The 72,089-nt window shown below is 40.1% G+C and overlaps 1 pseudogene; it reads right to left on the bottom strand.

Annotated features, from left to right (window-relative positions):
* Positions 1–59,980: 59,980 nt before the first annotated feature.
* On the bottom strand, positions 59,981–60,871 carry LOC147431172 (uncharacterized; annotated as a pseudogene).
* Between the last annotated feature and the right edge of the window lie 11,218 nt (positions 60,872–72,089).

Below are 72,089 nucleotides of genomic sequence, written 5' to 3'. Positions count from 1 at the left end.
TTCCCCTTTTGTGAGAGCTTTAGGTAATTAAATAATTAAACTAAACTCTCATTGGACCCCTTTGCCTCCTGGCCAATAGGAATCAGGCAAGCCATGGGGCTCCTGAATGCTCATTGGACCCCTTGGGAGACTTCCCAATAGTCTTCTAGGAGACTTAATTCTCATTGGTTTCTTTTATTAAATGTTTTTTAATTAATTAAACTAGATTTACTCTAGCTAAATTCTCATTGGTCCACTTCAAGGGTCATCCAATAGAAATTGGGCACACCTTGTGGGCATCTGGCCTAGGGAGCTGACATGTGTCCCTCATTCCCTTTGTGTAAAGGGAGCCTCTGTGTGTGTGTGTGTGTGTGTCTTTGTCTCTCATCCCCTACCTTTAGGGCTCGCCCCCTCCCATGTAGGGATGTGCAAAGACTTTTAGGGCACACACAAAGCATCCAATTTTCCCTAGGGTTGACCTTTGGTCACAACCTTTGAATTTTGGAACTTTAGCATTTTGGAAGTCTTAATGGTCTGAGCCTTAGGGTCTTTTTAGCCCATTGTTGCACATGGCTCTTTTGCAGATGGCCCCCCCTTTGGATCCCTATTTTCCCTCCTTTGGATCCCTACTGTGGCCGGTCTGCTAGCTTAACCAATATTCTAGCTTTTTCTCCCATGGCCTTCCCCACATTAAATGATCAGTTTAATATGAGAAAATCATGTAGGAGAATTAGATATTGATTATTATGACAGCCCTCTTCCCTAATTTCCAAGGAACTAGTATCCAAAGATACGTGCTCATCATCAATAACCTCAACCTTACACTCACACCCAGAATCACAAGGTACACAAGTAGCCAATGCATCCTTTTCAAGACTTTTCAATCCTATATCCAAAGTATTACTCACCTCTTTAGGCTCTTCCATAAACCTGTCAACCTGCAAGACCTCTTTACGCTTCACAATAGACATTGGGAAGAAACGAGAAACATCATAGGATAGGCTACTTTTCACCTGCTTAGGCTTAACTTCATCTTCCATGTCAAATCCATCTTGCACATGCATACCTGTACTGATACCATGTTCCTCAAGACGCTTAAAATTCCATTCCTTGTGCTTTGCAATGCATACCGCATCTTCAAAAGACTTGGGCGTCTTCAACTTAACAAGAACCTTGCTTAAGAGCATTGAGCTCATTCCATACTGCATTTGCATCTTCAAAAACCTGGAAACGCTCTAAAAAAGCTTCTATAAACTTGTCAAGACTCAAACCATAAGAATAAGCCACTGCTCATTTAGCTTCCAAATCCATGAACCAAACACGGGCCTCATCTTTCAAAAGCAATCCAAATAGCCTCAAAATCTTCTCCTCATCACACATATTGTTGCTTATGCATGCCACCTCGACTTGCTCTAGAAAGTCTTCTGCATCTTCACCACTTCTTCCATAAAATTCCGGATAAGAGAAAGCCATGGCTACCCAAGTTACAATGCTTTGAGAACCCCTTCGAACACACGTGCAAGAACCCACAACTTTTGACTGACTCAATTCCTAGAAATCTCAATGGAGCTCAAATTTAGATAAGGACAAACACATGCACATCAAATGAGTTTTCATAGTTGATCATTGGAATTACAATAGGCAAAGGACATTCCAGGATCTCTCTTAATCTTCTTGGCCCGAACATAAAGACTATGCGCTGTTGAAAAAATATCTTCCTGGACACATGAACATTTATCTGGATTCTTTGAGTTAAATGAAAAGGAGTGAATTGAGGGCCATTTTGATCATCCATTAAAGCCAACCATGAAGCTCCCAAGAAAGCACACCTGTCTTATCCTCTGATTTTTTGCCAAAATTTCAGCAGCATAACAGCATAAATGGCTCACAAGACCAAAAAACCAGCCATCATATCTTGGAAAAATTTTGGCAGAGTTTCCCCAGAAGTAGAGCAGTAGGAACCCAAAATATAGACTGTATATGTATGCATAAACTGCCAACAATAGAACCCGAGCATCAAACAAGAATCACTAATACATAGCCTATGGAGAGGTCACGAAAAGGGTGCTCCAGCTACCTGTATCACCGAAAGGATCTCCACATTTGAGAATCCCCCAGCTCAATAAAACCTCACGCTATCGACCCTCACACGAAGGCTAATGCAAATCGCGTATAGTCAAGTCTCAGAAATGACTATCTTCCAGACCAAGTCTCAGAAATGGCTGGGACTACCAAATAAAACCAAATATGGCTCCACAAAGGCGTACAATGGTAGTTTACACAAGTAACATACAATGCAACAAACAATGCGCTCAAACAGGCGCCAAGTGATGCATACCCACAACAACTACAAGTGACACCACTGCTAGTATATCACTGTACTCCAGCTACCTGTACCTACGTGAATCACCTGTACTTGTACCTGTCCATGTAACCTATAACCTGTAATCTACAACCTGCAACCTGCAACCTGCAACCTGTAATCACGAAGCTTGAAGCTCAAAGCAGAAGGTACTCGAAGAAGATCCTCTGTGGGGGGGCCAAAAGAATGTGAGCGGGATGGAAAAAGACAGAACGCCTCTATAATGACCCGACACACACTCTTGGGAAGATACACACACACACACACTAGAGGGCACCACTCGGCTTACACAACACACCTGGCCGAGACAGTAAACACACCTATGGAGTGAGAGGAGAGAAACTATCCACTTGTCCACTCCACACACACAAACACACACACACACACACACACACACACACACACACACACCCAAAAAACTCAGCTCAAAAGAGGATAACTTCTGATGTTTAGATACAAATGAGCTTGGGCCAACACCAATGGGCAAATAGCTCACAAAAAATGGGTAAAATATACCAGATACAATCACAAATTGGAGCAGAAGCATCACTCATAGGAGAAACTTACACAGCAAAAATAGAAGAAAAAGAGTGAGGAATTTGGCAAAATGAACAGCTCCATCGCGTCCGGAACGGCCCAAAACCCCAGTCTACAATGCCAAAGTGCTCAATCCGACCTCGGATGAGCAGTTTACGGCCAAAACAGGCTCCAAAAACCCCAAAAACACAGTTGCGGCTGTTCCTCCTCTCTTCTTCACGTTTTTTCTGGTCTTCTCTCTTGTTTTTCAGTTCCCACACTTAGCTTTATTACTTGGGCACCCTTGGCCTTTTAGATGACCTCAAACGGACCCCGAACAGGCCAAAAATTGACCTCGCAATGCATAGTTGTCACCTTTTTGCATCATCCGCACACCTGGCACTCAGCTTTTTCCAATAATGCGTCTCGTAACCACCTGAAGTGGCCCCAAAAAGTGGTCCTCATGATGAACTTTCTGCATAAGTATCACAAGAAAACACCCACGTTGTGTCCGTACTTCTCCGTGTGCAAGTATTGACCCCATTCGCCCTCCTGACGCCACCAGATGCCATCTGACGCACCTGCTTATGTCATGTCGTCGGCCCGCAGAAAGCTTCCGCGAGAATTTTTACGCGCTACCAACTTCTCCTTATTGTAGAAAAAACACACTGGTACTGGTGATAGTGAAAATCGGTGCACTATGTATATGCTGTCCTACCTGTACACATGTGGGCCCCACGTAACCACCTGGCTCTGGAAAATGGGAAATCCTTTATTCGATGCACCATGCATGGGTATGTACATATGCGCAATCACTTGCTCCAAAAAACTCCTGACAACGGTGTACACATTGTCCAGAAGCTTTGATGACGGATATCTCTAGGTAGCTCTCATCACTGCTCTCTCGCAGCAAAGCAAGAAGCCATTTGACAGACGTCATCTCTCTCACAGCACGGTGAGAAGCTCTAAACTCCATAGCCATCATCTCTCTCTCTCTCTCTCTCTCTCTCTCTCTCTCTCTGTCGTTTTTCTGAGTAGTTGCCCTCCCGGTGATTGTTTTTTCGTATATGAGTGCATATATGGATTAACCGAGTATGTATGAATTTGCCCCATGATTATTTCATCATGTTTAACACGCTGATTTATGTACATGATGCGTTTATGATCACGTGCGTGCATAAAAAGCGCTTTTCGTTTCACGTCAGAGAGGCGTAGGAGCACTGTTTTGGTCATAAATAACAAACCGTTATGAATCAGCCCGAACACTTTATAGCAGAGATAAAACACATCATTTAGAACATTTTCTCTTTTTGATGTCATGTGAAAATCATGCATGAGCTAAGAGATATGGTAAAAAAACAGCTTTCTGCCCAGTGTACAAACAGAATTTTTGACTCAAGGATCCTTGGAGAACCACTATATAGATTCACCGGATGGGAAAAATCCCTTAAAAAAGTTGAAAAGCTTGATGAAACTTGATAATAAATGTAATTAAGTCTCCGTCATCACCTCGGAACTGCGAGTTAATTAATCGTTCTTGTGAGGTCCCCACCTCATCGTCTCAAACGACGGATCTGATGGTAAACCTAATGGCCACTAGATCTATAGCGGAAACAAACAGCAAGGTTTTGGGTTCAACTAGCGGACGATCTCTCATCACCAAGTGAATTGAGTTCAAGCCTACTAGCATCGAGATCTAGTTCCACCTCGCAGGGGAAGTGTGTCTAATCAATTATCGATCCAAAAAGCCACCTTCCAAGAGGAGAGAAGTCTCAAATGCCTTTTTCCCCATAGCTTTCAGAGGCACGTACACTTGAGACTTCGCCGCTCTTGGGGCAATGAGTAATACTAGCGTCAATTTATAGTACTATGGGGACGAAAAGTTTCCGACCAATCGGGACCACCCTTCTTGTAGGCATTGGCAACCCGAGCCAAAGCCCCCACTTTCCACCGCATACTCACACTTCCTTTGTTACCTAATTACTACCACACTGGTTGTTCAACATATAAGTTCTTTGTTTATTTTTCCGATTCACAAGTTCTTTAATACAGCCCTTCAACCAGTATTGCAAAGTGGCACCAAGACAGTAATTCTAGTAAAAATTCACTCAAAAACTCATTTATTTAAATTTCAATGCTTTGGAGGCACGAAATCCCCCAGCGAGTGTTTACTCCACCTGTTGTCGCCTAGTTGCCCATACAACTAGATTGCCCACCGCTTAACGAGCAGTCGTGGACTTCCACCGCTTAACCAGCAGTCGTGGATATCCACCGCTTAACCAGAATTCGTGGATTCAAGAGCCCTTAACTAAGAACTCTAGCTCCTGCGAATAACTTCGCAAGCCGCCCCCTGTGATCAAGAGGGGGTTCGAACTAGATCAACATTGGAATTGAAAATGAACTAGCTGAGCTAAATTTTCCCTAGCAACCAATCTTTCCTACTTCAGACAGTATATTCCAAAGCATTCTTTCCTACTTGAATATAAAATACAGTTAATTTAAATGCCGTGGTTTCCGTTGATTTCCAACATGTTGGGAAATGTGTTTTTCATCCTACCTTATCGAATGCAATGTTGCTTTAACAAACTTGAATGAAAACTTGACCTACCTCCACAATTTCCTCGTCATTGCTTCGTGAGATGGCCGGTACTTGGTCGACCATGGGAGCTTTTCCCTTTCCATTAGTGTTGCTTGTCCCCGCCTCGCAGTCGTGAGAACCACTGAAACGAGTTCTCTTTACCCGGGTCATTTTATACTCACTACTTAATTGGACAACTTGGAAAAAGCGAGCTAATATTAACATACAACCATGATGATAGATTAGTTTCAATAAGCAAATCCCCTTGTATGAGAGGTTAGACTTACTTCAAGACATAGAGAATACCGCTAGCACCATACTTGTTCTATGGGAATAGGCCCTAAGGTTAATTACTTGGCCTTTTTTACTTAATCAGTTCTACTAGAGATGAAATAGACGTGCTTAATCACTTCTTAATGCAAGTAGAGAATTGCAGATTTACTGTATGCATAGATGAGAAGATTTCTCCCTTCCTAATGATTAATGATGGAATAATTTCCCCTAATTAAATCCTAATCCATGAGCAATCAATTTTAATTTAATTATTTACACATTAGGGAGTAATAGAATGCAATGGACCATTCCCACCTCAAAGTTGACTTGATTTTTAATCACAACGGTGACTAGTGGATGATTCCTTACACATGCATTAAACTATGATTAAGAGTGAATAATTGCTTGCATGATTACTAATTAAATTAAGATTTATGCAGTAGATCATTGATACGGAGAATTAGAGAGTATCTAATGAGTATTTTGACTATGAGTATGCATACTAGATGCGGAATTAAGAGAATGTTGGAGAGAATTGCAACAAGCATGAATTAAATTCGATATTACCAAGATTAGGCTGAATTCCTCTCGAAATTTTGATGCAAGGGCCTCCTTGAGACGAGAAACGGGAAGCACCTTCCTCCCTAGCTCCTCTTCCAAAGACTATGTCCGCCGGCGGCAGCACGTCCTCAAGGTGTGTGTGTGTGTGTGTGTGTGTGTAGGAGTGTGTGTGTGTGTGTACTTAGTGTGTGTGTGAGCATATATGTGTGCTTGTGTGTGTGTGTGTGAGCATGCTCTTATATAGGCTCACAAGCTGAAAAAATCGAATTTGCCAGCTATATGCATCTGGAGGAGTACTCACTTCATGCATGGCAGCTCTAGTTGCATACTTACCAAGTGTCCCAACCTGCTCAAGAGCTCACTTAGTCTCTCTCTCTCTCTCTCTCTCTCTCTCTCTCTCTCTCTCTCTCTCTCTCTCTCTCTCTCTCTCTCTCTCTCTCTCTCTCTCTCTCCTGCATGAAAAGTAGCCCACGAGCCCTGTGAGTGTGTGAGGGTGCCCTCTTACTGCCAAAATCAGTGTGCAGTGGCCTGGAGCCAGTTCCCACATAGCCCCCGAGTTCCGGTGCCTCCCCACACAACTTTAGAAAAATTTAATTTTAACCTAAGACGGGCAATACGAATCAGAATTTAATGTCGGAACTTGCTATACTAAGCTCTAACTAAGGTGTATTAACCTAAGTACCTGCCATATTTAGTAGCCCCTCAGAGTCCGAAAAATGCATTTTTTTCAATTTTAGGGTACGGGTGCAGTTTTTCGAGACGGTCAAAACTGACGGGTTGGGTGACCAAAAACCTACTATTTTTGGAAAATTTTCACAAAAATTATTTTAATTCACTTTTGGAGACTTTATGACATTCTAAACATCATGGCATCGACAGATTTTGGAAAACTGCTAAAAATAGTAACTTTTTCCATTATGATTGTTTCATGGTACAATGGTGTTCTTTTAACTCGGGGTCGGAGACCTTACATCCACCCCAACATGAAAAATTTGAGATGTCCTCATCTCAAGAATAGATTTGGATAAACTCTATGCTAACTACTGAGGCGGTCCGGGGCGGGCAACAAGAAGAGCAACCTCTAGACACCCTTCAAGGCTCCCGTGCTGCTCAATGGGGCTGGGGCACAACACAACACAAACCAAAACAACAAACCCACAGCCAAATCCCAACTACACAAGGGGCACCACCTAGTTTAAGAGCGAAGTAGGACGGCAAAGAGGAGAATCGTTAGAGCAACCCACAAACAAGCAGGAATTTACACTAACCCTAACACCAATGGAACACTCTCACACACTAAAACACGAGAGAGAGAGAGAGAGAGAGAGAGAGAGAGAGAGAGAGAGATGAGAGAGAGATGGTGCTCGGGCTGCTTTGAAGTGTATCGTTAATGATCAAGCAAACATAAATATATATATGTAAGAAAGGGAGAGAGGGGGGAAGGGGGTGCTTGTTGCACTAATGCCTTCTTACAAATCTGTCATGACAAATCAAAGTGAGATTAGTATTTGTTCAACATAGCTTGTGTAAATTTCACCACAACACATCACAAGAAAAGCCACCCCAATCACTGTCTTAAGGCCAGGGGAGCCCTCTCCACCCTGTCGCCCTCTTACAGTATGTGGGATTTATGGCTAGATTGATGACAACACCAGAGACAAACTATCAAGAACTTAACAAAAAACACCAAGACACTTACGCATCATTGTTGTCCATTACTTCACGTTGGAAGGGAGACAAAGTATCCAAGCTTAGTCCAAATCCACCCTCCTTGATTCAGCAAATGTTGGGCTTACACTAGTAGGAGAAATGATAGATTTCCTACTCTCAATTGAATGATCACTCTCTCTTACAATGGCATAGAGTTCCCTTGCTAATCACCGCTAATACAACACATACATATGCCTAATGCCAATGAGATTCCACTCAAGAGCTCCTTCTCAAGAGGTTGAGCTTGGCTTCTCAAGCTATAGCATAGTGCTCTTTCTTCTCCCCCCCCTTCTTTGTGCTAGCTACACCCTCCTTTTATAGCAATTTTGAAGGCTAGGGTTACTCCTCTAACCATGGTTGGGTTAGATTTTCAGCAATTTATCTAATTTCTTTTGCTTGGAATTATCAAGAAGTTGGTGGGGAAAGAGAGAGGAGAGAAATGGAGGTGATAGGACTTTTCATAGTGGGTTAGTGTTAGTAGAGTTGGTATTAATTTACAAATGGAATTGGATATTTACAATGGGAGTATCCATGTAGGATACAAATAAGGAAGAAAAACTCTTAAGAGGTAAGAAAAGGTGGATTTCTTACAAGGTTGATGCTCCAAGTGTCTTGAGTAGGGCCAATTTTGACGCTTGTTGACGGTCCACTAGCTTTGACGGTACATTTTTTCTCCACTCTTGACCTTCCTTGAGAGACAAGGTAATTGAAGCTGAGTAATCAACCACCATGATGCTGTCTTTTAAGAGAAGAGGCTGACTTTTGTGGTTTTTTTGATAGATATGGGTAATTTGGAGGAGGAAAAATGAGACTAGGTGGTCAATTTTGGAATGGAGTTGTGTGTGGGAGGTATGAGTTCACCATGGTTTCTCTTATTCTTCAAGGTTGAGGAGAAGGTGAGTAGGGTGCAGAGAGGAGTGGTGAGAGAGGTGGGGATGATGAGTGGAGAAGTGTGTGTGAAAGAGGAAAATGATAAAGTGGAAGAGAGAGTGTGGCTGAATAGCATGAGAAAACTGGGGTCCACTACTAAAATCATAGCTCACAGCTCGTAGCTTAAAAAAATATGAAAAACTTTGAGGCAAAAGTTCAGCCCACGAGCTACAACTTTTGTTTGTATCACCTTTTCAAATTCGGAGAGCAAGTGAACTTTAAAAATTCAGCAAAATTGACCGTTTTTTTCCAGACCACAAGGTCTTTGTGGGGTCCTTCTTTGGATGATTCTTTTGAATACCTCCAAGAGTGAGCCCTCCATAGTGCATGTATGCATGCCACCTACCCTTGACCTTATTTGGTAGGTCTATAATTGAAGATATTGTTGAGATTATGATATAAGTGAATAGTACAACTAAGAAAATCAAATATTGAGGGGTCTAAAAAATATGTACATGTCAAATATAAATAATATAAGTGGAAAAAATATAAAGGGGTCAAAAGAAATCTCTCTCATTATGAGGCTACCATAAAAAGATAAATATTTTTGGTGTTCTAATTTTTTAGAAAAAAAAACAAAATAGATGTAGGAAGGGAAAAATCACAATAGTGAAAAAATATACACAAAAATAAAACTAGTTTTTTTGGATTTTTGTTGGGGTGGAGTTACACCAAATATAAGAGAAGCTTACATGAAAATATTTCTATATGGAATAAAGAGTATGAAAAATGGTAAGAAAAAATTGTGGTAATGGTGAGGCAATGTACAGAGCATAAATAACACACACCTAAGTAGAAATATTTATGTAATACCAAAATAATTATGAAAAAATCTTTTATTTAGGCCCTATATACAAAGAAATATTTACATACGCATGGGCCATAATATACTTATTTTTTTAATTTTTTTTTGGCTCAACTAGCCCAATGCCTAGCTAATTGAGGGTTTTTTATTTCAGTAAGGAGATATGGGAAAAGTCCCATGACTCACGCACGCCTATGTACAGTGAAATGGTAGGGATAGCCACAGTGTTTGGGTGATTTTGGTAGGGTGAGGTAACTCACTGTGGCAATTACAAAGAGCCGAAAAACGGCTATCATTAGCCCTCCCCCTGGATGATGGTATATTCATGTACCATCATAGAGCATCTTTTCCAAAGAGAGTGCTTCAGAGTCCTTGATGAGATATTTATTGTTTGGCCCCTCAGAATTTTGGCTAGAGTTACACTCATGCTTCATGTAACAATACTTACATGAGACAGTGGCCTTTTGACAGATCTTTGGTAGATCCTTTGGTAGAAGGCGACTCAAATAGGGCTTCAAGCGATACCCGTTTACTTTCCTGGAGTGCTCTTTACCATTCAAGTCCATGAGCTGATAGTAACTTGAATTGAAAGCCTTCTTGACTATGTATGGCCCTTGCCATCTTGTTTCAAATTTGGCATCAAAACGATTGTCAAGTCGATTGTCATACCTTAGCACGAGCTCTCCTTCCTTGATGCCTTTGTCCTTCAGTTTCTTGTCAAGCTTCTCCTTTGTCTGTGTGGCTTTCCTCTTATAGCACTCGTATGCTGCTTCTCTTTTCCACTCAAGCTCAGCTAAGGTAAGAAGTCGATCCATCCATGCTTCTTGATCATCTTGTGTTGATTTGCCATGAAGTCGCATTGTTGGAATGTTTAGCTCAATTGGCTGTAAAGCCTCTTGACCATAGACCAAGTGAAATGGTGTGAACTCCGTGGCTTCCCTATATGTGGTTCGATACGCCCACAAGGCACCATCCAAGAAGTCATCCCACAACTTTGTCTTGTTTTTCACCATCCTTCTAATGATGCCTGCAATGACACCATTAGCTTTTTCTACCAAACCATTTGATTGGGGATAGTAGGATGTACTGTGACGATGTAGAATGTGAAGTTCTTCACAGACTTCTGTGAGCAATCCCTTTCTAAACCCTGGACCATTATCAGAAACAATCTCCAAAGGTGTGCCAAATCTACAACAAATGTGAGTGTAGACGAATTTGCTCACTGTCTTCTCATTTACCTTTGCCACACTCTGTGCTTCCACCCACCTAGTCATATAGTCTACAGCCACTAGAATGTAGAGTTTACCATTTTTTGTCCTAGGCAGAGGACCCATAGCATCAATGCCCCACTTTTCAAAGGGTCCGTTTGCAAGCACTATTTGCCTCGGGCCATGCACCAACCTTCTATTTCCATTTATATGACAATTGTGACAGCTTTTACACCAATGTTGGACATCATTAGGAGATTTCGGGGGTCTTTTGGAGGGCCTTTTGGTAGAGAGAGGAAAATAAGCTCCTCCAATGAGAGAAGAGCCTATGTTACGTAGAAAAATAGATTGATATTAACAAAAATATAAAAGGTGTCCCTCTCCTCATCTAATAATCTAGTGGTCCTTGAAGACGAGCACTCTCTTTTATTTAATGCGAGCACCTTTTTCAGAAGGTAGATGCGGTGCATTTGATACGGGCTACGTCATCACTAGAACTCAAAAAGTCACAAAACTATCAAGTGGTGGAAGATTTTGAAACTTTTGATACTGTCAATGCGTCTGGAACGCACATATCTCCTAGAAATGAATGTCCAATTGCCTCGCTCAGACATCCAAAGAGGCCAAAAATGTCAAAAACCCCTAAAAGAACATTTTACTAACGGCGCGCGAGGGGGCATTCCAAAATTTTGGAATGCCTCCTCGCGCGCCGTTAGTAAAAAGGCCCCTTTTCCCTCTTTTTAGGGAGCTTTTTGAGAGGAAAATGTCCAAAAACCTCTAAAAAGGGGCTTTTTGGAAAGATAAGTGTCCAAAAATCACTAAAAAGAGCTTTGTACTAACGGCGCGCGAGGGGGCATTCCAAAATTTTGGAATGCCTCCTCGCGCGCCGTTAGTAAAAAGGCCCTTTTTTTCTCTTTTTATGGAGCTTTTTGAGAGGAAAATGTCCAAAAACCTCTAAAAAGGGGCTTTTTGGAAAGATAAGTGTCCAAAAATCACTGAAAGGAGCTTTGTACTAACGGCGCGCGAGGGGGCATTCCAAAATTTTGGAATGCCTCCTCGCGCGCCGTTAGTAAAAAGACCTTTTTTTCCTTTTCTTAGGGAGCTTTTTGAGAGGAAAATGTCCAAAAACCTCTAAAAAGGGGCTTTTTGGAAAGATAAGTGTCCAAAAATCACTAAAAAGAGCTTTGTACTAACGGTGCGCAGAGGGGCATTCTAAAATTTTAGAATGCCTCCTCGCGCGCCTTAAGTAAAAAGCCCATTTTTGGGGGTTTTTTGACATTTTTTGCCTCTCCGGATGTCGGAATGAGACAAGTAGACATTCGTTTTTTGGGTATTTTGGCGTTCTGGATGCATTGGTGGTGTCAAAATCCTCAAAATCTATCACTATTTTACAGTTTGTGACTTTTTAACTTTCAGTGATGACGTAAGCTGCATTGAATGCGCCGCACCTGCCTCCTGAAAAAGACGCTCGCATTAAATAAAAAAGTGACCGTTTTCAAGGACGATTGGAAATATAAATCTACTTTTTAGAGTGTCTGGTTGTCCTTTTGGACGTACTCACAAGGTGCAAGTGCATTTTAAAAAAAGTTTCTAGAGAGAGAAATACAATTTCTTACAAGGCCCTCCAAATGACCTCCGAAATTTTCTAATGCCACATGCAGACTTGGCCAAACATACCCCGCAAGAAAAATCTTCTTCACAGTTAATTCTTGGGCAAAATGACCACCACATGCTTCTTCGTGCAAACCTTTTAGAATGGCTGGAATTTTCTCAATACTTGGTACTCTTCTGCACACTTGATCCCTCCCTCTTTGATAGAGGGAGCCTTCTAGGAAGAGATATGCGTTTGCCTTCTTCATGAGTCTCCTCTTCTGAGCCTTCGTGAAGTCTTGTGCTGTGCAAATAAATCGGCATCTTCATTCTGTTTCCTAGGAATATGATATAGTTGCACTTCTTCAAATTGATAAAACAATCTACGAATGGCATGAACTTTTGTCCGTAAGCTTTCATTCTTGCATGCCCAAATACCTAAAATCTGTTTAACAATGAGAAGTGCATCTCCCTTTACCATGAGGCGTTGTATCCCTTGGCCAATGCACATCTTCAAACCATGAATTAGTGTGTCGTATTCTGCTTCATGGTTGCTAGCTGAACTTGGTAGATTGAACTTCTCTTTCATGACCACCTCTCCACTTGGGTTGAGCAACACTAGGCCTCCCCCTGCTTTTCCTATGGCTCGACGAAAAGCTCCATCAAAGAACAAGGTAAAAGCATTAGGAATACTTTTTGGTGGTGGTAATGGTAGGGTCTTTACTTCAGGCATCTTAATCTCCTTTTCATGCACCCTATAAGTGAGAATCCCTGCCAATTGTGCACGCACACTATCTTCTACCTTGAAAGAGTATTGAAACTCTTGCAACTCCATAATCCACTTTGAGATCCTAGTACTAAGATTCATTTGAGATGACACCCAAGGGAACAAATTCTCTGCAGTGAGAATTACAAAAGGTTTTGGTAGCAGGTAGGATCTAAACTTTCTCACCGCAAACATGAGAGAAAGCATCATGAGTTCTGCTTCTGTGTAGTCTCTCTCCAAAGCATTCATGACCCTACTAGCAAAGTAGATGGGTCGCATCCTTGTAATGTGGGGATCTTGTTGTAGCAACACAGCACCAATTCTTTCCCTTCCAACACTAGAGCTAACAAAGAATGTGTACTCCCAACAAGGAGGCATGAGTGTTGGTAGCTCTGACAAAATGACTTTAATGTTACAAAAATACTCTTCAAGCTCATCAGACCATGCAAATTCTACTTGTTGTGTCAACTTTTGCAAAGGATGAAGCAACTCCGAAGCTAAGTGAATAAAGCGTGACATATACTTCACTTTTTGAATGAATGATATGACCTCTTTGAGATTCTTTGGTGAGGGGAGCTCAATAAGAGCCTTCGCCTTTGAAGGATCCACCTCAATGCCTTTATAGGAAACCTTGTGACCAAGCAAGATCACTTCATCCTCAGCTATGTGACACTTGTCGGGGTTGAGTTGACCTCCCATGTCATAGAGCTTCTTTAAACCTTCTTCTACCCTTTGTAGATGCAATGATTTTGAGCTATAAATGCAAAAATCATCAATAAAAACCCTAATGGACTTTCCAAAGAATGCTTGAAACACCATGTTCATGAAGCGTTGGAAAGTTGCAGGAGCATTTGTCAGGCCAAATGGCATGACTCTAAAAGCATAACAACCCCAAGGAGTGATAAAGGTTGTTTTCAATTGATCCTCCAATGCGATACCTATTTGAAAGTAACCCGAGTAGCCATCACACACAGTGTACTTCTCATGACCAGCTACTTCATTTAGTATCTCATCCTGAAATGGGAGGGGAAAGTGATCTCTTTTTGTTGCCTCATTAAGTGGACGATAATCCACACACACCCTCCACTTGCCGTTTTTCTTAGGAGTGACAACAACGGGAGAGACCCACTCTGAATTCTCCACTGGATAAATGAAACCTGCTGCTAGAAGCTTTCTTACCTCCTTGAGTAGAGCCTGCTCCTTAATGACTCCTAGCCTTCGTAGCTTTTGAGCCTTAGGTGTGGCCTCTGGCTTCAACTCAATCTTTACTGCAGGCAACTCTACTTCCACAGGCAATAGTGCTTCCTTTCCATATACCAAATGAAATGGAGTAAACCCTGTACCTGTCTTCACCGAAGTACGGTAAGCCCATAATGCACTAGGCAATTCCAAATCCCAATTATTTCCTTGGTGCTCTGTCACTTTTGAAAGAATCTGTACCAACTCACCATTGAATCTTTCATTTAAGCCATTACACTGTGGGTAATAAGGAGTGGTATGCTGGTGCCTAATCTTCATCTTTGTACATAAAAAATCTAGGAGTTTAGCTCTAAAGCCAGGCCCCTTATCTGAAAGTAGCTCCAGTTGCACCCCAAACTTGCAACATATTTCATCATACACAAATTTTGCCACATCCTTTGCTGTGATCTGTTTTACTGCTATAGCCTCTGCCCATCTAGAGAGATAGTCCACTGCAGTCAAAATATAGATTTTGCCCCTGCTTGTGATAGGTAACAGGCCTATTGCATCAATCCCCCACTTTTCAAACACATCAAACGCCATAATGGTTTTTCGTAGCTCTGGCTTCAACACTATCTTCCCAAATGCTTGACACCTATTGCAAGACCGACACCAATGGTGAACATCCTTGTGCAAACTAGGCCATACATACCCCTCTTGCAAAATCTTATGCAAGGTGATCTTTAGAGCAAAATGGCCACCACATGCGCCTTCATGATTCTCTTCCAACACTCTGTAAAGCTCCTCTCACCAAGGTACATGTCTCAACACGAGATCAGCCCCTTTCATGTATAACACATCACCAATCAATTTGTACATGTATGGTCTACGCACAAAGCCATACTTCTTAGACTTATGAATCTCCTTTGGAATGATTCCTGTTAGCAAAAACTCCTCTTCTTGAGCCAAACTTTCCTGGCCATGATAAAGAGGTAAAGTGGTCCTCAACACAAATAGCTCCCCAATCATGCCTTGAGCTGCTTCATGTGCCTCTCCATTTAGAGCACGTTCAATGTGTCTGATGCTCCATGCTTCGAACTTTTTTAACAGGCCTTTAATTATGAAGCACATTTCCTTCAATGAGGTGTTCTTGCTCTTCCACACACCCAGCACTTGCTTCACCACTAACAAGGCATCACCTTTTATGCTCAACCTTCTAACCCCATGCTTCAAACAAATGTGTAATCCGGCTTCCAGAGTAGCATATTCAGCCTCATTGTTACTATGAGCATCCAATTTGAACCCTCTCTTGCATACTAGATTCCCCTCTGGATCATAAAGTGCTATACCCCCTGAAGCTACATCATGGCTCTTTCTGTATGAACCATCAAAGAACAACACATGTGCATTGCTGATCTGTGGCACTTCTTCAACTACCTTTCTCACCACCTCTTCCTTAACAATAAGTGGATTCTCCTTGTAGGTCAACAAATCAGCTAGGGTAGCCCTTGTACTATCTTCCACTAGAAAAGAGAACTCAAAATCTTGCAGCTCAATTACCCATTTCTTCACCACATTTGACATGTTAGTACCATTAATTAACTGTGGCAAAAAGGCATAACTCGTCAAGAAAACAAAAGGTCGTGGTAGCAAGTAATGACAAAATCGTCGACAAGCAAATATTACACTAGCCATCACTAGCTCTACTTCCGAGAACTTTCTCTCCGCTACCAGCTTCACTCGGATTGCACAATACACTGGCCTCATATAATGACTGCCCTTCCCCTTTTGCAATAGCATGGCTCCAATGGCATCATCCCCTACTGAGGGATTTACATAAAAAACTATCTCCCAATCAAGAGCCAGCATGGCTGACAACCCCCCTAACACCTCTTTCACCTCTTGAAACACTTCTTCACACTTGTCATCCCACTGCAATGGATCATGCTTTGCCACTTGTTGTAATGGATAAAGAATCTGAGAAGACAATGGAATAAACCTTGCCATGTAATTCACTTTGTGTATACAGGTTGCCAATTGCTTCGTACTCGTAGGTGATGGAAGAAGAATAATAGACTTAACCTTGTCTGGATTAGCCTCAATGCCATTTTTTGACACCATGTGGCCCAATAACTTCACCCTTGGCTGTGCTAGATGACATTTCTTTGGATTTAGTTGTCCTCCACATTCATCATATCGAGCCAATACCATCTGCAGCTTCTCATGGTGTTCAGCCCAACTGCTATAAACACAGAAGTCATCCATAAAAGCTTTAACACAACTACCAATGAATGGTTCCAACACCCAATTTGCTCTCTCTTGATAGAAGGAAGGTCCATTTGACAACCCAAATGGAAATAATGTGTAGCAATAGCAGCCCCATGGCGTAATAAAAGTGGTCTTTGTGCGGTCTTTAAGAGCAATCTTCAATTGAAAATAGCCTGAAAAACCATCAGACACACTGTACCTCTCATAACCTACCATTGAATCCAAGATCTGATCAATGAATAGAAGAGGATATGGGTTCTTCTTAGTGGCTGCATTTAAGGGTTTAAAATCTACACAAATTCTCCACTTCCCATCCTTCTTTGGACTGACTACAACTGGACTCACCCATTCTGTGGTCTCCACAGGGACTATGAACCCTGCCTTCAATAACTTGTCCACCTCTTCTCTCAAGGCTTCCATTTGCTCTTGACCCATCCTTCTTAGCCTTTGCCGCACAGGCTTAGCACCTTCTTTCAGCTCTATATGCATCTCTTCGCCCTTGAACCCTCTGATCTCTTCATATGAAGTAATGAACAAATCAGGAAAACTAGCCAGCATGTGCAAATAAATATCCTTCTCCATAGCTGAGAGGTCTCCACTGATCATTTGTGTCATCAATTCGTGCTTCTTTGACAACTCAACCTTGGTTTGCATCAGCCCTTCAATCACTTCATAAGGCCCTTCACTTTCATCTTCAACCTCATTCGCAAATGCAACTAAACCAAACTCCTGGATTTCTTTGTCCATCAAAAGAAATGCAACATCAGCATCCTCATCACTGCTGGTAGTGCTATCACTGTCCTCATCTGTCACTGTGGAAGAGTCTTCATCACTAGACTCATCCTCATCTTCATAAAGCTCCTCTAATCGTTTCCTTGTGTCCATATTATAAAGCTTCTTGGTACCTGTCTTTCCATAGAGGCTAATCGTACCATGTCACCAATCTTGAACAGCTCCCACTGCACGTAACCATGGTCTGCCCAGTATAATAGGATATGCTCCCAACCCTGTTGGCATCACATGAAAATCAACCACTGCCTTTGCATCATATGCTTCCACTTCTAAGCTCTTTACAACACCCAAGCATTTTACTTTTTGATGGTTTGCCAATCTGATCCGAAAACCTAACACCCCAGCCACAGTGAGACCCATCTTCTCAACGCATGAGTGTGTTATGACGCATATTTGGGCTCCGCCATCCACATAACCTTGTCCCAAATTTTTCCTTTTATGCCACACATCTACTATTGGACAAATGTCTGGTAGCTCATCCATTGCCAACACCTTTACTGAACCTCTCTCTGGCTCTTTCTCCATTGGGTTAACCATCCTCTTCCACTGTCGCTTTAGCTTAGGCACCATCTCTGTAAGCTGCCCAAAAGTAACATCTGCCTTCCTGCTCGTCAGATCCTCCTTCAAGTCATAGCTTAATTGCCCATCCCCTAGTGGAAAATATGAAACATGAAACTTTCGACGAGCTCTCCTTTTCCTCTTGGCCTTGACATCCTTGCCTTCATGGCTCTTTCCTTTCTTCTTACTAGGACCTGGGGCACTTCTTCCTTCCTTTTCCTCTGTGGTGGGGGGTCAGTCCACTGGTTCCTTCGTCTCCCTTAATTTCGATGCCATAATAATTTGACCTAGTTAACACCTGTCTTGGCAATGGATACATGTCTCCCCCCACCCTTGGTGGCTTATCACATTGAGGGCTGATGTGACCCAACTCTCCACAAATATAACATGTGGGCGTCTGCCTCCAAAACCTACCATTGCTTTGTCCAACACCATTCCCAGGCCTTTCTTCACCTCTTGGCTGATTTGCAAACCTCCCTCGACCTCGATTATTTCCCACTTGACCTAGCATGTTTAGGCTGAGATTCTTCATTAAATCGACCACTTGCCTCATGTCTTGCCTTAGCCCATCATCTTGCACTGTTGTAGTGACCACTGCTGGCATAACCTGAGGAGTAACAGGAACCACTGGTTCATGATGAACCTCTGGCATATGACCTTGTGAAGAATCCATAGGCTGAAATTCAGACCTCATGGGCAAAGACTCCACCCCTAACTGGCTCATTTTTCTCAACTTCCACTCTTTGTTCCTTGCTACCTCCAGTGCATCTTCATATGTCCTAGGCTTCTTTAGCTCCACTCTCCAACGTATATTCTCCCAAAGACCAGCCAAGAACTTGTCCTTCTTCATCATGTCAGGCGGGGGTACTTGTGGTGTTAAGGCCTTGCACATCCGCTCCCATGCCAATGAGAACTTACGTATGTACGCATCTACTGGCTCACCTTCCTTTTGCATTAAAGTCTATACTTCTTGCCACACTTTGTCAGGATCTTCTATCTTCACAAAATCCACTTCCAACCCATGCCGTAGATTGTCCCAACTCAATCTTACAGGTGGATCCGCTGCACGCAACTCCTCTTCAAATGTTTTGGACCAGACTTGTGCATCACTCTTCAAACAAATTTGGAGAAGACGTAACATCTACGCAGGGTCATGAATCTGGTTGCTAATGCAGGCAACCTCCATCTTTTCCAAAAAATCTTCCACATCTTCATCACTTCTTCCATGAAACTCCGGATAAGAGAAAGCCATGGCTACCCAAGTTACAATGCTTTGAGAACCCCTTTGAACACACGTGCAAGAACCCAAAACTTTTGACTACCCAATCCCTAGAAACTTCAATGGAGATCAGCTTTAGATAAGGACAAACACATGCACATCAAATGAGTTTTCATAGTTGATCATCGGAATTACAACAGGCAAAGGACATTCCAAGATCTCTCGTAATCTTCTTGGCCCGAACATAAAGACTATGTGCTACTGGAAACAAATCTTCCTGGACACATGAACATTTATCTGGATTCTTTGAGTTAAATGAAATGGAGTGAATTGAGGGCCATTTCGATCATCCATTAAAGACAACCATGAAGCTCCCAAGAAGGCACACCTGACTTAACCTCTGATTTTGCCAAAATTCCAGTAGCATAACAACATAAATGGCTCAAAAGACCAAAAAACCATCCATCATAACTTGGAAAAATTTTGGCAGAGTTTCCCCAGAAATAGAGCAGTAGGAACCCAAAATATAGACTGTATATGTATGCATAAACTGTCAACAATAGAACCCGAGCATCAAGTAGGACTCACTAGTACATAGCCTATGGCGAGGTCATGAAAAGGGTGCTCCAGCTACCTGTATCACCGAAAGGATCTCCACATTTGAGAATCCCCCAGCTCAATAAAACCTCACGCTATCGACCCTCACACGAAGGCTAATGCAAATCGCGTATAGTCAAGTCTCAGAAATGACTATCTTCCAGACCAAGTCTCAGAAATGGCTGGGATTGCCAAATACAACCAAGTATGGCTCCACAAATGCGTACAATGGCAGTTTCCACAAGTAACGTACAATTGAGCAGACAATGCGCTCAAATAGGCGCCAAGTGATGCATACCAACAACAACTGTAAGTGACATCACTGCTAGTATATCACTATACTCCAGCTACCTGTACCTGTGTGAATCACCTGTACCTGTACCTGTCCCTGTAACCTGTAACCTGTAACCTCTAATCTGCAACCTGCAACCTGTAATCCCGAATCCCGAATCTCGAAGCTCGAAGCAGAAGGTACTCGAAGAAGATCCTCTGTGGGGGCACCAAAAGAATGTGAGCGGGATGGAAACACACAGAACGCCTCTATAACGACCCAACACACACTCTTGGGAAGATATACACACACACACACTATGGGGCACCACTCCGCTTACACAACCAACCTGGCCGAGACAGGAAACATATGGAGCGAGAGGAGAGAGACTATCCGCTTACCCAATCCACACAGAGACACGCGCACACACACACACACACACACACACACACACACACACACCCAAAAACTCAGCTCAAAGAGGATAAATTCTGATTTTTAGATTCAATAGAGCTTGGGCCAACACCAATGGGGCAAATAGCTCACACAATATAGATAAAACTTGCCAGATACAATCACAAATTGGAGCAGAAGCTTCGCTCATAGGAGAAACTTACATAGCCAAAACAGCAGAAAGAGAGTGAGGAATTTGGCAAAATGGACAGCGCCATCGCGTTCGGAACGGCCCAAAACCCCAGTCTACAATGTCAAAGTGCTCAAATCCGACCTGGGATGAGCAGTTTACGGCCAAAACAGGCTCCAAAAACCCCAAAAACACACCTGCGGCTGTTCCTCCTCTCTTCTCCACATTTTTTCTGGTCTTCTCTCAGTTTTTTCAGTTCCCACACTTAGCTTTATTACTTGGGCACCCTTGGCCTTTTAAATGACCTCAAACGGACCCCCAACAGGCCAAAAACTGACCTCGTAGTGCATAGTTGTCACCTTTTTGCATCATCCACACACTTGGCACTCAGTTTTTCCCAATAATGCATCCTGCAACCACATGAAGTAGCCCCAAAAAGTGGTCCTCATGATGACCTTTTTGCATAAGTATCACAAGAAAACACCCACGTCGTGTCCGTACTTCTCCGCGTGCAAGTACTGACCCCATTCGATGTCCTTACGCCATTAGATGCCATCTGACGCACCTACTTACCTCATGTCGTCGGTCCGTGGATAGATTCCTCGAGAAGTTTTACGCGCTACCAGCTCCTCCTTATTGTAGAAAAAACACACTGGTACTGGTAATAGTGAAAATCGCTGCACTATGTACACCCTGTCCTACACGTACACACGTGGGCCCCACGTAATCACCTGGCTATGGAAATTGGGCAATCCTTTATTCGATGCACCATGCATGTGTATGTACATATGCGCAATCCCTTGCTCCAAAAAACTTCTGACACCGTCACCAAGAACCCTTCCATCAATTCTTCATCTATATTGACGACAGTCCAAGCGACTGATTTGTCAACCTCAAACTACTTCAACTCAGAATATGGTTAGGCATAGAAGACATGTTCTACTACTTGGCGATGCATTCTCAAATATTAAGGATTGCCAAAGTTTCCAAGAAGCTTGAAGCTCTTGTAGCTGTCATAGGAAAGGAGAAGTTAGACAATAACTACTACAGACCACGTTGTTGCGTGGAAGGTATGAGAGAATACCCTATCATGAGAGTTAAAAGAATAATTAGAGAATTAGCTCCGAAACACCCATAGTATTCTAATGAAATCATAAAGATTAACTTTTGATGAATAAAAGAAGCGGAGACCTACTTTTGGTTCACATGTGAACTAAGATTTCTATCTTTCCTTGTCTTGTTTTAGATGGATCTTTTTAATTGTCTAGGTGAACTCCTGAGTGACTTTGTGCAAAGAGTCTTTTTCAATTATGCGGTTGGATTCATTCTCCATTGGGGAATTGAAGTGGTTTGAGTTTCAAAGGGGACTAGAGATTAGCTTGTATCCAACAATTATATAGCATGGGAGTTATATGTTGAAGCTCAGCGTGAACATCGAACACAAGTGCCACAGCTTTGGATTAAAAAAAAGATCCAAGAAGGCTATGTTAAAGTGCAAGGATATGTTCTTTACATTAACTTATGTTCTCTTTTGGACATATCAAGTCAAGAACTCATACTTAGTAAGAAGGCCCTTATGCTAAACCAAAGATGATCATAATCATAGTATGTAAGAAGTCAAATGGCAACAACCAATTCTATTATGTACCCCACGATTGGTTTGTAGAGTCTATGGACCTATTCTCAAATACAACCCTCACAATGTCACCATTACCTTTAATGACTACAAGAAACCAAAGTGCATTGATGACTTTGCTTAAGCACAACCAATGGTAGTGAGCTCGAGTAGATACTTCTATAAAAATGATGTAAATGAACGACATGCTCATGTAAACTGCTTTAATGGATTATCACCCAAGGATGTATCACGGGGGGAAGAATGGTACAAAAAGAAAGATGTGACTTTTAGTGCGCAAGTTAAAGTTCTAAACTTTGACACCCGAGATGTGAACAAATATAGAGGTAGAATTTCGGTTGTAGGAACCAAGAATTGGTTCATTGGACCCTTTCGTATTTATGTATCTCCCTAGAAACACTATAAACCTCTTTGGTCTTCTGCGGTTATATAAATTTGATTTTGTATAAGACATATTGTTTTGAAGATATAATATTTGAGTTTGAATCTTGGTTTTATCAACTAACTAACTTGCGTGATGGGGTGTGTGTGTAGATGACTAAAATCTTACTCGAGGGATATGAGCGGATATATTCTCTTGCCTTTATAGTAGAAGAGTATTTCCAAAATGGAGTGGAAGTGAAAAGACTTGTCACTACCAAGCATAATGGGGAAAAGAAGAAAAGGTTGATGTCTACGGATTTCATTGTACCTAATACCTTCTGAGCTTGGTATCATTATGCTGCAGGGAACTCCGAGTTTAGACCACCTGAGCATAAAATCCTTGCCTGTTGGGAGTATCGAGTGGATACAATCCAAGAATTGGGAACGAAGATTGTTGTCACTAATCAAATATTGTACATAAATTCTTATGAACTTATCCTAAGATCGACAAAAAAAACATGGATGGCCAGAAACATAATTCCTTTAGTAATGGCTACAAGATGCTTTGACATTGTTATGTTTAATGTATGGGGTCGAAAATGGGAAAACAATGATCGACATTCCTTTAGCCCGGTACCTTGGAAGTTGTTCTTTGACTTATTTGGAAAGTCACTAATCTACAATCCTTGCAATGTAAAAATTTTATACAATGCCTACAACAGACCTTAGTGTCAAGCAGATTGTACAAATATTCACAGCTTAATTGGATGGGACACACCAAATGTGTTTTCAAAAGAATCTATCTACTTTAGTGAGTACTTCGGGTACAAGATGGCGATTGTCCACACCAAAATGGGGGTACCTATGAAAAACAAATCCCTTACTCAAGAATGATATGATTCACACGCCAATGAAGAGATGTTCCTGCTGAAGATCACAAAGGATTATTGGAATCACTCATCCAATATACTCAAGGAATGGGACAACTATGCTCCATCAGTGGAAGGATTCCACAATGGATATTATTGAGTGCATTATGTCAGAGCCATTAGGATTTATTAGAAGCTTTTGAGACACTTGTAGACTTTTTCAAAAACCCAAAGTTTTGTGGTATAGAAATTGGATCAATTTATTCATTATTCTTTCTCTTATTTCCCTCTCATCTTATTTTTAACTGTCTATTCTATTTGATTCAAGGACTTGGAGCAGAAAAGAATATTTTACTAAGTGTGACCTTGGTTGATATGGTTCAATAAGTTACCGTGGCTCCTAGAGGAAATGCATTTGGTGCTAATGCAAATGCGCCTATTGTTCCTCAACACACCATCATGATTCATCAATAGAGACATCGATGCTATGCTTCGCAAGCCTCAATCTGGGAATTTAAATGGGGAAAGCAAAGATATAGGCAAAGTTCTTGAAGATTGGATTGAGCGCATGGATGACTACTTTGATTTGGCTGATTTGGCAGCAGTAAACAAAGCATCATTGCTAAGTTCAAACTAGAGAAAACAGCCAAGTGTTGGTAGAGAGAACATTGCACAAAAAACAATGTTGATCCTAATGCTGCAACTTGGGATTACCTTAAAACATAGCTCAAGAAGAACTATCAAAACAAAGTTTAACATTCAGACCGTATGAATGAGTTTCTTTACTATACTCAAGGAGCCAGAGATCTGAAATCATACTATCAACATTTAATAACCCTTGTCAAGTATGCTCTAGCAGAGATGACTCAAGAGGTCAAAGTAACTTGATTCGTGTCAGGGTTACATAATCCTATGAAGACTAGACTCCAGAGCCATTGTCTTACTAATTTTGTAGATGTCCTTAATGTAGGAAAACCCATTGAAATAGAGTTATCTACTACCAAAAAGAGGAAACTAGAACCTTTTCCTGTTCGTCTCGTGAAATCAAAAAGCCTCGTCCTTAGGAGGAACAAAGATCTAGAAATCCACAACAAAGAAGAGAGAACTTATCACGTATGAAGTCTAAACAGGATCATTTGTGCTACACTTTTCTTTATCATGGTCAACAATCCAAAGATTGTCCATTTAACAATTCAAGCATCATAGGATTGGTGGACAATTATGAACATAGAAACTTCAATCCAAATCCGAATTTTGAAAACTTTAGACCTAGACTATTGGCAGTTCACAGGAACTTCAATCAACAAAACTTTAACCAAAATAAGAGACAATCTCAAAACCAAGGAAATTTTAGACCAGGCAATCTACCTTTGTTTCGGAATGAACCGCCTTTCAACAATAACAACAATAGAAATGTTAACCATCAACCTCGTCCAGGAGGAGGAGAAAATCAAAGAACCTCAAGGAAGACCTCAAGTTAACAGAGCTCAAGGGGCTAGAGGTGAAGGGAATCAAGCAAACACGTATGTTCATGCTGCAATTGAGCATCAGAGAGTGAATGAATGATTTTTAGTAATTCAAACCCCAGTGGAGTATCAAGGTAACAATTTTACCTTATTGATTCGTTCAGGGAGTACACATTCTTTCATATCTCCTAATTGCATCAGAAACCTCATTTTGCCTGAACACCCTGATACATATCTTACAATAGAATTAGCTATGGGTAGGAAGGTTAGATCTTCTACTTCAATGGGTAACTTGAATTTTGTTTTGGATGGTCATAATACTTCTACAAACTTCAGAGTCTTACCCATTGGAATCTACGATGGAATTCTAGGAATGGATTAGCTTAAAGCCAATGATGCTCACATACATTGTAAAGACGCTTCATTGACTTTTGAAAAAGATAAAAACTCTAGAGTTACAATTTTTGGGAAACGAGGGAATCCTAAGCTCAAACTAGTGAACTTTACCAAACTTATGAAGAGTCATAGGAGAAATAAAGGATTTACGCAGTAAATCTTAACCCTGAGGAGAAGAAGATAGATTCAATTGAACCCGAATGGATAACAGAATTTGATGATGTATTTTTCGAAGAAATTTTGAAGCTACCACCCAAGCATGATGTTGATCATGCAATAGAGCTTCCTCCAGGATCTCAACAAGTTGCCCTTAGACCTTACAAAATATCAATACCTGAATCTGTGGAACTCAAGGAGTAATTAACTCAACTTCTTGAACAAGGCTTCATTTGATCGAGCGTTTCTCCATGAAGTACTCCTGTTCTCTTTAATTGAAAGAAGGATGCTACTCTACGTCTTTGTATTGATTATCATGGATTGAACCACGTAATAGTCAAGAACAAGTATGCAATACCAAGGATTGATGAATTACTTGACCGATTACATGGAGCTTCCATCTTCACAAAGATTGATATTAAGTCAGGGCATTACCAAATCCAAATCAAGGAGGAGGACATATCAAAGACAAGATTTAATACTCGTTTCAAACATATGAATTTATAGTTATGCCTTTTGGACTTACTAATGCTCCTGCAACTTTTAATCGTCTTATGACTGACGTCTTTTGAGAGCATCTTGATGATTTTGTTCTTGTCTTCTTTGATGATATCCAGGTTTACTCAAGAAATAGAGAAGAACATGAACGACATGTACGGCAAGTACTTGAACTTCTCCATAAAAATCAAATGTATGCCAAACGTAGGAAACGCACCTTCTTCACTGACAAGGTGAAATATTTGGGATTTATTGTATCTAAGGATGGTTTTTCTACTGATCCAAGTAAGATAAAAGTTGTTATAGCTTGGCCTACACCGAAATCACTACGCGAAGTACGTGGCTTTCTTGGTTTGACAGGATGGTATCGTACATTTATTGAAGGTTATGCTAAGATTGCATCTCCATTGACTAATACACTTAAGAAGGCTAAAGCGTTTACTTGGAATAAACGTGCTCAAGCTAGTTTTGAGAAACTCAAAGAAGCTTTGGTGAATGCTCCAATACTATAACTTTTAGACTTCTCAAGACATTCACTGTGCTACTGATGCAAGTGGACAAGCAATTGGTGGCATTCTATTCAAGAAGGAAAACCAATAGCTTATGAGTCTAGTAAGTTATGTATACATGAGTTAAATTATCCTACACATGACTTGGAATTATTGGCCGTCGTGCATGCTCTTAAAGTATAGCGACATTATCTTCTTAGAATGAGACTTAAACTACATACCGACCATAAAAGCCTGAAGTGGATCTACACTCAACCTGACCTTAATATGCGGCAACAAAGATTTTGGAATTGAATATAAACCTGGGAAGGAAAATCTTGTGGCCGATGCTTTAAGCAGGAAAATTACTGTAGCGTCTCTCACAACCTCTACTACTTCTTTAATTGACCTTATTCAGGACGATATGACTCAGGACCCGTATTACTTAAAAATCTAGTACTTGATGAACTTAAATAACGCACGGAGAAGCCAGAAAGGAAAATCAAAGGCTTTCACGTTGAAGGTGATGACCTTTACTTTGGTAACCGTCTTTGTATTCCAAATCAAGGTGGAATCAAAGTTCAAATATTACAAAAAGCTCAAGTTATACCTATAGGAGGACATCCAGGATACATTAAGACTTACTCTAATGTAAGAAAGAGTTTCTTTTGGCCAGGAGTAAAGTGTTATGTGTTGAACTATGTTACAAGATGCTTAACATATTAAAGCTGAACGAATCCAATACCCCAGTAAGCTTCAACCTATTGATGCTCCATAAATAAAATGGGAATGCATACCCATGGAATTTATTACAGGACTTCCTACATCTCTGGGATATGACTCTATTTTTGTGGTTGTGGATATGCTTACAAAAATGACCCATTTATTTCCAGTCAAGACAACATATACAGCTAAGGATATAGCTCAAGTCTTCATGAAAGGTGTTTTCATGTATCATGGTTTACCTCGACGGATAATTTTTTATCGTGATGTGAAGTTCACCTCTAATTTTTGGAAAGCCTTATTCTCAACTACAGAAACCCAATTAGCCTTTAGTACTGCTTATCACCTTAGACTGATGGAAAGATGTGGTACGGGTTTCTAACCTCACTCCTATCTTATTGCAGACATAGCGCGAACCACGAACATAATTGTCAATCCATGGGACTAAGCTGACTCGACTAGTGCATAGAGGCTACAAGATGGTCTCTTGAAAACAAAATACAACTTGCATCTAACACAAGCTACACTCAAATGACCAAAGTCATCAAAAGCTAGTCGCTAATCGACAAATAAAACATGATCATTACAGCATCAAACGACATCAAAATGTTACGAAACTTCTTGGACAAGTATATAAGACCTAAGCTGGAAGATCCTAGAGTCTATATATATGCTCTACAAATAGCCATGCTAATTTTGATGTCTTAACCATAGTCTTAGTGGGAATGAATCGATGCATCTTTGTGAGACGGTCTACAATTACCCATATGGCATCATGGCCACGATTTGTAGTAGGTATCCCTACTACAAAATCCATAAAGATACTCTCCCAATTACCTTGTGGAATCCTAAAGGATGTAAAAGGCCACCTACCTTGAGGTGCTCTGTCTTATTAACTTGGCACTGTTGGCAGTTTAGTACGTACTCTTCAACATCATGATGTAGGCCCGGCCAATAAATTGCCATCGAACTAAGGCATACGTCTTACGACTACCTAAATGACTAGCACTTGGACTATCTTGACACTCAAATAAGATTTGGCGCCTAGTTTCTGAGTCCTTTGGCACACATAATCTACCCTTGTGGAGTAAGTAGCCATCATCAATGGAAAAATTCTTCCATCGCTTAAGCTCTTCCTGAGTAGGGGTGGAGCTCTGTGTGTTGGAGTTTTTATCTATGCATGTAGAGACATGTTGATCTGGCTGTACAGAGACATGTGAGTGTGAAGGATCCCTTTTTAAAATTGCACTCCACACTTTAGTATATGATTGATCTTGTGCACACTTGCCACGTAATGACTTCAAAAATCCACTCTTTATTTCCGTGAAAGTAAGTGAATTAATCTAAGGCATCTGACTTAGTGCATTTGCTACTACATTATATCGCCCCTTGCGATATCATAGCTTACAATCATAATCTTGAAGGATTTCTGCAATCTAGCTTTACGGCCCTTCAAGTCTGTTTGAGTAGTAAACCATTTGACACTCTCATAGTCAAAAACTACTTCAAACTCGGCACCATATAAATAGTGTCACCACTTTCGTAAAGCGTGAATTATTGTGTAGAGCTCTCTCTCATAGACATAATAATTTTGTTGAGCTTTATTTAAACTTTTACTTTCAAAGGCTATAGGTCTTCCCTCCTGGAGAAGTACTGCACCAATTGATTTATCACTAGCATCAGTCTCTACCAAAAACGTCTTAAGTGGGTCAACGATTGGTAGGATGGGAGCAGCGGCTATAGCTACCTTGAGCTGTTCAAAAATGCGTTTTTGGGCTTCTTCCCAAGAAAAGGTCTTACCTTTTTCTTTAAGTTGATCTGTCATAATCATGGATTTTGGCATAATCACGGATATACTGTCGATAAAATCCAACCATGCCAAAAAATATTTGAAGCTCCTCAACCGTGTTGGGATGTGGCCATCGAAGAATGGCAGCGACCTTTTCAGTGTCCATTTTGATGCCAAAACAAGAGATCACATGATCGAGGTAATGTATCTCTGTTTGAAAGAAAGTGCACTTGCTTTGCTTAGCATACAACACGTGAGCATTGGTTAAACCAAAAGGCATAACCAAAAATTCAAAATGCCCAAACCGTGTTCTAAAGGCAGTTTTGGAGATATCTTGCAAAGGATACGCACCTGGTGGTATCCTGAACGAAGATCTATCTTTGTATAGTATCTTGCCCCATGGAGTTGATCAAACAACTCATCCACTCTTGGTAGAGAATACTTGTTCTTGATGGTTATGGCATTTAATCCGCGATAATCTACGCACATGCACATAGTACCATCTTTCTTTTTTACCAATAGAATTGGTGATGCCCAAGGCGAAGTGCTAGATCTAATGAAACCACGGGCGAGGTAGTCGGCCAACTGACTCTCAACCTCCTTGGCTTCTGTAGCACTCATACGATAAGGTGGTGTACTCACTGGTTTAGTGCCTGGCAAGAAATCTTGCCATGATGCACATCACGTGTAGGGGGTAAACCCGGCGCTAAATCACTTGAGAATACATCAATATACTCCGTGAGTAAGTGATTCATCTTTTGTCATGCAAAAGGAGAAAGTAAACTAGAGTTATATTGGGATGGAGAATCTTGTAATTCTTGTAATGTTTGTTTTACAACAGTTGCACGTTGCTCTATAGAATTAAAGTTGAGAGCACTTTGCTCGTTAGATTTGTTAACTCTTTGTTTATCATTATAATTCATTGCACTTTGCATACCATTACTAGAATTCACTGCACTTTGCTCTTGAGATTTCACAAGACTTGGAGACAAGCAGTAACACAAAAAGACTTCATCTATTAAATCTTCTTTCTGCAAAATAGAAAGCTCGGTTGTACATATATGAGGTGCAGATGGTATATTTTTCTCACTAAGCAAAAGCACATGTTTACCATTGGCCATAAAGGATAAGGAGTTGTGTTCATAACTAGTGTGCAATGTGTTTCCTAAACCATGCAGCCACTCCCGTCCTAAAACTACATCAGCACGATCCATGTTCATAACTTGAAAGTCAAGGGTCATCGTATGATCTTGAACAATAAGCTCAACCCCTTGAACTACTGTGTCCCATACTTCTTTATCATTGTCAGACATCTGTTTGACCACATACTTGTGAGAGCAGGGTGCCTATTTAAGCTTCAATTTCTTGACTAGCTTATAGTTCAGGAAGTTATGAATTGCACCATCATCCATAAAAATACGAACATGTTGTCCGTTAATGGTGCCATGCATGCAAATCAAATCATGGGGCCAAAGGTGGGCCACCACATTGAAGTAGGCACACAACACTTTGTGCTTTTCTTCCATATGAAAAACCTCTACAGCACAATATTTAGGAGATGAATCTAATGTGAGGCGTTGCACCGTGTGCATGGCCTTTTCTTTGCCTTGCAAAAGAGGGCAATCTTTCTTGTTATGTTGGTCCAAAAGACATCTAAAGAACAAATTGTGTTTCTTTGCACGCTCAAAATCAACAGTGCTGAGAGACCCACATGGAGTATTTCGTGATTGCTTAGGCTTCTTAGCCTCTTGTGGGTGTGGAGAGGTAGATTGTCTTTTATTCCTCTTGGAACGTGTGGGAGATCTACCTCGCCATTGGCTCTTGACCCCATTGCTCTTAGCAAAATTATTCTTAGAGTAGGGAAAATTTCCTTTCCTCTCTTTGTCATCATCATATCTTTGGGCATAACTGATGGCTTCTTCCAAAGTTTTTGGATGTTGGGTCTTGACATGAAGACAATAGTCTTTGTCAAGACCCCTATTAAAACCCCGTATCTTTTTTAATTCATCTAGACCTTCTAGTTTTAATATGATTTCCCGATTCTTCAAAAGGTACTATGTGAGAGAGAGTCTAGACATGCGGCATGCATCCCATGCTAACCAGTTCTTGTCTTCTTCATTGGAGTCCAAAAACTCTTTGGAGAAAGAAGCTTGAAACGCAACCCAAGATGGAGGACGAGCATCTATTGGAAATGTCATCCACCACTTATAGGCCTTGCCTTTAAGAGATAGAATTGTTTCCATAGCCATATTCATATCCGAGGTGTGTCTCAATCTATGAATATCACTCCATTTGTGTAGGAACGTATTGATCGCATCCTTGTTGCGATCATGCTCTTCCTCGTGAAACTCGGGAATGGTGATATTATTGAGTAATGCATTGCTACCTTCTGCATCTTCTGAAGCACCTGTCTCTTGGACTCCTTGAGTGGTGCGAGCTTGGCTCCCTTGAATTGTGCCACTTGTGGCTCCTTGAGCCGTCTATGAATTCATAAATGTCACAAGTAGCTTCGTAAGATTGGTAACATTTTCATTGAGTGCAGAGGTTGCGTTCAAGTACGCTTTGGCAATTTTCCAAAGTCTTGAAAGCATCCATATCTACAAGGCCATGATCTCCTAGATCATCATCGTCATGCATATTAGTGTCAACAACACCCATGGTGCCCTGATTTTGATCTACATACTCAAAATCAAACGTATGTGTAGGTGAGATATCCTCACTAGCCATGGTAAACACACACTAATATAAAGAGAGAAAAACAAATGTCAACGTATACCTTGAAAGATTGAAGTCTTTGTGTTTTGTATGCTCTGCAATTTGTGTTGAATGCGAACATCGCCTTGTGAGAATTGTAGCGCTTCACGTGTCGTTCATCGTAAGAACACCTTTGTTGATTCTTCACAAAAACTCGTCGTTTTTGTGAAGGCTTTTATTCACTTTGAAACTACCTCCTTCAGGAAAAAAGAATTTTTGGAGAAAAACTCGCCTTCCTCCAAGAAGTCAAAAGGAAGGGTGAAACTAATTTCTTAAGGTTTGAAGCTTTCCCTTTCCTTTTAGTTTTCTTTTCAACACAAGTATGCTATTTTTCCTTGTTATGTATCACAAGGGTCAATAGCTTGAAGATAAAGTGTTGGCCTCTTACCCTCATGGGGTAGGTTCAATCCTTCTTCATGCAAGGGTTAAGAGGGCCTTCCTACGCGTGTAGCCAACGGCTCCAATCGGAAGCCTTTGGAGCCTCAATGCCGTTGAGTTGTCGATCGAGTTTGCCTTGGTCACCCGCCTTGGTCATGCGCTATGGATGGCGTAGGTGGGGCTGTCGTTGTCTGTCTGCACGCAAAGGAAACTGTGCCTGATCTTTTTGCTGTGCAGTGGAGATGTCATTGTTTGTGGAACATGGGAGATAAACAGCACGTCACATGCACATGTAACCCGCTTTTTCTCTTTCCCAAAAATATCTCGGATACCAGTGAAATGGCGGTGGTAATGCGTGTGCTAGTCTCCACCCAACCGTGCTATCTTACAACCCGCTTTTCCCCTTTCTCAAAAATAGCTCGGATACCAATGAAATGGAGTTGGTAATGCGTGTGCTAGTCTCCACCCAACCATGCTATCTTATAGCCTCCCCCTAGCGTACACACTGTCCGGTCGTGCCGGTGGCCTTGCCCATAGGACCCATGTCCTTACACATGGCCATTTTGGAAAGATGTGAAAATTGTGTAACTCCAATCTTTAGTGCTTCTTCTAATCGTCTTCAATGTGCATGCATAAGGCTTCGATCTTTAGGAGCTTCTAGTAATTGACCTTGGCCCAATTAACATATTCCCCCCTTCGGATTTTAGTGCCCGTCCTTGGGCACTATTGAGAAGTGTCCATGGAGGCAATGGAGGTTTTGATTGGTTGTTGATGGGCTGATTGTCTTCCTTTGTCATTGAATTTGTTCATGAGCTTTATTTTGATGTAATATCTTCATTCGTGTGAAAGATGATGTCGCATTTGTCCGTTGTAATAGCATAATGACGAGATTGATGTTTATTCATAACAAGTATGTACAAGGGAAGTAGAACAACGAGGATCTAAATTAGGCTCTAATACCTAGATGACCAAAGGGAAACAACCCAGTGGAAAAAAAGTGCCTTTGGGATAATCGCATTATGAAGTACTGATTAGCATGAGAAATATTAATAAAGTATTGAAGGGATTATTAGCTGATAGATCTAATAATAAGAGGGCAGCCAATATATGAAGGTAGCATGATGAAACATTGGTTTGCCTGGTGTAATCCATTCAAGGTGCACATGTGGAAGCAAAAAAGAGTGTCTAATGCATATGTCCAATGGTGGGACATCCTATATATATGCATACACAGAAATGCATGGAAAATAATATGCTATGCAAGAAAGATTTTGAGGGGTTCTTCAGAAAGATGGTGTAGCTATAAACGCATATGCCATGGCTTTGCAAGCTGGCACCCATTTAAGAATGGTTTTTGTTGTCAAGGATATGTGCTCTCATCTTACTGTGCACTTTGTGAGTGTTGGACTCTACGACACTCCACCAATTGTAAGTTAATAGACTTCGACTCTTATGCTCATCTCATCCAACATGAGCGACATGACTTAGATATGCTCAACTCTTCCAGCTTGAGCGTAAGCCTAATAACTACGACTCTTAGCACATAGTTATTACAACTTGAAGCTTTAGGACTAATGCTTTGCTCATTTTATGGCTCATCAATCCGACTCTGACTATGCCAAAGAGTGTTTTTTGCACCCTAGTGATGTGACTTTTACATTCTTGTGCTTACTACAAACATTTCTTCAGGTAAAATTAAGCTTGAATCCTCAAAAAGAGGATTAGTGAAGGACCAAGTTGGCAATGAAGGTTTCTTTTGCCATACCTGTTTTATCATCTTTGAATCTGCATTGACGTTGGTTGGGTTGTTCTTCTTTGACTGTGAAGACTCTATTATTTGTTTGATTCTCCAATTAGGCATGTTGATTGGAGTCTTTGATGTTGTTCTAGGCCTTTGTTCACTGTTGGCTTTTGGCTTTTGACTAGGATCATTGGAAGACTTAGGAATCCAAATCTTTTGATGACCTTTGTATCTCCTTTGTTGACTTTTCTTTGCTCTAGGTCTTGTTGTGTTATTGAGATCTTTATGCAGGTCTAGTGTACTTGCAGCTGGCTTGTGATTTACTAGTAGCCAAATCTTTATATAACGTGTATAGAATCCTTGTCCAAGAGGAAGATTCTTTGAGATCCATCTTTGTTTTCTATCCACTTGAGAGTTGTGGTAGACTTTAGCATCTTTCATTGTTGTTTTGTTGTATACCTACTTCCTAGGATATTGACAAGATTGATACCTTGTGGGTCTTCTTTCTTGGGAGGGACTTGACATTACTTCATATGCCCTTACCTAAGGTTTTGGTATCCATATCTGTCTGGTATCTCTATAGTACTCATGTTCCTTTTGTTAGGAAATAAGACGTAGCTAAATAGATAATTGAGTAGATTACTTAATGGAGAGAGACAGATTTATATACACGAGATTATAGAGTAGAGAAAGAGAGAGAGAGAGAGAGAGAGAGAGAGAGAGAGAGTACACACGATATACGGGGTTCACCCAATGTGGGCTACGTCCACGGGAAAGCAGCCACTCAATGGCTTTAGTACTTCAAAACAAGAAGCAGTTTACAAAGGGATTATACCCTTAATGGAGCTCCCGCCTTGCTTCACTCTCACCACCTCACACTCACCTTGTTGCATCAACTTCACACTATGAAATGTGTGTAGAAATGGCCTCCTTTTATAGGCCAAAAGGGCTGCCCTCTCTTATGAGAGACAGCCATGTGTAGCTGCCCTTATGTGAATAAGTCCAAATTGGACCCTCCAATCCGCCCATGTGTGGCCGCCCTTGAGAAGACAAGTCCGCTTTTGAATTTGGCCACCGGCCGCCGGCCATTGACTTCCGACCACCGGCCATCGGCCATTGACTACCTGCCACCGGCCATCGGCCATTGACTACTGACCACCGGCCAACCGACCGGTTGTTTTCCGACTACTTTCCGGCCGCCGTCCGGACATAATATTCCGGCGAAAAAAAAAGTCTCGGGGGCCTCCGCCCCCGAGGCCTTTAAAGTTGCCCCTGATTCTTGTCCGTGAAAATTTTGGTTTCCGGTGAGTGATTTTCCTTAGCGCACGATGGCTTCTCCTCATAATGGGGGCCTTACAAATGTGCGCTTTTACCACAGAAAATTACAAGGGTAAATCAGGCTCCATACTTAACACCTTTAAGCTCCATTGTGATGCTATCTATCCCATGTGTTTGTTTTTTTGTGCTGATTTTCTGTCTTTAATCCAAACTGGATCATTGCCTTTGACTAAATTGCTCTGAACAAACACTTGCTTTACTTTCTTGAGTACTTGGGTTGATATATCTTTGCTTTTCTGGGTGTCTTCTTAGAGGTTTGAGCTGGGTCAGCAATTGACTTGAAGTTTTGAAAGCCTGAATTGCTAGAAGTATGTGATCCAAGAGGGTTCTTTGATGTAGAGGCATATGTTTTCACACCTTTGGTCCTAATCAATGGAAGGTTCACCTTGGCTTTATGTTTTTCTGCAAGATTTATCTTTGATTCTTGTAACTTCTACAACTTTGAATCTAGCATTAATGGTACTTGTAACTTCTACAACTTTGAATCTAGCATTAATGGTACCTGTAAATGTTGTGGCCTACTTCTTGGAAAAGAGAGTATTAGCATTGTATCTTCTTTGTAGTCCATGTGTTGGTCTAACCACTGATGTCCAAGGATGAAATCTGCAAGCATTTCCTTTGAAGGCTTCACCTGAAACTTTACTTGCTCTTCATGCTCTTGGATTCTAAGAGTAGCAACCATTTCTTCTTGACTTGTAACCTTTACCCATGATTTCTCTATTATCTGGCTTGCTCTGAGTAATCTCTAGAATTCTCTGGATGTTGTCTGCAACCATACTGCACTTGGCTTCTTTATCGAGTAGAGCATTGCATCTGACACTTGCTCCAATTGTATTACTGAGGACTATAGCTATTCTCATTGTTGGTTCTATTGAAGATCTCTATCCTGCATTTTCCATGGTCTCATCTTGATCTAACTGTGTCTCTATGGAGGGTGGCTTGAGTCTCTGTTTCCCAATATGAATTACATCCGTAGACTCGACTAGAAATCCCTGGTTTTGTGGATTTCCTATAGCTTCTTGATTGTCTGCAATCTCATTTTTCTTAACTTATGGCTTTGATGGCATTCTTTACTCAATAGATTTTGTGGTTGCCCTTTTCTCTATTTGATCTGCACTTTCTATTACCTGATTTTCTTTAAGCTCTTTTGAAGTTCTGTGCGATGCAGATGAATCATCTTGAATAGGATCTTCTTTGATATCAGTCTCCATTTCAACTATGCTTGAGGACTTTGTGCTGTCGTTCGCGGGTGACCCTTGTTGGTCTTGATTCTTGGTTGTCTCTGAAGACTGCATCTTGTTTGCATTCTGTATCTCTAGAACCCTTTCAGATAGTGGCTTTCCCAATATAAGGCCATTAGGTGCATCTTTTACTATGATCACATGAAATTGGGCTATAATGTTTAGTAAACTACTTCAATGGTGGTGGAGATGATTCCCCAACATTCTGCTCGTTTGTCTCCAGATATGCTCACAACTTTAGGAGCATCTTCCAGCTCTGGTTGGCCACATTTTTTTCAAGTGCAAAAAGACATCAGGTTCTTATCTAGTTGAAAATCTAGCTTTACTTTGCTTGATTTTTTCTTAATTCTCACAAAAAATGTTGCACTTGATCGTCTCAGGATCTTTTTCTATATTGAGTGCTTTTGTTGTGGTAGTGTCCTTTGGTTGAACTTTCTTTTCAACTTCTTTTCTTTGAACACCTGCTTCAATCAATGTTGACTCCATTGGCTGTAATACTCTACTTTTTGCTTGCAGCTGTTGAGAATTGTCTGCCTACATTTATGTAGCCTTTGATCTTAGAAGGTCCATTGTACTGTCTGGAAGAATCTGTCTCTTTGAAGGAGATTTTGGTGGTGACCTTTGTATATCCTTCTGGGCTTTACTTTCATTGATTTTGACTTTTCTAACATCTGTCCTGGCAGCTTGATGCTTTGCATCATCTTCAAATAGTCTTTGACTCCAAGTTTAACATTCGTAGGGGCTTGTGCAAGGTCATGAACCTGCTGCAAATCATTGCCATTTGCATCTTGATATGCATATGCGAGCTTGGTCTCATGCAATTGCTTGAGCACTATGGGATTTGTTGGCTTTGACTTTAACTTGTGGAGATCAGCTGAAACTTGTGTCTCTGATGATCTTCATAGAGGCATTTATCTATAGACTCTGATGGAATCTGGGTCAATTGGAAACTTCTAACAATCATATGGTCTTTCAATGTTTTTTTCTTTGAAGGGGTCTGTTGGCTAGAGGCTCTCGAGCTTCTAACTGACATTGGGGTTCCTGATATATGAGCTAATTTTGATGAATTTGTAGCTTCCCTCTTCCTAGGGTGATTACTATAGCCTCCTTCATTGTAAGGTCTCTGACCCCGATCAAAAGATCACCATTGTACCATGAAATCATCATAATGGAAAGAGTTACTATTTTTAGCAATTTTTCAAATTCTGTCAGTGCCATGATATTTAGAATGGTTTAAAGCTTTGAAATGTGAATTAAAATAATTTTTGTTAAAAAATTCCAAAAATAGCAAGTTTTTGGTCACCCGACCCGTCCAGTTTTGATCGTCTCGAAAAACTGCACCCGTACCCCGAATTTCAAAAAAATGCATTTTTGAACCCCAAGGGCTGCTAAATATGGCAGGTACTCGAGCCAATACGTCTTACTTAGAGCTCCGTATAGAAATTTACGGCATCAAAATCCGACTCGTATGACCCGTTTTAGCCAAAAATCAAATTTTCCAAAAAATTGAGCGGGGAGGCACTGGGGGCCCGAGGCTGTGTGGGAACAGGTACCAGGCCACTCCAGATCAGCTTTAGCAGCTAGGGGGCGCCCTCTTGCCTTGTGGGAGTCTTAGGAGAGTTTCTAAGCCAGTAACTAAGTCTCAGAGCCAGTTAACCAAGCCAACCTGACACTTGGTGGGTAGGGGAATTGGACTTGCCAATGCAGAGACTGAGTGCTCCTGCAGTTGCATTTAGCAAGGCTGGTCGATTTTCAGCCTGTAGGAGCCTATTTAAAGTCCTTCACACACACACTTATGCTCATACACACACACACACACACACAGTGCATACACACACACCTACACACACTGGGAAGGTGCTGCGGGTTCACACACCTTTTGAAGGAGAAGCAAGGAGGAAGGTGCTGCCGAATTCTCATCTCAAGAAGCTCGATTAGATCAGAAAATCGAGAAGATTATGAGCCCTTAATCACGGTAACCACGGTTTAATTAATGCTATCTGTAAATTCCTTTCTCTACCATCTAAATTCCTCGTCTATTATGCTTATTCCTAGTCGTAATTCTCTATAATTACTCTCTAAATTCTCTTTAACCATATTCTATTATGTAATCATCATTCCATATCTGAATTATCAGCCATTCATCATTCTCGATTAATGATTAGTGTATAATTATTAGAATTTTCTCTCTCTAGGCGGCATAGAAATTAGTCGATAAGCTAGTAATTGTGTAGATTTAAGAGAATCATGTTTTCTATCACCCATTAATACTGTAACTAAATTAAATTCAGTTCCTTTATGCATTAAGGTGTAATTAAGGAAAAATTAATCTGTTATTAAGTCTCTACGAGTTGACTTTCCTCACACATACGCATAAGATAAATCTGCATCATCTAGTTGCTAGGAAAGAGATTAATCATACTTAATTCATCTCTCTGATAATTCCATTAGTGAAATTCTACTATTCTTAATCACGTAAGTCGAGTAATTATCTTTAGAGCAGGTTCCCATAGGAATATGCATCATCCATAATGATTGCTATATGGAAAAATCTAAACCTCTCATGTAGCAAGCATTGTTTGATGTTGCTAATCTATCATTTGGCTTGTTATGACGCTTGCGGACATTAGCTCTTTTCTCCAAGTTAATTATTTAAAGTAGTGAGTTTAAAATGGCCCCGGTTAAGAGGAATCGCTTTGCTGGAGCCCACGACCACGAGGCAGGAACGAGCAAGGTGAACAGGAAGTGAAAAGCTCCCATGGACGAACAATTACCGGCCATCTCACGGGCCATCGACGAAGAAATGGAAGAGGTAGGTCATAACTTCATTCAAGTTTTTTAATTTAACATTGTACATGTTTAGTTAGGAATGAACATATCCCCAAACATGTTCGAGAAATCCGATGGAAACCTCGGCATTGAATTCATCGTACATTAAGTTCTAAAGTAGGAAGGAAATGATTGATGGGTATGCTGGTTGCAATAGGAAAGAATGTCTGCTAGGGAAAATTTAGCTCGACATGTTCATTTTATTTCCAATGTTGAATCAGTCCTGACTCCCCTACTAATAAACGGGGGCAGAGTTCCTCGTTAAGGGCTCTTGAATCCACGACTTGCTTTCTATGCGGTGGATACCCACGGCTTGCTTTCTATGCGGTGGGAACCCACGTCTTGCTTTCTATGCGGTGGGAGTGTCCATGACATGCTTTCTATGCAGTGGACATACCTAGTTGTATGGGCAGCTAGGCAACAACGGGAGGAGTGAACTCTCGCTGGAGGGGGGATGTTGTACCTCTAGAACATTGGAATTTTAATGAATAAGTTTGAGTAGAATTTTTACTAGAATTCTGTCTTGGTGTTGTTTGCAATACTGGTTGAAGGGCTGTCTTAACGAACAATGTGCTTCGGAATTAAAACAAGGAATGTTTATGTTGAACAACCTTTGTGGTAATAATTAGGTCACATAAGGAAGTGTGAGTATGGGGGTGGAAAGTGGGGGCTTGGCTCAGGTTGCCAATGCCTACGAGATGGGTGGTCCCGATTGGTCGGGAACTCTCTGTCCCCATAGTTCTTACTCGATATTAGTAATACTCATTGCCCCTAGAGCGGTGAAATCTCGAGGGTATGTGCCTCTGAAACATGGAGAAAAAGGCACTTAAGGTTTCTCTCCTCTTGGAAGGTGGGTCTTAGGATCGCTAGATAGTTTAAGTACGCTTCCCCTGCGAGGTGGAGCTAGATCTCCCTGCTAGTAGGCTCGAACTCGACTCACCTTGTGATGAGAGATCATCCGCTAGTCGAACCCTGAACCATTTTGTTTGCTTCCGCAATAGATCTAGTGGCCACCGGGTTCACCATCAGATCCGCCATTGGATACGGCGGGGTGGGGACCTCACATTCATTATGAGAGTTCAAATTTTAAAACTGTTTGACTCTGGTTTAGTCTCACCTTTTGGGATTGTGAAGGCACACTTTGGGTAGCATTGTTGATGTTTGGCATTTATAAACCTTCTGCATAGTTTCCTATGTATCTCCATGAAACATGTCAAATTATTTCCCAAGTCAAGATCTAGATAGCACTATCTTTGCCTTGATATTGTCTATCCCATGGATCTCCTATGATATGAGCTTCTTTGGTTTTTGGACCCAAGTCATGATAGATCCTAGACTCTCGTCTATTTCTATGACTATTTTGGTCAAAGTATATGCTCGTTTGGTTACAACGATAAAGCTTTATTTTTGATGGAGGAGAGTTTGGCTCTGAACAAATTTTTGGGTTCACTTGGGTAATATCCTTCAACTCTAGAGAGGATGGGCTATAATAGTTTCTATCCTCTGAAATGAACCATTCTTTCTAATCTATCACTGAACACACTTCTGTGAGATGGTATGTGGGCTGTTTGAACACTGGTTGATCCCTTTTTGTATAATTGCCCTTTTTTGTCTACATAGTGTGCATATGAATTATGTGTACCATACAATGCTAACATCATTCACTTTGACGTGTCCCTTAGACTGTGAATGATTGCACACTTGTGGTAGTGGATGCAAAATCATTTACAAACCTAACAGTCTTTTCAACATTCGGTGATATCTGGACACTTTGACCAAATTCACGTAGGAGTTTGTTGTTCAAAGAATCAATTTTAAGCTTTTCAAGTGCCTGTGCATCTTTATGCTGATTTTGAACTTGCAGTGCTTTTATTGGTGCTTCTAATGGTAATACAAAATCATCTGATTGCATTAAAAGTGACAAGTTAGAAGCACTTACATCAAAATTCTCATTTCCAATTTGCTTTGTACCTTGCTTGGAAATTGATGTGTCCCTGTTGTCTAGATTTCCTGGACAATCTTCAAAAAAATGTCCATCTTTTCTTCCACATTTTGAGCAATATGCCATGACTGGTGGTATTTCAACTGGCTCTATCATGTCAAGCTCTTGCAGAGGATCTTCTGTTTTTGTGCTTGCCAAGTTGTCGGCATCTTCTTTTAAAACACTAAGCACTAGGCTATAAACTGCTCCATCTTGACCTTTCTACTACTGTCTTTGGCTCGGTTCTCCAATTAGACTGGCTTCTATTGGCTGATCTGTTGGATCTTGCAATTCTGGATCTCAACAATATATTTGACCATTGTAATGCATGTACAATGACCTTGATTGCATATAAACTAAATGGATTATTTGCTGGCTTGTGCAGATTGCTGGATAACCACTTGGATCAATCTTTTACACTTCTATCTGCACTTCATTTTTGAGCTTGCAATACCTAGCTCCACTAAAATCTGTGAACATCTGGGAGTTCTCTAAATCTCGCTTTACTCTGATCAAAAGGATTGTGTCTCCTGTGCTGCTTTTTTCACTCATAAGATACCTATGGCCTTCCGGATCTATATACAAAACCTTATCTCCAATGTAGCCATATAGCTGTAAAATTTGTTTTGTTGCAATTGTACATGTGTTGCTACTGCTATTGTTTAGCTTTGATTCTTGTGCATTTGAACTCTTGGCTTGACTTGACTCCATGTCGTCTTGGTCTCTAAGAACTATCTCTACCAGATCCTGGTGTTGATTAGCAGAATTACTCATGATCGAGTTTGATAAGATTCCTTTTGCCAAAGTACTCTTGGCAACTGATTGCTCTTAGACTTGATTAACTCTAGCTCAAAAGTATCAAAATTGATTGCAACCTTTGAAATGATGGAAATCTAGGCCTTGAATAACCTAACTTTTAGTCCAATGTGATTTGTGTCTTGATTCGCAAGTTCCATGCGTGAAACTGTCCCAGTGGCTTGATTTTACTAAAAATTAGTTTCGAAGTGCACTTTTATATGGTTGATCCCATTTTGACAGGTTTTTTATTGTTCGCTCAAACTGCTCAATTTTTTGCTAGCTATTGTGATTGGTCTATGTATATCACTTCAATCTGAGCTAAGTGAGCTAGCAAATAATATTTCCAAATTCTACCCTTGCAAAGAGCTAAAGGACTAATCTGCAACTTGAGAACTAAGTTAACATGTACCAATTTGGACCTGATGGAATTCAAACTTGACCAGTGGCCTTGTGTTATGTTGTTTTAACATTGTAGAAGCTCAAAAGTCCAAAATCTTACCTCTGGGCTCAAAAGTAAATAATTTAATTATTTACTTTTTCTTGGTTTTCTCACTTTTTAGAATCGTTTTACCATATTGACACCTTTTTGAAGTCTTGGACAAGTTTTATTGAGTTTGAACAAGATTTGTCCAAGTTACCAAATGTTTAGTGTCCCGCAGACTCAGTTTTCGTAGAATCTGGCTTAAGTCTCACTTTTGTGATCTAAATTTCACCAAATTTGATATGTGCAGTCTACTTGATATGCTTGACCTAGTGGTATACTCAGTTGTGCAAAAAGTCTCAAATCTGGAGCAGTTGTAAATAATCGCGATAATTTACTTCTGAATTTTTAAAAAATATATACAAACAGGTAAAGCAACTCAATTTAAGCTCCCTACCAAGTTTGGATAAACTCTGGTCAATTTGTCAATAGTTTTGTGTCTGCAGACTATCTTTACAAAAGTGGCCATAATTTTCACTTTATAGATCCAAATTTTACTAAACTTGATGTGAGTGCTCAATACAATATGATAGAACTTGCGGTATGCTTGGTTGGCCAAAAACACTTGAATATTGGACAAAAGCAAATAATCAGGATTAATTACTTCTGGGAAATTTTAACACTTTCTGGTCACCTAAGCATACACACATGTTCTACACTCTAAACTAAGCCTCTGAGTCAAGTCTCACCAAATTTGAACAAGATTCATCAAGCCAAAGTCAATTTCTCAACAATCAGTACAAATTTCAGTGTTTATCAAGTTTTGTGATCCAAACTCTATGAGCCTTCACAAAAGATGTTTGTAATCATGTATAGAGTCTTTGGTATCAACCTTGATCAATTTTGAGCCAAATGCAAAAAATATAATTATTTACTTTTAACCTAAAATGAACATTTTTTGCACTTTTTTCAATACTCAGTCTTTTTAGGACATGTTTTAAGCCTCTGAGTCAAGTTTCACAGAATTTGAACAAGATTCATCAAGTCAAACTCAATTTCTCGACAATCAGTACAGATTTCAATTTTTACCAAGTTTTAATTGGTATGTTTTGTGATCTAAACTCTATGAGCCTTCACAAAAGATATTTTTAATCATGCATAGAGTCTGTGGTAATCAACCTTGATCAATTTTGAGCCAAATTACCATAGAGTCTGTGGTAATCAACCTTGATCAATTTTGAGCCAAATGCAAAAAATACGATTACTTACTTTTGCCTTAAAATGAGTATTTTTTGCACTTTTTTCAATACACATTCTTTTTATGACATGTTTCAAGCCTCTGAGTCAAGTTTCACAGAATTTGAACAAGATTCATCAAGTCAAACTCAGTTTCTCAACAATCAGTACGGATTTCTATTTTTGTCGAGTTTTTGGTCTGTTTTGTGATCCAAACTCTATGAGCCTTCACAAAAGATGTTTGTAATCATGCATAGAGTGTGTCGTATCAACCTTGATCAATTTTGATCCAAATGCAAAAAATACGATTATTTACTTTTGACCTAAAATGAATAATTTTTGCACTTTTTTCAATACTCAGTCTATTTATGACATGCTTTAAGCCTCTGAGTCAATTCAAAACTTAATTTGGCCTAAATTCTCAAGAAAATTTAAATAATCTGAGTTTTTGCAAACTCTTGAAAATTTATCTCAAATGCATCTTTAAGCTTACCCACTAGTTCATACAACTTTTATGAGCATAATCTCTAGCCGGCTCAATGGTTGACAGTTTTTTGGTGTTGTTTCAATCCGTAGACCTGAAATTCTACAACTTCACATAAACAACTCAGAGATCATTCCTTTGGAGTGAGCAATGATTTGAGATCTCGCCTTGGGTTCTACTTACCCTACTCCTAGGTTCTACTGCAACTGGGTTGTGGAAAGTGTCCATAAACACTTCTTTTCTTGTGTTTTATGATTTTTTGAGCATTGATCTTAAGATTTTTCTTGTCCATCAATCATTCTCAAAATCCTAACCTAATCCTACAATTCTATAATCCTACAAGGTACTTAGCAAGTACAATCTACTCCCAAACTACCTCTACACAACAAAAGATGACACTCTTAAGCTATGCGGTTTTTAAGAGAAAGCTTAACTCTCGGTGAACCTAGAGAAATTTAATGGAAAACTACACAAGGTACTCTTGTTTTCCCTAGTTTAGGTCTATTCTTCCCCGACAACGACGCCAAATGTGGGATGGGTTTCTAACCTCACTCCTATCTTATTATAAACATAGCGAGAACCACGGACATAATTGTCAATCCATGGGACTAAGCTGACTCGACTAGTGCATAGAGGCTACAAGAGGGTGTCAATATTTTAGAAAACAACAAACAACTCGCATCTAACACAAGCTACACTCAAATGACCAAAGTTATCAAAAGCTAGTCGTTAATAATCGACAAACAAAACATGACTGTTACAGCATCAAACAACATCAGAATGTTACGAAACTTCTAGGACAAGTATATAAGACCTTAGCACACATGCTTATGGTCTCAAATATCACTTTTGATTAAGTAAAAAAATCACGATTATTAACAGCTCAGTGAGTTTTTGACCTAGTCATTTTTTACCGCGAATGTATCTAAATGCTTAGAAATGAAGATGCCCCAATACCCCGCCTATACTTACTTTGTGATTTCTTAGCTTAAACTTCTACTTATGATGAAATTAGGCCGCCGGTTGACGATGCCAAAAGCTATGGATTACCATGATATGTTTACGTCAATGTGTCAAGCTTGTTGGAGCTATATATGGCTCACTCTACTCAACTTGGTCTCACCTGTATATTTGTATCTTGTCCTCAATATGATCAGTCTTTGGGAGCGTACATGGTGTGTCTCTTGTCTTGTCTCTCTCTCTTTTTCTCTACATCTCAACATGGTATCAGAGTGGTAACTAACATGCACCGATTCAATTCATGGTGACAAAACAGTATGTGTATGCGATTTGCATGTAAGATTCAAAATTGCTACTAATTTTATATTTGACGATTGATTCTTGTTAATTGTGTTTGTTTTATGTTAAGAAGAATATGATTAGTGTTTTGTGTGGTTTTTATTGCTAATCGATATAATGAATCATTGATTACGTTTTCTTGTTGATTTGTTTTTTGACACCCTGAACTTCGTCTCAATTTTTGGGGGTCTTCTGCTCAAAATTTGGAGAAATGGGAAAAGCGCAATGAAACACAACATACTTGGCACTTTCCATCCAAAACTTATTGGTCTCCTCGAGCTCTTCGATTTGAGTTCTAGGTTTGCGTCAATCGGAGTTCGGAGTAGAAAGTTATGTTGTTTTTACTGTAATTGAGCCTGATGCATCTTTTGTCCTCGTGCATCTTCGTGAAGCGTCCGCAATCGTTTTTCTAATTTTGGTGTCAAAATTTTCGAGCAAATTTATCTTTTTTCTATTCATATTGTGGCCATCAATCTTGCGTCTCACGTCACTCTATTTTGAGGACTTTTTTATTATTAATGTCTCCTTTTCTTTGCTTTTTTGGGTGACGTCTCTCACATCTTTGGAGGTTTATTGAGAATCCTTCTTGCGTCTATCGTTGACAAAACACAGTCGTTATATTTCTCAATTGCAGCCTTCACTATACAGATTCTGCGATCTTATCTTATACGTCTTCTCGTAACCAGATATGGCTATGACTATTCTTGTCAATGGCTTTCCTTCTGGCCAGCGTTCTGTTCCTCCTTTCCAAGGCCAAGGATTTTCAGGATGGAAATCAAAGATGTTGTTAATTATTGAAGGTGATGATTTTTTTTATGTTGTCCTTGGAAATTGTGTTTGTCCACCTCAGCCTATTGATACGGATCATGATAATGTGCTTATCACTGAAGGACCTATATTTGAAGATTGGAATGTTGCGTATACAGATTGGCAACGACGTGATAAAGCAGATCATTGATATATTCTTTCTACTCTTAATGATTCCCTTTTGCTTGATATGTATGAATTGCCTACTTCCCATGATGTATGGAAGTACCTTATTGCAAACTTTCAGAAAAATCTGTTGCAGAAATACTTTATTTGAGAGGGTTGCTTAACAAGTTACAATATGAAGTTGGTACGGCCATGACACGACATATTGAGTCTTTCAAATATATTATTAATCAAGTTGCTATTATCGATGATCCTGTTCCACAAGAACAACTGATTACACTTCTCATTGACACGGTGAAGGACTCTTCTTATGATAACATTGTTACTATTCTCTCTAATAAACATGTTCTTGATTTTGACTAACCTATATGTATTTAATTGAATACTCTCAACGTCATGAATGACGTAATGCTATTCATGATATAGCCATGATTTCACATGAGGAGACTGAGTCACAACAGATGGAACGTGCTTTTTATGCTCGAAGGCGTCCATTTCAATGAGGAAACCGTAGAGGTGGCCATCGCAGTAATATTTTCTCTCGTCTCAAATTTCCTAATAAGCAATGTTCTTACTGCAATAGAAATGGCCATAGTGAAGATGATTGTTGGCAATTCAATATGATGAAGAACACAATATTACCACAAAACAACCACATTTATCTAGAGACTCTTCTTCTTCTTCTTGTGAATATTGTGGACGACCTGATTATCCCACTCATATGTGATATAAGCATCGATTCGACACATATCGTAATAGAGAATATGCTACTGAAATCGAAACAATATTGTACCAAAAACAAGATGCACCCTATGTTCAGTTGCTCCATACAGAATACTTCATGTACGTGATGGATCACTTTTTATTGTTGATTATGGTGCTACAGGAAATATGACATATTAGTCTAAGTGGTTCCATAACTATCATCCACCACCAGTTCAACGTATTGTTTATCTTGTTGATGATACGGCTTGTCAAGTAAAGGGTATTGGAAATTTATATCTTGGTACCTTATCTTCTTCCACTCGAATTTTGTGAGCATTACATGTACCAGATCTTCAACGTAATCTTCTTTCAGTTGCTAGACTTATTGATCTTGGTCTCTTTGTTGGATTTGATCGTACCAAATGTCGAATTGAGAAAGATGGATAGACTATAGCCACTGCTCCTCGAAATGGTAATTTTTTTGAACTCTCTCTCAATGATGATGTAGCAAATGTTGTCACTTCTCCAGGTGATCATGATTGCAAAGTATGGCATCACCGTTTGTTCATGCCGATTTCTCAAAACTCCTTGATCTTTAGCGTCACGATCTTGTTCATGGCATTGATCTTAAAGCTTATCCCCATATGGAAATTTGTGAGTTTTGTGCTCTTGGGAAACATAACCGTAAACCCTTTCCTCTTTCAAATACAACTCATTCTCATGACATATTGGATCTTGTTCATACTGATATATGTGGATCTCTACCTTCTTTGAGATCACAATATCGTTAGTTCATTACTTTCATTGATGATTTCTCACGGTATACAACTGTATTTCTACTTAGAAAAAAATCTGAGGCCTTATCTGTTTTCAAATAACTCCACAAGCCTGCAAAACTTCAAACTGGTCGTCGCCTTAAGAAGCTTTGTAGTGACAATGGAGGCAAATATGTTTCTAGAGAGTTTGTGAGTTACTGTGCTAACAATGGAATTCATCATGAACACATTATTCCATATTCACCTCAACAGAACGGCGTTGCTAAACGAAAGAATTGCACTATTCTCAATGTTGTAAGATGTATGCTGATTAATTTTGGTTTATCTTGTGTTTTCTGGGCTGAAGCTACTTTGACAACATTATTTATTCAGAATCATCTTCCTACTACTGCACCCTCTGGTAAGTTACCCATCACTGCATGGACAAGTGACATTCCTTCTGTATCTCATTTTCGAACCTTTGGATGTGTTGATTATATTCATGTTTCCAAAGAAACACGAACAAAGCTTGATGCTCCTGATCTTAAAGTTATTTTTATTGGATATTCTGACACTTCCAAAGGCTACAAATTGTACGACTCTTACTCCAAGAAAGTAATTGTGAATCGTGATGCTACTTTTAACAAGCAGCTTATGGGAGGCTCATGGTCCATGTATGATTTTGATGATACTAAATCATTGCTTCAAGCTTTTCCATTTCTTTCAAATGATGAAACTCTTCCTATAGAGCAGATTTCCTCTTCACAACCATCCATTCCGAATGTTGCCAATGGTGATATTGATATTTTTATTGATATGCCTATTGACTTTGAACATGGCTCATGTCATGTTTATGATGACAATACTGTTGATAGTGCTTTCTCTACTTCTGAATATCCCGTTACTTATGATGAAGCTATCTCTTCACCACAAAAGAATCAATGGCAAGAAGTTATAAAAGCAGAGTACGATTCTCTTATCTCTAAAGGTACATGGATACTAACTGAACTACCTCCTGGTCGTACATCTATTAAGTGTAAGTGGGTGTATAAGACAAAAGCAAAAGCAGATGGATCTTTTGACAAGTTCAAGGCACATTTATTTGCAAAAGGTAACTCCCAGGTAGCTGGTGTTGATTATCAAGAGACCTTTCACTAGTTGTTCGCATTACAAGTGTTCAAGTTTTATTGGCATTTGCTGTTCAATTTGATTTAGAAGCTTATCAAATGGATGTGCGAACTGATTTTCTTAATGGTGACTTGGAAGAGGAAATTTATATGGAACAACCAGAAGGGTTTGTTATTCCATGTAAAGAAGACCTTGTTGCTCAACTCCATAAGGCACTATATGGTCTCAAACAAGCTTCACGAGCCTGGTATACAATATTTGATCTTTTTCTCACCTCTAAAGGATTCATCTCTTGCTCTTCAGACCCCAACTTATACATAAAACGCCAAGGTAGCAGTTTTGTGATTCTTGCTCTTTATGTGGATGATACCATCCTTGTTTCCAGTGATTTGGGATTTCTTCATCAATTGAAAAAGTTATTGTCTTCTACATTTGTTATGGTGGATCTTGGAGAGATTCACTCATTTCTTGTCATTCAGATCCAATGAAATTGTACAAAAGGTGTTTTATTCCTTTGAAAATCAAAGTTTATTTTAGATACTATTCAAAAATTTGGTATAAAATCTGCACATTCGGCCAACACACCTTGTCTTGCAAGCTCTACGAAGAACACTTTTGACAATGGCGGTCAACTTGTCACAAATCAACCTTATGCTAACTTGATTGGATGTCTTCAGTTTGTTGGCATGAACACTCATCCTGATATTCTGTTTGTTGCTAATTATCTTGGACAACATCTTACACGTCCTTCTCTTAAGCATTGGTCTGTAGCAAAGTGTGTATTAAAATACTTGAAAGGCACTACAGATTTTGGTTTGGTCTATCGATGACAAATCACATCGGATTCTATGCAATCTCTTTCTCTTTGGGTTACACAGATGCAGATTGGGCAAGCTTGCAATCTACTAGTGGAAATTGCTTCTTTATAAATGGTTGTCTTGTTTCTTCAACCAGGAAGAAACAACACTGTGTTGCAGTTTCAACGGTTGAGTCAGAATATGTTGCGGAATCACTTGTAGCTCGTGAGCTGATCTGGCTTTGACAAATGCTGGTTGATATTGGTCACTCTCCTCTTTCTAGCACACCCTTGCGGTGTGACAACCAAAGTGCTATTAGTCTTGCAAAAGACTATGTTCAACATAATAAGTCAAAGCACATTGTTGTCCATTATCATTATGTCAGGTATGAAGTACGCAAAGGAACCATTATGGTTGAACAGTGTCCAAGTGATCAAATGATTGCAGACATTCTACCAAAGGTCTCAACAAGTCACATTTCATCCTCTTGTGCTCGGAGCTTGGAGTTGCTTCGGACTCACTCTTTCTAGATTAGCTTCTCTGCTATTGTAATAGATTTGTACATATGACATTGTAATCCTATAGGTACCATGCAGAATGCACACTCCACATTTGTACATTGTGATCTCTGAGTCACTTGTATATTTGTACATAGATAAACAATTCACTTTCACATCATCATCGTTGGTTCATATTCTCACATTGTATAGGGGCTTGGGTTTTTCCCTTGAACTCTCCAAGGGTTTTTTCATCAAAATCTAGAGACCTTTGTTTGAGTGGGGGTGTTGGAGCTATATATGGCTCACTCTACTCAACTTGGTCTCACATATATATTTGTATCGTTGTCCTCAATATGAATCAGTCTTTGGGAGCATACATGGTGTGTCTCTCGTCTCTCTCTCTCTCTCTCTCTCTCTCTCTCTCTCTCTCTCTCTCTCTCTCTCTCTCTCTCTCTCTCTCTCTCTACATCTCAATAGAGCTCTTACCTGCGGTTGCAACGCAACAGACGGCACTGCAATGTGACAATCGGGAAGGGAGTAGGAAGCGCGAGAACGAGAGATGTAAGCACCGTTTGCTCACGCTATGTTTCTATTATCTAAAAACTTAATAAAATCTTTACAAAGTTGGCTTTTATACCTTAGCCAAGATTTAAAATGTGTAATTTTCGGTGCCCAAGACCTTTGAGGCTTTGCAATTTATTGTATCTGCAACCTAGGTACACTAACTCACCTATTCTTTACATCTTGGAACTCTTATTGAGCCCGTAACACATCACAATTATCACAATGGCTAAATAAATGAAGAAACTACAATATATGGCCATTTTGGAAAAATGAGAAAACTGTGTAACTCCAATCTTCATTGCTTCTTTATAATCATCTTCAATGTGTATGCATAAGGCTTGGATCTTTAGCAGCTTCTGTTAATTGACGTCGGCTCTTAACAACAGACAGAAAGAACATATCAAATCATTGAAGACATGTTTAGAGCTTATTGTATGCATGAACAGAGTAAATGGACTAGATATTTGCATTTGGTTGAATTTGCATATAATTTCGCATTCTAACGCTCAATTGGAATGTCTCGTTTCCAAGCATTGCGCGGATAAGAGTGTCTTACTCCACTCAAATGGACAGACCCTCTCATACAAGTTCAAGCATCCAAAGAAATGTTGGATGAAATGCAACTATAAAACGATCTTATACGATAGGATATTAAGACTGCTCAAGATACACAGAAGAGTTATGCTGATCCAAATTGATCTGCCAGACTTTTTGAAGAGGGCGATATGGTATTTTTGAGAGTGAAACCCAAACGTAGTTTTTTATCAATGGGTAAGTGTAAGAAGCTAAGTGCGAGATATTGTGGACCTTTTGTAATCACAGAGCGGATTAATGATCAAGCTTACACACTCTTGTTACCAACACACATAAAGGTACGGGATATTTTTCACATCAGCTTACTCAAGAAGTATGTACCTGATCCGCAACATATTCTTGATGATTCTCTATTATCTACCTCTACTGATGGAACTTTTGAAGAATATCACGAAGTAAGACTTCAGAGCAGAAACAAGCCTCTATGTAATCGGACCATTATTGAACACCTTGTTAAATGGTCAACGTATCCTCAGGAAGATGACACTTGGGAACATGATGATGTAATGAGACTAAATTATCCAGATTTCATGTCGAGGGGAGGACACCTCGGTGTGGAAGGATGTAATATCCCCAAATTTTGGGTCTCTTCTAAAAATAAGAAAAATAGCTTATAATATATCTATTTTGCCAAATTTTGACTTAAGATGCTTGATTGACAGTATTGGAAGGTTCTAAAGTAAAAAGCAAGGTTGTTTCCATGTTCCAGTAGGTTGGACGGATGTTTGGTCCATTTTTTTAAAATCCGTTATTTTTATCTTTTTCATGCTTTTAGGTGTTTTTTTTGCAAAAAGCAAGGTTGGATCATTGATCTACGTGTTCCAGAGAAGCTATGGTTCAATTTTGTAAAAATCTTCTTTTTGAGTGCTTTTCACTCTATTTTTAGCTTTTTATGATTTTTAGTGCGTTTTAGTGTAAAGCGAGTCCGCTTTCTTATTCCATTGGACGAGGGAAACCCGTGGTTCAATTTTAGAAAATTTTGCTTTTTTTTTGTGCTTTTTACGCTAATTTTAGATTTTCGTGCTTTTCGACGTTTTTGAAAAGCAATGTGCTTTTTACCTAAACATAAAAATATTAATTTCAATCTCCGTCGGATTTAAAAATGATCATTCGGAGCAAAAACAAGACCAAACAGGATGTTTACGAGATTCTTTTTTTAAAAATCGGTACTGTAAATACGTCGGGGCAGTACGGGAAAGTCGTAATTATGTCAAGACATTACGGTGCGGCATAGTCTAGCTACAGTTTACATTAGTCGGCCGAATACTGCTCAATTGGCCAATTTTGCTGTAAAAATTAAATGGTAAGTGGGAAAGTAGACCACCAAAAGCAAAGGCTTATTTTTATGAAAGTTCCCAAAAGAAGAATCTATTCGTGGCTCAAAAATTAGCACTAGTTTTCTGCTTGGGACTCACTCCAGCCAGTTGCAGAGCCTATAAATTCGCCTGCAAGCCTCAGTTTTCAGTGTCGTCTGTTGCATCTACTACCACAAGGCTATACATATCTATTATACTGAGTGGTGCAAGCTCCTAATCACTGTCTCCATAAGCTCTTCTCTTGAGAAGAATAAGAAGAAGAAGAAGGATACCCTCTCTCTACTTGCCTACTATCTTCTCTCTCGTTTCATGGTGTACACGCTCCCTGGAAGCTTTCGTGGTGGATACCTCTACGTAGCTCTCATCACCGCTTTCTTGCGGCAAAGGAAGAAGCCTTTCAACAGTCCCTAATCGATTCTAAAGCACGGTGAGAAGCTCTAAACTCGATAGCCATTATCTCTCTCTATATATATATTGTTTTTCTGAGTAGTCACACTTTTGGTGATGTTTTTTGCATACGAGTGCATGTATGGATTAACTGAGTAAGTATGAAGTTGCCGCATAATTGTTTTATCATGTTTAACATGATGATTTATGCACATGATGCGTTTATGATCACGTGCGTGCATAAAAAGCATTTTTTTGTTTCACATCATAGAGGCAATCGGAACACTGTTTTAGTCATAAATAACAAACCGTTATGAATCAGTCCGAACTCTTTATATCAGAGATAAAACACATCATTTAGAACATTTTCTCTCTTTGATGTCATATAAAAATCACGCACGAGCTAAGAGATATGGTCAAAAAACAGCTTGCTGCCCACTGCACAACAAAATTTTCGACTCCAGGCTCCTTGAAGAACCACTATATAGATTCATCGGATGGGCAAACCCACTTAACCAATTGAAAATATTGATGAAACTTGATGACAAATGTAATTAGGTCTCCTTTATCACCTCAAAAATGCGAGTTATTAATCGTTCTATAATCGGTTTTACCTACATGTATAAGGGTGCTACCAAGGGGGGGTACCGTTATGACGTCGTGAGTTAACTGAGCTCTTTTGGTATGATTTATGGTTTGTTTTGGTGAGTTGATTTCAACTATTAGATGTCTATAAACTTATGTGAGAGTATATGGTTAGACATCCCAAACCGCATCGGCAGATATGATTAAAGTGGCTTTCTTCTGGGGTTCCCGTTTGTTGATGAGTACCATATGGGTGAAGTGATGTGATAGAGTGCTATTCTATATAATGGATCTAATTTTGATGCATTGGTTTGAAGTCAAATACTTTCATTTTTTAGGTTTTGCATGCTCCCAAAATGCAAAAAAGTTATTTTTTGCATATGTGTGTAATTATGGTTTATGGTTGACCTAAAGATAGGAGTTGTTTTGCATCATGTTTAGGGTGATGGAATATTATCATATGATGTATGGGAACTTATGGATTGATGAGGATGCCTCATATGAATGGTTATGATTGCTTTCCACCTTTCTAGGTCAAAAACTAGCTCTATGTGCTAGGGAGGTGAAGTGCAAATGTGATGCATCAACTTTGCATGGTTGGATGTTGTCAAAAATGGACTTTTATATCATGATTAGTTTTTGGTCAGACTCTTTTTATGAATGAAATAATCATGTCTCAAGGGTCATATGTGTGTGGATTCGGTTTATTGAAGGGGATATGTCAAACTTCAAGTGTGGGAGTTGGTTCGGTGTGATTATGATTCATGGTTAAGGACTGAGATTCCCTTATGGATTATGGTTGATATTCTATGGTTCTGGGAATGGATCATGAAGTGATCTAGATGGTTTATGGTAGACGTGTAAGGGTAGAGTCTAATTGCTTGGAAAATATTGTTTGTGCATATGGAAAGTGCTATTGTGATTGGACTCATGTGTTATGTTTCTCATGGCAGCTCGCTACAAGACTAGTGATAGCCGTTTTTCGGCTTTCCATAATTGCCATAGTAAGCTACCTCACCCTACCAAATTCACCCAAACACTATGGCTATCCCTACCATTTCACTATACATAGGCGTGTGTGAGCTAGGGGGCTTTTCCCATATCTTCTTAAAAACCCTCAGCTAGCTAGTCACTGGGCTAGTTGAGCCAAAAAAAAAGAAAAAAAGAAAAAAAAAGTATATTATGGCCTCTTTGTGTGTAAATATTTCATTGTATATATGGCCTAAATATAGGGATTTTTTATAATTATTTTGGTATTTTATTTAAATATTCTACTTAGGTGTGTGTTTTATTAAACCTATGTACACCTTCTTTCATTCTCTTACACCATAATTATATTTTTTGCCAATATTGTACATACTCTAACCTCATAATTTTCCTTTATACAAATCACTCCCACATTTTCACCCTCACCCTCGTGAAAACAAAAAATTGATTTCTACTCATTGGTTACTTTTATTATATTATTTACTTGCATACCTTTTCCTCTTTCACCCAAAATAATTCAAGGAGGGACCATATCATATGATTCCAATATCTTTCCATATCCATAACTCCTCCATATTTTTATTATTATTTTTACTCATTATTCTAACACCATGTGCTCATTGAGCTAAAGTCCATGAATAGTCCATACACTAGTCCCACCATGTATATATTTCTTTATTCACCAATAATCCTCCTCCATGCATGGGTCAAGGGCAAATTGGATGCTTTGTATTATAATATGACAAAGGAGGGGCTCACTCTTGGATGCATTGTACAAATTCAACAAAGGAGGGGGCCACTAAAAGACTTTTGCAGGCATAAAAAATAGGCTTTTTGGTGAGAATTTTGGCACCTATCTCCACTCCTAATTTGGAGCGGTGGTCAAAAGAGAAAATGTAGCCCACGCTTTGAATAATCACCTCAAATTTTTGAGTGGACCCCAGTCTGCCCACTTTTCTCACAAGTAGCCCTTAGTCTTCTCTCACCCTTCCACACACCTACTCACTCTTACACATCCCTCCCTCTCCTTCCCTCACTCAAACCTGCAATTTCCATGGCTTCTCCCACCCTCTTCACCATTACCCTTCTTTCTCATCCCTATAGTTCTTTTATGAACCTCTACATACATACACCCTCTCCATGTCTCTCTCTCTATTGCTTCTATGTTACAATTTCATTTACCTCTCCTAAAAATATCTAAAATTCAGCATCTTAACCATGATAACTTCTGCAAATTGAGGATTTTTCATCAACAAATCCTCTTTTCATCGTGGTGGTCAACCTTGGCGGCGGCGTAAAGAAACGAAGAAGAAGAAGAAAACCAACGGTCATTTTTTCCACAATCTACACAAGGGTGAGTTCAAGCTTCTTCAAAGCTTCACCATCTCAATGATTCTCTTTTAATTCACCCCTCTTCCTTCATCAAATCAACTCATCCTACCCATTGTAAATGTATCACTAAAAATTCTAGTGATTATTACTACTAACAACTAACTTCTCTTGTAAAAATGCACCCACACTATCAACATATGGAGTAGGCAACCGCACAAGTAAACCAAATTCACTCACTCCCATGGAAGCTTCTCTCCTTTCACCACATCAATAATTATCTTACTTGAGCCCACATCCATGTGACTCAAGAGATAAGAGAGACCCCATTCTCATTTAAAATTCATAAAAATTCATAATCCTTGATCTTTCCGAATAAAATTGATTAGGCTTAATCCTAATCAATGCTTCTAAAACCTATAAATAGAACCCATTCCTCCTTGTAAAAGACATCACTATACCATTGCACACTAGATTGAGCGTACCACACGCCAGTTCTATCTTGGTTGTAAAGAGAGAGTAAGCTTTCTATACACCATCACCTTGGTGCATAGAAAAGCTTGAGCTAGTTTGAGTGAGTGCGAGTAGAAGATATTCTTCCTACCATTGTTGTATCTACCCCAACATCAATGAATTGGTAGTTTTGGGTGCAATTCATGTCCAAAGGCTCACGCTTCTCCTCCAATTTGGCTTGGCAAACTCATTCAGCTTCGTAAGGTGACTTGTTTCATTGAAGGTTGTTGTTTTGTTGCTTGTGATTCATTGGCTATTGTTTGGCTACCATTGTAAGAGGGTGGATGGTGAGAGGGCTCCCATAACCCTAAGACAATGTGCTAGTGATGCTATAACCAAATCTTGTCACTTGATTCCGCAAGCTCTAAGTTCCTTTTTTGTGCAAAATATAAAGTTGAAGCTAAGTTGTACACCATCTCTCTCTCTCTCTCTCTCTCTCTCTCTCTCTCTCTCTCTCTCTCTCTCTCGTGTTTTAGTGTGTGAGAGTGTTCCATTGGTGTTAGGGTTAGTGTAAATTCCTTGCTTGTTTGTGGGTTGCTCTAACGATTCTCCTCTTTTGCGTCCTAGTTCGCTCTTAAACTAGGTGGTGCCCCTTGTGTAGTTGGGATTTGGCTGTGGGTTTGTTGTTTTGGTTTGTGTTGTGTTGTGCCCCAGCCCCATTGAGCAACACGGGAGCCTTGAAGGGTGTCTAGAGGTTGCTCTTCTTGTTGCCCGCCCCGAACCGTCTCACTAGGATCATCTACATCTCTTAGCCTTAGACTAAAGGGTCATTGACCTGGGGCTTTGCTGGATCAGGGGTGTTGTCTAGGTCTTCTTCTTTTTGTTAGGCTCATCTACACGATTAGTGCATCGGGGGTTGAATGACCACACGGCTAATGCGTCGAGAATTTTGCCTTGGCTTTTCTTGTGCTGGACATCGAAGAGACGTGGCGCCTAAATTGGTATGGTTGGTGTTGATACCCTATCACCTATTGGTACTTGGGATCCTTTCAGAGCTCGGGTTCATGGAGGGAGGCAAAGCGGCCTCAGCCTATGTCTGGCTCAGGTAGGTTGGAGGTTCTCTTGCTCACTCGCAAAAAAAGTGTTCTTTCTGTCCGTAGTAGAGTGGATGTGGATGGGTGGACCGGTCGATCCCTACACAGGGTCCTCATGCTTTGCTAATTATTTTTTCATAAACTTTTTGATGTTATGGTATACCTAGATTTTGTCATTGCATTAATACATGGTTGCCTTTTTTCATTTAGATGGGCATCTAAAGATTCTCTGTTCTCATTTTCTCATGTTTCTATGCACTCTATTTCACCCTCTCCACTATATTCTCTCTCTCTCTCTCTCTCTCTCTCTCTCTCTCTCTCTCTCTCTCTCTCTCTCTCTCTCTCTCTCTCTCTCTTCCGGCAACGTGGTGTACACATATATTCAACCTCCACAATGTTGTATTTTTTTCTTGAGTACACTTTCATTCATAACACCCATTCAGGGGTAGCACTAGCCGCTAGGTACCTCTGGATGCAGTCCAGCTCATGGCCTAAACTCCATGCTTGGTCGGGCGCTGAGAACTCCTCCCCTATGCAAATGCTTCCGCAACTCTAATGTATATTGAAAATTTTATAAAGGTGTAAATTGTATATTTTGTGCATAGACCCCCGGGGAGGGGTATCTCTCAAGCAAGTTTCATGGATTGCCTGCATGAGGAGGTTCGAGACAAGGTGGAGATAGATGGCTCGGTGTCATATGAAGAAGCCGTGGCATTAGTGACAATACGGTGTGAAGAATTGTGGGGCTGGCCTCTACAACACTTCAAACCAACACAAATAAAAGAGGATGACGATAATAGCTCTCTAAAGATAATGTGGATTGATCCTCGCTCACACTTTTGACAGCGTCAATCACACTCAACCTCGACTAGCCTCAATTAGCTTTCGTCTACACCGCTACAACTCCCACTACACTTGGATGCATCAAAGGAAGCAAAGGGATTTAAAAAAAACAAGGAAAAAGGTGAAGAAACAAAACATGAAAATATCTTCACTTTTTCCTATAGAACCAAGGGCTTCATTCCTTTTCAAACACCCTTCTATGTGCTAGTAGAGACTCCATAGGCACTCCTATATATACACATAGTTTAACCAAAACCCATCCAAATCAAGCCTAGTTTGAAAACCCAAAAATTTCAGCAAAAATAATCAGAAAAAGTGATGGAAAAATTGGAGAAAACCTTGGCCTTTTTCATATGTACAAGCAAGGAATTGTAGGGCATAGTCCACCCTTGACTAGCTGCACCACAAGGAACTGCACATTACATGCCTTCCATACCTCAAACCAAGATGAAGAGAGGTCATTATGAAGATCTAATAACCCAATTTCATCAGCCCATTGAGGAGAGACACAATCTCAACTCACCACACACAGGCTCTTGCAAGGCAAGAAGGGCACCCCTACATCAAAACCCCCACCTTTCACCGCCGCAGGTTGTAGCAACACGAAGTTTCTTCTTCACAAATGAATATCCCTCTCTCAATCATGATCTCAAGCTGAGACAAGTTCAATTTTTTTTCATATTTTTGAAACACTTACTCACTCTTTGAAGTCTCGACACTTCTATGTACAAAAATAGCAAAACTATGTTTCTCACACAACAACTAGCCGGCATACATGGAGACAGCTGGCACATACCGCTTTTGTACACTTTGTACAAGCATGATTTATTTACATTCAAAGGATCCAAAATCATCAAAAAATATTTCTCAAAGACTTTGGGGTGGCTCACAGCATTCATAAAAAACACGTCACATATTGCCTCCCCAACAAGCATGAAACACTTTCAAGAGTTTCATATACCTATTCTAGCTTTGCATAAGCATTCTTCGGTCTTGCATCCCACAAAATTCTCAATTTTTAAATTGAGAGATAAAATCAAAATAGACTCTCTCACAATCCACCTCCATGTTGCATCCAATTACCATACTCATAACATACCAAAAGCTTTTCCCATAAAAGCAAGCGCCCATGTGGTCATGACACAAAACAAATCTCCTAAGACTGCACAGAATTAAAGCCAAAATACTCATGATTAAATGTATGCAAATCATTGATCTCAAATCTATCCACCAAAGCTTCTACATTTTTTGAACCATAATTTGTCCAGTTAAGACAGTCAAGGTATCCTTGCATGCCAAACCACAAAAGATCACTTTCTCTTGACCATCACAATTGAGACTATAAGGCATGCCATCATTCGACTTTTTACATCAAAGACACTTACATATGACCATCCATCCCATCAAGCTTTACAAAGCCAAAACCCTCTTTCCCTATCTTCATAACTTCCTCTAAGATTCTCTCTTGATTGACATTAGAGCTTGCAAAAACAAGTAGCTCACCAAACAAGTCACTAAAAAGTATACCATCATCAATACGCATAACATTGTGGATAAATGTGGGCTTCAAATGAACATTCAAAGTTTCCAAATCAGTACTTTTAAGCTCAAGATAGGAATGCATAGAATCGTCTATAGCACAACCATCCACATGATTGACAACCAGAGGCATATCATGAAACAAGCGATAAGTGGTCTTTGGACATCATATTCTCATGCATAACCATAGGACCCATGCCAATCTTAGAAGCATGAAAATAAAAAAGTTCAAGCCCAAAATTCCATAAGATTATTTTCAATGCAGCTATCTTTGACATGATTCACATCGATAGGCATCTCATCAAATAGCCCATACACGGAAAAAAAGTCTTCATCACTGCAACATCACGGACATGAAAGTCTTCTAATCCATGAAGATCATCAACCTTAGCAACCTTATACTCAAGAGAACATTCCAAAGAGGTCACATATTGACCTTTAATTGTAGTATATTCTTCCAAAACTTCTACTGCATTGCCATCAAACAACCCACATGTAGAGACATAGTCCTCCTCCATCTCAATATCATTCATAAAAAAGGGCTTCAAATCAGCATTTGAGTCATCAAAATAATTTTTATCACCAATAGAAGTATCCATGAGAGCATTTGTATTATCCAAATCCACATGACAAGTATCTATCTCATAGGCTGCAAGTTCATCTTCCAGACAATCACATGATGCTTCATTCACACTTGACTTCTTGGTCACAAAGACCTACCTCCAACTTCCATAGTGCATACTTCACCATAGGCTTACCCAAATGAGCTTCTTAATAATGAAATTTTACATTCACAATTTGCATAACTTCATCCCTTTTACATGTGCTATAAAAAACAATGTCTTCCTTATCCCACAAATATGCATACTCGTCAACATACTCATCATTGCCATGTGAAAGGCCTATGCTAAAATCCACAAGTGCATCCTTTATCTTTGTCCAAATATCACATGTCTCATACAAAGCACCTACAAGAACTCAAATTGCATGTATTGGCAAGCCAGCATAAAGAGGAAACCTTGCTTATGGTCACCTTTCTGTCCACAAGTTTCAAATACATTATCACATGCTCCCAAGTACCTCTTCAAGTGATCAAAATCCTGAAAAATCATCTTTGAACCAAGATTATGGAAGGCCTAGATTTGATTTCCAAGTGGACTCCAACCTGGCAGTCAAAGCAACAAACACAACTCTCCCTTCCTTTGTGGGGGCACCAGTTTATGCAAAGGATTGGGGGGCTATCCTCTACAACACCTGAAGACATGTTGGACGGAGCGACTCACACACCCATGAAGTGCATGCAAACACTACCTAGATCAATATAATGTCAACTGAGGACACAGATGTCATGATAGGCACACGGAGGAAATCTCTTAAGCTTGTCAGGCTGAGACCATCCTACACATACAACACTCTGGAAGGCCAACTAAACCACAATCAAGAACCTCACTGCTCTCAACTACACCACCTAGCCACATACACACATACGGAAGGTAACTCACCTAATCATGCAAGATTCATACGAAACTTCAGGAACACCATCCCCTCACTAGGATACACCTGTCCCTAAGCTTCTACACTCAAAACCCTCACTCTAAACCCATCTGCGGAAAACGCGTAAGATGACAGAGCAGAATTTTGAAAGTGCCCGAAATTGAAATTTATGAGTACCTATGCGTAGCTTATGTCGCCACGATTCTATAGACTACTAGCACGCAGAAAACAGACATCGTTTGATACACTTACTGCCAAAAATAGCTCATAGATGCGTCGGCATGTGCACTTCGTCTCGCGTGGAATGCTTGGCATTGTCGCGTAGCTCTCCTCGAGCCTACCGCAATGGTGCAGTCGGATCTCCAATGTGTTGAGCGAGCCGGGCGTAGCAAGAGGATGAAGCTCACGCTCACTCTCTTTCTCTCTCACACACAGTAGACGGCAGCGCTAAGTTTTGATTATGATAAAAGTCCTCTTTACAAAATGACCTAAGTACCTTATATACTAAGGCTACCTTAGGTTTAACCAAAAATGGGGTTGAAAGGGTCAAATGGCTTTGTATTTACAATCTGGAAGTGCCATTGCACCCCGGCTTCTGAAACTAGAATAACTACTCATTACAAATGACGTTTATATCCATAATCCGTAGCATTTCATAACTCGCAAAAGATAAGACTTTGGTACGAAACTTGAGTTATGTTGTGTTGTTGACCCAACGGTCAACATTCCCCCCTTCCGCGTTCATGTCGTCCCCGGCATGACCTGATTGTCGATGGCGATGTGGTCTTTGCTGTCGTTTTGTTGTTGTAAAGAAAGTATAGACTATAGCCTTTGTAGTAGCTTGTCTTGTTTGTCCAATCCGATGTACATAGTCTTCACATGATTCAGGAAAATCATAATTGAGGACGAACTTTATTTCTTTTACATCCACGCTCTGAGCTGCAACATCTGTTTCTGTCATTATAGGTCTACTTCCAGATCTAAATTAAAAAAGAACCCAATGTCGTTTAACTTGACTCTTATCATCATGGATAGAGAAAGCTCCATCCATCACTTGCTCCAGCAAATCTATCAATTCGGAGTATTTGTGGTTCTCAGAAACAACTTCTACAATCTATAGAATTGAGTGATTGGCTTTCTGATCTTGTGAGCCAATGACAACTTTGTAAGGATTTTGTAGAAATTGTATGGCTAAACCCATAACTTCTTTAGGCCAAGTTGCACTCCAATGCAAAGTCTGTATGTCAGGCCGAATCCAGGACTTAATTATGCTAATTTGAGGTTCAAAACCCTTCCGAGCATTAGATGCGCATTATCAAGGACAAGCTTTTCAGATCCTCTGATTACCCTTATGTCTGCTCTTTGTCATTGAGGACTTCTTTGTTCTTGTGCAATCATGTTGTTAGTGTTGTCTGCAGCGTTGTCATTGTAGGCCATTCTTCGACTCGCCATTGAGGAGAAGTATGCTATGATTTGAAATTGGTGCTCCAATTCATTTGTCAATTGATTTGAGTAGCATTTCCTTATTGTTGATGTAGAAGGAATATGTACAAGAGGATGGTGATAGGTGTCTTTAGATTAGGGTCTAAAACCTGGATGACCAAAGGGAAAAAACCCGGTGGGAAAAAAATGCCTTTGGTATACGCTCTTATTGGAGTTGAGCAGTTGAACGTGAAGTACATGTTCATGAAAGGTGAGTTCTTGGGTGAAACACGGAAAGAGTGCCTGATGCAAGTGCCAATTATGGGACACTCTATATGCATATGAGAAATTTGTCAACAAAAGCATGCAATGTGAAAGAAGGAGATGATGGGTGTTTCGAGGAATAAATGTAGCACATGTGACATCAAAAGATGTCTCAATAGCTTCCACCTTTCCAAGAAGGGTTGTTGATGTAGAAGTTTCTCCACTCATATCTCATTGTGCTCAGTACGTGAGTGTCTTTTGGACCTTCTCCTTCACTTCACCAGACTTAAGTACTTAGACTTCGACTCTTTTGCTCACCTATACCAGCATGAGCGACACAACTTAAATATGCTCAACTCTTCCATCTTGAGCAGTATCTAGAATAGCTAAGACGCTTAGACCACAGAGAATATTACTTGAAGCTTTGGGACTAACACCTCACTCATTTTGTGGCTTAGCTACTCGTCTCTGACTTGTATGACTTGTTGGTTGCATGTAGACACTGATTTGTGACAAGTTCTTCAGCTGTTGTAGTGGCTGCTGAGACATACTTCGTGAAGTTTCATTGTTTTCCTGTACCTTCTTCTCTTTGTAGTGCTCAGGCCTCTCGTCAGTCTTTTCTTCATGTGGATTATGGATTTTTTTATTTTTTTTCTTAATAATAAACAAAGAAAATCTTAAAAAAAACTTAACAAAATAAAAATCATTCAAATAGAAATCTAAATGCTATGTACACTATACACATGTCCCTAGGGGCTCATATACTCTAAATTTCGTCGAAAAATTATCACAATAAAATGCAAGAATTCAATGCATCTCACAAAACATTTCCCTCTAATAGTCATAATGTTAGGTCAGCATTCAGAAGGCCTCCCCCCTTCCTATTTGGAGTCATCCTTTACGACAGGGTATCGCAAAGGGTATGTGTTGTGCTTGGGCAATTAAAAGTTGTGCCTATGCAGGCCTTGTAATGTAGCCCTATTATGCATACACAGTCAATGCATGGAAAAGATTTATGTTGTGCAAGATGCGGGTATAAGAAATTTGCTTATTGGCATTTTTTGGCGAGGCTTCCTATTCTAAGCAATGTAATGGTCTTTGAAGCTCCTCTATCGTTGCTTGATTGAATCGACTTGCTCTCTTCTAACTCTACTGTAATCGTAGGAAGAATTGTAAGAATTCAAGCGGCGATGCACTGACAGCAGTTTTGTTGTTCTTCTTTGGGACCCATTTCTTTGCGATTATTGATTGTTTTGTTTCTCGCTCTCATTTGGGAACCCATACGTGCCCGTGCTTCGTTTGTGTTTGAAGAGACTTCTTTGGGATCCACCTTTTTGTTGTGCGAGTCGACAGTGGTCTTTGCTTCAGCCCTTGTACGCTTGGTTGGGGACTGGATTTAGGCTTTGAAAATTGATACTGTGGTTGTTTTGGAATCCAAATGAATTCCTGATTTTTTTGTGCATGAATCAACTTCTTTGGAGCCCAAACCTGAGTTGTGAAAGCTTGAGACTTTGTGATATTCTTACCCGTTCGTGCATGCTTTCCTTGTTTTTGTTTTGGTGTTGGATCTTGTGATTTGTCATTAGAGATCTTTGTCTTCTTGATCCATATCTGTTTTTGGCTGATCTGGCTTTTTGGTATCTAGATTTGTCGAGCTTTTTGGCTTTGACTTGTTGTCCTGTTTTTTTGACCTATCATGGTTGTTGCTGAAGGGGTTGGTGATAGTGATGGCCTGAGTTGATGATAGGGGATGTCGTAAGATTCATCACTATCACTACTATTCTCAGCAAGGTTGACTTCTTGTACTTTCCCTTGATTTTTGGCTGGTAGTGGAAAGTTACTGTCTGTTTGCTCGTGGGTGGTAGTTTCTTGGAGGACTTTTCTAGCCCATTGATTAGACAATTGTTAGCTCGTTGCTCTGGTCGTTTTCCTCCTAGGTGAGTCTTTGCATCCTTATTAGGAGCCATGTATGAGGATGCTTATGGTGGCTGTGTCTTTACCGAGGACTTTGGAATCCACTTTTGATGCACTTTATTCATGTAGCGATGACATTGATTCCCGGGTCGTTGATCTTATTGAAGCTCGAAGTGTTCTACAGAGTCATAGAACTCGTCGTCCTCTTCATCTTTTGATTATCCACATTTCTTTGTTTGCTCCTTAATTTGAGAGCTTGTTGATGTCTGGATCTCTTCGTTTTCCTGGATTACACTCACTGCAAAATAAGGAACGACATCATAGACATTTTCATCACAAAACTTGGTTGTGGGAGTATCCTCCACAGCGCACACATCCAGAGTAGCCAAGATGCGTTCCCATCCAAAAGGCTCTAACTCTTCTTTAGGAAATGGTTCTGGGATATAGTCCTTATCCTCTATAACCCGCTCTAGGATACATTCCTCACGTTTCAAGCTGCCACATTGTGAAGCTCCACACATCCACAGTTCTTTAGGCTTACCTAACCAAGCTGGAAGTTCTGATCCTGCTACTGTGGCAAAATCAAACTCCTTAACCGGTGTTCTCGTTACATCCCTAAAGCTATGGTCCCTCAAGTTTATCTTTTTTATGGTTTCCATATGTCTCAGGTATATATAATCATCACCCCAATCTTGGACCATTTTCAATTGTCGCATGAATGGTCTTCCCAGAATGATGTCATAGTTGTTCTTCTTGCCAAAGTCAACAACAACAAAAGTGTGTTTATATTCAATGCCACAAGAAGTAACAAGTACTTTTTCTAGCAGTCCTAGGGGCTTTTCCTTGTGTCCGTCTGCAAGCTGCAGGGTCTTTCGTGTGGATATCAAGGCAGGTTTTCCCCATTTTTTCCAAACTTCTTTGGTTGCAATGGCCACACCAGCTCCACTATCAAGGATTGCCATGTTTTTTACACCATTAAATTCCATAGGAAGGGTGGTGTTTCCATCTTCTCCCTCGTAATACTCGCCTACCTTGTTTAATGGCACTGGCCTAGTATTTAGTTGAGACATTTCAAGCTCTTTGATGCCTTCCTCGATTTGAGTCATTGGGGTTTTTACACCAAATTTCTCTAGACATTTACCCACATTAGCCCACATGTTTGGTCTTATTCTCAGCAACTCGGCTAACATTATAGTATAGGTGACTGGGGTAGATAGAATATCTACTAGCCCCTTTGAATCGATGGCCTTGTTGGGAGATAGTCTCTTTGATGGGACTGCAACCACATCTGACTTGGTCTCGTACTCTCCCATGTAGGACAGTAGTGTTCTTAGAGAATGGGGTTGACTATCCATAGATTGTACATATCCTTTTTTGCCCCAACACGATTGCACGTCTAGATTCATTTGAGGTCCAGTCTCAAATTCCTCTATTGGTGGTAGAAACACTCCTCGTTCATCACCAGTCTTGTCTACTCGTCTTCTTGGGTCATCGGCTTCATTGGCCTCTCTGACTTGGTTCCACAATTCTTCAAAACCATCTATCTCTTTACAATCCTCAGGTATAGCTTGGTGAAATCCCTCGGAAGACTTATCCGTGATATTTGGTACTATCCTTGGTTCTAATGCTGGGTCTTTGAGGTTTGGTCTGTGCTTATGACTAGAATATGGCTCTTTTAGTTCCTGGTTTGGTGGGATTATATGTGTAGGCATGACACGGATCACATCCTCAGGTTTTGCAACTGGTGGTTCTAGTAAAGCTTGGGCGGTTTGAATCATTTTCTGGCACATTTCAAACCTTTGATTTTCTAGCTCCGCATAGGGATATGTCATCCACCTGTGTTCTTGGGTTTGGTTGTTTTTGAGCCTCACATCATAGGCTTTCAAGAGGGCATCTAATGTCTCATTAACCTTCTCTGCCAACACAGATCCTCCTGAACTAGCACTTCTCGGTTTCTCATCCGTGGATGGTTCTTCTAGAGGTCTAACCATCTGTGAAAGAGAAGTTGCCTCCTTTTCCTCATGTTGTTTTATCTTCTCCTCAGCTTCGGTAAGCTTCTCAGCTAGGGATTTTTGCTCTCGTTCCCTGCGTGTTTTCATCCTAGTCTTTTTAGCTTTCCAACTATTTCGTTTGCTCTTGGTTTTCTGATAAGGTGCGTCTGTCTTTGGTCCATCATCTGTCTTTGGACTCATGTCACTTTCTGTGTTCTTTGTCTCTAGGTTCTCCTCAGCTTTCTTTTGAGCTTGTGCTCTCGTAACCACTTGAACTGGTATGACATTTTCATTTTCTGAGCTATTAGGTAGCTGAACACTCCCTAATACATTTGTCGTGCTTGTCCTGATTTGGTTTGGGTTTTTCGGGCAATCGGGGATCAAGTGAGTGATGCCACACTCAAGACAATAGGCATTTACTTCAGTGATCTCCGTATGAGGACATTGTTTGACCAAGTGGTTGTCACGACTTTTGTGACAATCTGTCTCTGGTTGAGGAGATTATTTTAGCATTTCCTCTTGGCTATAAGCAAGCTTTGACATAGATAAGCCGCTATTTGCAATTAATCACAATGTCCTTTTGTCCATTTCATACCTTTTTTATTTCGACTGAAACCGAGGAGGTGGAGGTTGTACTGGCCTCACCACTCCATGTGTTTCTCTCACATTTTGTTGCTCCGAAGGGTAGTACTCACTTTGGTTGCTATACCACATTGTAGCTGGTACTGGCGTTGATTTCTTTGATGCTTCCATCATTGGCATGTATCTCATGTCTACCGGCATTCTAGCACCTGGCAGCGGAGGTTGTTGTCCTAAGACAAGCTGTGGCCTTAAAACTCCTACTGGTCTTAGCGCATTCCCCGTAATTTATCTAGGTGGAGTAGGTGCTTCTGGAACAGGTCGTACATACCTCTCCCTAGTATTTTCCATGCTATAATAGCACTCTTCCCCCGTATGATTCGTCCATTTTCTCTCAATTTCACACCACTTCGGCTCTCCCGAATCAGACCTTACAAGAGGAATCAACCTCTTGATCAAGTCGTTGATAAGATTTTCTTGATCAATAGGTGTCGTTGGCTTGTCAATGGACTCACTTATCTGTGAAACACTATGCTGAGAGGATGTGTCATCTCCTTGACTCTTTAAGTCCTTTTCTTTGTATGCCTCACAGTTATCCACTAGATAAAGAGCTTCTTTGATCAACTCCTTTAGCGTCATCGTCCTTATCATATGCAGATCCTTCTGAAGGCTCGCATGTCTCATTCCCTGGATAAAGATGAGCATCAGTCATGCTTGCATAGGTAATTCCGCTCTCGGACAGAGCTTAACATATCTCTTGAGCCGTAATGATGCTTTGCGTATTGATTCATTCTCTTTCTGTTTGAATCTATGGATTTTCGAGACCGTGTTGTGAGCAATGCCTTTTGGTGAGAAATCTTCAATAAACTCCTCAAACAGCTCATCTAGGGTCTCAAAATCCCATTTTTCCACCGAGTCGAACCATGTAGCTGCATCATCTTCTAGAGTCAATCCAAATCCCGCAAAGTGTGTTGCAAAATCTGAAACTTCCTCTGCTCTAATCACTCTTCTAAAAGCCGCTACGTGATCTCTTGGATCTTTATCTCTGGAGTATTTTCTGTTTACCCATTTCTGGACTTGGGATGGTCTAACTCGTCGATTGTCTACAAGTCTAACCAGAGACTCTCCCAATCCTTCTTTCGTTATCTCTCTTGAAGGGAATCCTGGTGGCTCTCTTCTTGGAATTCCTATAGGAATTCTCGTGTTTGGTGGAGGCATTTGTGATCCTTCATTTGTGAGTACAGTCTGTGGATTTGTGCTTTCTACAACTCTGTATTCTCGTCCATACTTGTCGACAACTATAGATCTCCATTGACAGTCGACTCCGTATGTGTAGACATATAAGAGCTTGTAATCCGTTATTTCTTCTAGGTATGGATCTGAGCACCTATAAAGATTGACCTCATTGTCGTCAATGTATCTATATAGTCCTTCACTCTCATGACCAATCATCCAGACTCTCTCAACAAGATGGGTCTTTATGAATCGCAAGTTTGGAAGATCCATTGTGGGAGGATATTCCTCTATCGTCGGGATCTCCAAGCTTGTGTAAGCTGCGTTTGAATCTAGGGTAGACATGATTTCTGGGCTTAAGAGCTTTTGCTTGGTTCAAGTAGACTTAGTCCACTATGTTCAAGTTCTTTGGTTAAGGAAAAGTCAAAACTATGTCCAAAACCGCAACCGTTTCGTCACAATTCTCGTAAATTGTCGCTTTTAGACACCCCTAACTTGCGGATGAATTTTGAGGCCTCAAACGATGTTTTTTTCAAAGTTGACCTAAATGGTTGCAATTGGCATGCATTTAGTTCAAGTTTTGCTCTAAGATCTGTAGAGCTGCTGTCAGGCTACGTTTTGATATAAAAACTTTTCCAATCCGATATATTTTGTGAAAGTTATGGCCAAAATAGTGAAATACAGTTTAGAATGGTCAAAATGAGTCCAAATTCAATTTTAAAAGAAGATTTGGGATCTCTGTGACACTGTGAACACTTATGTATGGTCAAAATTAATGTTGGACCCTAAAACTGGCCTAGAGACATCCTACGCTATATGCTCAGAATTTAACAAAGTTTGGTCCAGAGACTCCCCTTGAGTCCAGCAACACAATGGTATGCTCAAAATTTCATTTGGACCTAAAAATGGCCTTGAGACATCCTACGCGTAGGATGTCTTTTTGCTCAGAATGACTTGAAATTTTCACCCCAGCTTCTCCTTGATGTGTTGATCACAGTGGTGTGCTCATAGGTTGGTTTGGAGTCCTAAATCAAGCTGGAGACATCCTACGCGTAGTATGTCTAACTGCTTAGATTTTGTCCAAACTTGATCCCAAGATTCTCCTAGTGCTCAGCAACCCAATGGTATACTCAAAATTGAATTTGGATGCCAATAGGTCAAGATTTGGGCTGCATAAGCTTCTAGTGCACTCCAAGAGTAGGATGTCTGACTATTCGTGTCTTTGCTTGGTGAATAGGACAAACAAGGTCCAAATTCACTTTTGAAAAAAGTTCTAGAATCCTTGAGACACTTAGAACCTCCCTATATGGCCAAAGTAGAATTTTGACCACTTTATGACCCTGGAGACATCCTACGCGTAGGATGTGTTTTGGCTCTGTTTCAGCTCAAACTTGCACTGTAGCTTCCCCTTGATGTGCTTAGCTCACAGCTATTTTTACTTTTTTATTCTGACACCTATAGGGTCGTCAAATGATCAGGAATCTGTTCCAAAATCCTGATGTCTGTTCTGATGAATTCACTAGTCAAATCAACTCCAAATTGGACCAAATTTGCCTAGGAGGGTTATCTAAGGCTATATGACAGCATGGTATGGTCACAGTAGAATTTTGGTTTCAGAATTATGCCTTAGACATCCTACGCGTAGGATGTCTAATTGCTCAGAATTGCCCCAAATTTGAACCACAGACTCTCCTTGATGTGCTGATCACTGTGGTATGCTCAGAATTTTGTTTAGAGTTCAAAATCACACAAAAGACATCCTACACGTAGGATGTCTTTTTGGCATGTTTGACCCCAGACTTGTCCCACAGCTTCCCCTTGATGTCAGTAACCCAGTGGTATGCTTAGATTTTAATTTGGATGTCAAAAGACCCTAAAACTGACTATCCTTGCCTTTTTCAGTCAAAAATGCTAAAGTCTGTTCAATCTTCCTTTCATTGACCCAAATGAGATGAAATTTATCACATGCACTCAATACAATATTTAGAACATGCCTTTGGAGTCATCCTATGGTTTGGTCTCAAAATTAGGCCTTGGACACAATTTGGGTAGGATGTCTGGCAATTCTCGTCTTTTGGCTTTGATCTGTCAAAATTTGGTCAAATTTCCACTTTCCAGGTGAAAATAGGGTAAAACCTACCTTCTGAACACACTGGTCAACTCAGAATTTCAAAATTTCCACCAAATCATCCTACAGACATCCTACGCGTAGGATGTCTACTACTTATTTTTTCAGACTGAAGTGTCCCTGATGCTTCCTTATACTCTCAGCAAGTGCAAGTATGCTTCACAATTGCAAAAACATGCAAAAATCACTCAATTTAAGCCTTTTTTGAAATTTTACGTTTTTTGACTCCGCCTTTTGGCTTTTGGTCAACAAAAATAGGGAAAAACACCCAAGTCAATATGTTACTAGGGTAAAACCTACCCTCTGAACACACTGGTGCAGTCAGAATTTTCAAATTTGGTCTCCAGAACCCCCTTGAGACATCCTACACGTAGGATGTCTATGTTTACAGAATTGCAGGTTTTCTTCACAGAACCCTTGCAAATGCTCTTTTATATGCACAGTATCAGTCAGTCATACAAAAATATCCACAAAAGCTTGTTTAATGCATTTTTACCCTCAAAAGCACACTTTTCCGTGATTTCAAATGCAATCAAGCACTTTAGCAAATAATTCAGTGCTGAATAGCTCTAGAGCAGAATCGGATCACTTACCTAAATCTTTTGGGGTTTTGCATCTATGAGTAGAAAAACGCTTCACTGCCACACACGGACTAGTAAACACTTTTATCACCTCACAAATCACTCGACCACCAACAACTACTCTAATCCATAGATCCTAACTAAACCTATCTAGTCACAGACCCTCGGCAAGACACACGCTTCCTGGCTATCCACTTGATCGCGGAATATCCTCTTCCAGATCCACTTAAGAAAAACGCTTTCTTTAGCCGAAACTAAATCAAGCAAGCATCACACAAGTGTTAGTAGGAAACCTACTTAGGTCCTTGTGCCCCCGGCAGCGGCGCCAATGTTGGACGGAGCGAC

This window comes from Adiantum capillus-veneris, chromosome 21 (assembly GCF_014529385.1).
Source record: "Adiantum capillus-veneris isolate H3 chromosome 21, ASM1452938v2, whole genome shotgun sequence".
NCBI classification, from domain to species: domain Eukaryota; kingdom Viridiplantae; phylum Streptophyta; class Polypodiopsida; order Polypodiales; family Pteridaceae; genus Adiantum; species Adiantum capillus-veneris.
The sequence above is the reverse complement of the archived record's forward strand: the minus strand, read 5'-3'. Positions and strand labels throughout refer to the sequence as shown.